Source organism: Platichthys flesus, chromosome 11 (genome assembly GCF_949316205.1).
Source record: "Platichthys flesus chromosome 11, fPlaFle2.1, whole genome shotgun sequence".
Taxonomy (NCBI): domain Eukaryota; kingdom Metazoa; phylum Chordata; class Actinopteri; order Pleuronectiformes; family Pleuronectidae; genus Platichthys; species Platichthys flesus.
The window spans coordinates 1,579,263-1,640,210 of record NC_084955.1 but is presented as its reverse complement, the minus strand read 5'-3'; the positions used below and the strand labels follow the sequence as shown (position 1 = coordinate 1,640,210).

Sequence of the window (60,948 nt, the reverse complement as noted above, 5' to 3'; positions counted from 1 at the left end):
GTTTATTTAGATTGCAACTCCAGCTCCTCATAGCCTATTTCTGGCGGACAAATCCGCCAGTCAGTGACGGGCTATACAAGTGGTCATACTTTCGGATCTCTTCTGCCAAGTGCTCATATTTTTGGTCCATATTCGTTCTTCTAAATCTTCCGTGATTTCCGCGTATTATGGGGCATGAAACCGGAAAATAGACTCCAGACGGGATGTAGTAAGCAGACCAATCACAAGCCTTGCGGGCTGCGTGAGGCTTTGTCGTATAGTTAGAAAAATTGGCGGACAAACGCAAGCCGCCAGAGGGCACGAATGGGGCGTGTTGCGTGTCTTGCGTGCATGCGTGCGTGCGTGTGTACAACATGACTATAATTCGGCCTTGAGTCAGTGTGTTTCTGGCCTGGTTGTACAGGATCCTGTCCCCACTCCTGAAGGCCTCCTCTTTGGCTTGACGAAGCCGCTTGAGCTTTGCTGAGAGGCGGTGGTCTAGTGGCAGAAACTTGGACTATAGGCAGAGAAGGTCTCTGGTTCGTCTCTGGTTCGACTCCACGGAGAGACAACAAAAGACGAACCTGGATTGATCTGTCCAAAAATCCAAGAGTCTCCCTACCGTGTCTAGTGCCCCTGAGCAAGGCACCTTACTCCCCCAACATCTGCTCCCCGAGCGCCGTACATGGTCGCTCACTGCTCTGTGTGTCCTGCACCAGATGGGTTAAAAGCAGAGGCTAAATTTCCCTACCTGCATGAGTGTGCCTTTGCATGTCTGTGCATGTGTTTGGGACTAATAAAATGCATCTTAATCTTAATCTCTGTAAACCACGCTTTGTTAAATATTAAATATGCAGTACATTTTGGTGGGTACACACATGCCTTCACAAAAACTAACATATGACGTCACAGTGTCAGCGAGTTCGTCCAGTGATGTAGATGCAGCCTCAAAAACACTCCAGTCAGTGCAGTCAAAGCAGGCCTGTAGCTCCAGCTTTGACTCGTTGGTCCATTTCCTCACAGTTTTCACCACAGGCTTTGCAGATTTTAGTTTCTGCCTGTAGCTTGGGGAAGATGAAGCAGGCAGTGATCAGAGAGTCCCAAAGCTGCACGGGGAACAGAGCGATATGCATTCTTTAGTGTTATGAAGCAATGGACGAGTGTGTTTTTGTCCCTGGTGGGACACTTAATGTGAAGCCTTTATTTTGGCAGTTCGCGGCTGAGATTTGCTTGGTTGAAATTGATATAAAAGCAGATTCTTCCTCCCCTCGTTTTCCCCGTTAGTTCTGTAACGCGGTCCGTGCGGTGGAGTTGGAAGCCCGGCAGATGCTGTCGGGCTTGAACTCACCAAGCCAGGTTTCAGTGAAGCAGAGCGCAGAAGATCCGGATAAATCCCTGTTTATTTTCTTGTTTAGTAGCAGCAGTTCATCCATTTTGTTGGGCAGAGAGCAGATGTTTGCCAGATGTAACGACGGGAGTGGAGTTCGGAACCCCCGCTCTCTAGAAATCTTAGAGCTCTAGCGCGCTTCCCTCGCCTGCGTCTCCTCCAAGCTCCACAGAGAGCTGCGGCTCCTCCAACCAAAATCTCCAAAAAAGTGTCTAGCAAAGTCCGGTGAAAGGGTCCGAGGAAGAGAACGTTGGACATTCATGAGTACTTCTCTAGAAAAAGTATGCGTAGTGGGAGTGATGAAGACAGTACAAATAATCAAAAACACGAAAAGCGCAACACCGTGGCAGCCATCTGCGGCGCCATCACTTTCTTTAAAATTATGAGAGTTGAGACATTTTGAGGATTTTAAGCGAACAGTTGATGGGTCTTGATTTAAAAAACCTGCCATATTTAGGAAATTGATGTCTGTAAGTGTGGATTTGGAGCAGCTTTATTGAATTTAAGTTCTGTTGGGCCTCGAGTTCTATTTTCAATTAACATAATGACGTCAAAACTTCAGATATTTGAAATGTCCAATTTTGTCTTTGTTTATTGAAAGCTGATCACTCAAAGACCAATAAAGTCAGTTGTTGAGCATAATTCATATGTTTTATTGGTAGGTATTTGTAATTTTATTTCTTTAAATAGAGATAATATTTAAGTAACAAGAGGTTTGTACACATAAATCTAAATGACAGTCCAAACAGATGGAGCTATGAATCGTCTGTTTCTACAGCTCTGTTGCACATGAGTTTGGCTGCCAGGGATCCGTATGTCGTAGTCTTTGCCTCAGCCTGTACTTTGTCTGTGTGCCTTCTCCCTGTGAATAAAGACAGCACAGCTCATTAGATTAGATAAGCAGCCAAATGAGACCAGGGTCAGTGCTGCCAGTCATATTGGCAATGCTGGGAAATCAATACACCTGTCAATGCTCAATATACAGAACCTGCTTTGCAGAGAACTGATTAAAAGTTGATCAAAAACTAACCAGGGATCCTGTCCATTGCGATAAAATTTCGATCTTGTTGCTTTATCTTTGGCCTGTTTCTGGCTATAAGGAAAACTCCAAGGAAAGACAGAAGACAACTGAAAGAAAGAATCAAAGGGGATTTACATAATTTTGTAATGAGAAAAGTAACTATGTTAATGGTGTGTGTTTGAATACGTACCCAAACAGAAACATAAAAATGTTGAGTAAAGCCAAATCTTCAAATTCCTGGTAAAATACTATCCCTGCAAAATGGAAAAACACATTAAAATGCACTTTCACAGAGCAACCAAACGTGTTGATTATCTCTTGTGCTATTTGTGAAATGGAGCCATGAAAATCTTCAATACATTATACGCTGGTATTAATGTATTAACTGCAGGGTATGGCTCTTACAGAGGAGGGTTACCTCTTACTGTATCCAATGCAACATCTATTTCTTGCAACAGCCTTATCACTCTGTAAAACCTGACAAGGAACAGTTTCTATTTTTGGTTTGTCTGTGCTCAGTTCTCTAAGAGACCGACCCCAAAAGCTGATGTTTACAGCTGAACTGCTGGAACATTTTCTCTGATTAAACTCAACAGCCTGGAAATGCCTTGAAATGAAGAGTCAGTGGCAGTTGGGCAATCTAGTCACAAAAACAATAACAAACAAGGAAATTATTTTAATGTAATTTAGTATTATAGGTTTATTTACCCATTTTTACAAAAATGCTTTATTTTAAACTTGTTTTGCGCCGATTAAATATGGAACACTATGACTGACAAGATAACAAAGATCTGACCTGCTAGAGCGTACTTTCTATTAATAGTGTGGGGCCTCTGCTGTACAAGTGGTTCACATAAGAGTGAATCACCATCTTGACTGTGTATTTTGGTCCACTGTATTTAGGTCATGAACTGATTTAAACTTTTGCAGTGATTTTTCTATAGTACTTTTAGTTCTATAAGGATAAGGACTGTAATGGTGGATTGTGGATCATGGTGGCAGCTGATGTTGGATGATTACTTGGATATACAATAGATATACAATATGTCTACTCACACATTCTACCATTACTGACAACACCTCTATCATTACTACTGTCATTACTGCTCCCGTCTTCTCTGTCTGACATTTTGTAAATATCGTCATTTTGTTGATGTGTTCTGCTGAACAAAGCATCTATTGCACTTCTGTCCATTTCTGGGAAAGGGATTCTTCACATGTGGTTTCCACGTTATTTTCCCCCTCTTCGTTTTTTTTTTAGACAAACTGTGATTTGTGAATATGGGCTATACAAATTACATTTTATTGATTATATGCTTGCCTGTGTTTGCATCCAAAGAATGGAGCCAAGGATAACCATATTCCCATTTGTGCAATAAATGGTTAAATCATGAAGTCTTCTGACTGAGCTGTAAATTATTGCTGATCTAATGCAGCTCCCACTTTTGCCTGTTTGGAATGGTCTGTTGGCTTAGCCTCTGGTAATGCTGGTAGCAGTTTTCTATCTGAAAATGTAAAAGTGACCTGCAGTGAAGACTGGCTGCAGTCACAGCTGCTGCAAAAGAAGCCGTTTCGACTGTTTATTCAAAGTTGGGTTAAGCTAACTCAATACGCAAAAAAAACAAATTGGAGAATCCATTTGTGTTTCCATTAGCCTGAACGCACCATCCGACAATGTCACTTTTCTTTAGGAGTCTTGTGCCAATGAATGGAAGACTGTTTGCCTGTTTATTCAATTTTTTTTTAATTAAAAGTACTGCGTGTCAAAATTGCATCAAATTCTAAACTCTACTTTGCGCCCAAGAAAAACTCAAACAATGCACATTTGTGAAGTCACAAGTGTGAAGCTGATAAGATGAATGGTTCCCAAGATATGAATTCCTCATACAGTCTGACGGGCAGGGATTTATTAAACTATCTGACTAATGCAGTATCCATTCTAAACCTGCCTGTATGCTTGACCTGAAATCAGACTGCCGAGCTACTTCAGAAGTATTCCAGATCATAAGTTAGCCCTCCTCAAACACTTTTTTATTGTTTATGCTCTAGACGTTATGTGCAGAGATCTTTATAAACAGTCCATAGTGAAGAGTAAAGTTAGGAAGCTTTGTGGTTGTGAACATCTTCAACTCAGCCCACAGCTGCCCTGCCCCCATTTAGTGATACAGAGCGCTGGTTGCCTGTTCAAACCTAATATAACGTAATGATAATATTTAGGGTATTGCATGTTCAAATTGCAACAAATTTGACACTGCACTTCCACGGACCACTACAAATACACGTGATGAACAGTTCACAAGATACTATTTTCAGTGGCAGATTATTACATATCGGTTATTTGTGACACAAAGACAATGATGAGCATTCAACTTAATGTACAGAGGCAGTGTTAATAAGATTAATGATTGACATACCTGCAACAATGGCACTTGCCGTGAAAAACACAAAGTTGATCGGAACCACCTCTGTGGCATCAAACATTTTCATTGCCTGATTGAGAAATCTATGGAGAGAAGAGAAGACTTGTGAGGTGCAGTGAATACAAGGACCATGTTTAAACCAGGAGTCACTCGATGGCCCCACGTAACAGCCTATTCATCCAATCGAAATAATGTAGGTGACCTGCAAGTACAATGTAACCATGCCAGATTTATTAATTTCTTCTTTTTTTCAGGAACTGCAAAGCCAAAGTTGCATCTAGCTTGATGCGAACATTGGATTTTATCAATAAAAAAGAGAGAAAAGAGGTACTCATGAAGAGCGAAATAGGAAACCTTGACTAACTTGATCTGGAAGGCGCAGGAGGCAATCATGACAACGAGCATTACGTAGAAGATGGGGTATATGAGCTGCAGTTGGCCTTTGATCGACTCTGTGATCATCCCTGACACAGCTTTGACCGATATGACTGTCAGAGAGGCTGCAGGAACACAGATGCCACACATCACTTCATCATTTAGTTGTTCAAAAACAAACTTCCTCACTGGTTCAAGCTGATTTGTGGAGGCGATAATTTATGTCTCAGTGAGTTGTAATGAAATATTTCTTCTGTCATGCTCAAGTCTTCATAGAAATGATAACAGAGCATGGGTCCATTTTTGGTAGCCAGGCAACAAAACAACCTCTGACCACCTAAAACGGTTCAATCCAATCCTCAAACACTCTTCCACTGGTTCTTACCGAGCAGGGCCACCAGCAACATCACCATAACGATGTGTTTCATATTCTTCCTCTTGTACAGATACAGCAGGATACAAAAGATGATGACCTCTATAAACTGTCGAGAGAGGGAGAGGGGGGTTACACCAATCATTATTGTAAATGCCATTCTCTCTGAAAATAAACACTTGAATTTTACTTTTACTGGCAAGGTTGCCAGTGTTTCAATATAAATATATATATATAACTATGTTAACTATTTATTTAATGCTTTATAGAAATGGGCCATTTACCATTTAACACTTTACACAATGTGAGTGAATCAGAAATAGTTTTTAAGTCCTTTAAAAATCATTTGATAATAGTTTGAACTCCGAAAATAATAGGGAACCCGTGATGAATATCTCCCATTTCCTGATGAATCACGACCTCCAGTTAATCCCAGTTTATGGAGGCTGTTCCTCTGCAGGCTGATGAGTATTCACAATGCATTGCCAGAAGTGCAGCAAACCGCTTTCCACACCATTAATCACTGCAGCCAGAGGCAACAAGGCTATCTCAATGTGAAAGCATCCGTCTGTCTCTCCACCCGTCTGCTTTTTCCTTTTTTGTTTTTCATGCAATTGATGTTTTATTTCTCTAAGTGTATTTTCATCAGCAAATAGAACTAGATTTAGGAGTGTACTGTTAAATATGCTTGAGGGAAACGCTGTGGCCTGAATATATATTGCACTGCCACCCAACACTGTTTACACAAGTTGCCCACACGTCCGGTGAGCTGCTGTTTTTTTAGTCTACTCTCTCCCTGGTTTGATGCAGATGATCGGTTGTGCAGTCAAGGGAATATTCGAAATTTGAGAAGAATTGCAACAGCACTCTAGTGTTTAGTTTGTGACACCACCATCAACATGCGTCTCATGGCAAGGAGGCACAAAGTAGGGGTATAACTGCAAGGAAAGACTTTTACGTGGAAATATTTATACCATTAAATTCTCAAGTTTGACCGTTTTAGAGTAGCATAGAAGCAGCTTTTATAATGTTTGATTATATTTTTGGAACATCGAGTGCATTTTCTGCATAACCTGTCTGAAAATGTAGAATGTGACGTAGTCAAAGTGCCACCTTTGATAAAGATTAAACCTACATCGCTTCAGATAATCCTGAATCCCCGGTCTCACTCTGCTGCCACAATGAGAGTTGTGGCATCAGAGGAAAAGCAGCAGGATATATAACCTTCCACTGCTGAAATATCCCCTTATAAACATCGAAGGTGTGTTTTTCAACAAACACTCGAGTTCACATTTGAGATATGTATATTGAAGCACTTTGGTTCTGCTCTGTACTCTGTTCCAGATCTTTTCACCATGGTAACGGCTATGTTTATGCTATCCCTGCCTGGGTAAATTTGGAGTAGGTGAGCACATGGGTGAGTGTTAATGCACTCGCAAACCATTAGGTGGGATCAATTATTTTAACACTGAATGTAAAAACATACAGTTTTGGTTTTGGTAGACAGAGCTCTTCCATATGAGGTCAAACTCCAAGCAACACCAAAAATATTTCATCCGAAAGGATGACCTACATAAATCCGGCTGTTATTCAGCTGCAATTAAATTCTTTACTGCAGACAAATACATTTTTATACTTTAATTAACCAGTGAGAGTAATGCTCCAGTTTGGGACAGGCTTATCTTCTTCTTCTGCATGTAAAAATGAACAACCTGTTGCGAGGGACAAGATGTTAGGGCAGGAAGAGATTGGACCAAATGTTGTTTAGAGTTAAAACACCTACTAAAAACCATTTCCATTTATGTTGTGGAAAAACGTTGGACTTGTGTGATGAATGAAGGTAGTCAGACTGTAAACACTGTACGGTGAACAGTAGACATATCTGCTGTCTACACTGGAAGCTCCAAAATATTGGCCGCTGCCACCAGAGGCTTATTCGTCATCAGGCGCTGGACTCCAGAATTGGGGAGAGGCTAACTAGAACTAAGCCAAGAGCTGTAATGACATTTCAGTTGTGTGCTGCTAAAATGACAACGTGACCAATGGGGCCTAAGCAGTATCTATAGGTATAAAAGAAAATGCCATACAAGCTATTACTGAACTCAGTCGAGATACATACAAGATAAAGCAGGAAGTGCCAGCTAAAGGCATTGTACTGGACCAGATGGGCTGTGATGGGCGTGAAAGTGTGGGGAGCAAAGGTCACTAGAAGATACGTTCCTGTTATTGCCAGGGTGCCACCTGCAGAAGAAAGAAAGCAAAGAGGTTGTAATGAAGCTTGGCGTGAGTTCAATCAGGAAGACTTTCCCCCAATTCTCTCACTCTCTCTAGCACTTATTAATCAACTGATTGTGGGTGTTTCTAAATGGCCAATCAGATTCTGCCGCGGTCTCTTCCAGCCAGTCATGAGGCTGCTGTCAAACTTGAAATCCCTTCCCCTAAGCCTTTTATCGAAATGTTGAAGAAAGTGAAATTAAATTCATGGTTAAGCCCCTTATGGGTCATGACTCACCCCTCAAACATTTCACTACTCAGGGTCTTTGCAACAAACCCTGAAAATTTTTTTTTTTTTATACTGCATAAGAGGTACATTTTTCAGATCACTCTTGTACTTGGTCAACTCACAGATTTACCAATGTCATTGATACACATTGTAAAATGCGTTATCATATTTTTCTGTCATTTCAGTTATAACCCTAATTCTTTTGTTGGTTCGTCTGACCATTGTGTGACAGGTGCTACTGCAAAACCTTGCTGTCAGTGATTCTTATAAATAAAACATTAAATTAAATGCTTTTAATATGCGGCTTCTAGGTCACTCAGCATTTACACGAGAGTAACAAAATATGCTAATGATTCCTCCCGGAAACCTACAATGTCCAGACTTGTGAGGTGCTGATATGAATTTCCAGTCTAGCAGTTGTAATTATCATCATCAGTGTAGCAACCCTGCCATTTAGCAGCAGGCGATAGCTTTTCACAGAACAATTTGAGAGAGGCCAGTTGAATAGATTGTGCGCTTTCTTTAACAGCTACAGTCTTTTCTCAGCCAAAATGAAACATGTTTCCTTTATCACAGGTGTTTTGTATTGCACCTGAGAACCATCTGAGAAGTGAAGTTTGATTAACACCTGAACTATAACAAGTCAAAGCAGCAATGTTAGAGAACATATCAGCTCGAAGTGCCAAACATTTGCTTACCAATCATGTCGGAGGGGCGCATCGTCTCCTTGAGGAAAATCACAGATATGACAGCACTGGCTGGAAAGTGAAAAAATATTCCTATTAAATTTGTCACCCATCAGCGAACACAGAATATAATATGTACTCTAACACAATTATATCTCCACACTGTACATCAACAATAGCATGATGGTACACTTAATAGAGTCTCAACACAAAATCAATTTGAATTGTAGAATAAAAGCAATCAGTGCTCATCTCCTGATGACTACAGATTTGTTTTCAGTTGTTTTTTATAACCTTATATTCAGGACAGAATTTAATGCAAAAGTCAGATTAATCATTAGAAATGTCTAAATTATGGACTAAATACAGATACAAATAATAGTAGCACCAATGGTGTTGCAATCAGACTGCAGCATTGTATATACTATTATTGGATAAGGAATTATCAGATTTTCAACGCAATGCGAGCACATCAGAGTGATACTTACTGATACAGAAATGAAATACAGCAAAACGTGTACACATGCATTCATTCACATGTGCACACATTGAAAGTAGAGATGCATATATGTCAACATAAATTGATGTGATACACGTGATACACCTCTCCTGGAACCGTCACCTTATCGTGGTGGAGAGGTTTGCGTGTCCCTGTGAACCTGAGGCTGTGTTGTCTGGAGCCTTGTGCTCCTGGTAGGGTCTCTCATGGCAGAGTGGTCTCAGGTGAGGGGACAGACTAAGAATGGTTCAAAAAGCCTCAATGAATAGCGAAAAAAGAGGAGATGGGACCCGGCCCGGAGAAAGCCCGGGGCCCCCGTCTGGAGCTAGGCCCAGACGGAGGGCTCGATGGCGAGCGCCTGGTGGCCGGGTTTGCCACGGAGCCCGGTCGGGCATAGCCCGAACATACTACGTGGCCCCCCCCCTCTTTATCTCATGGGCCCACCACCTGTGGGAAGACCCGTTGGGGTCGGGTGCGCAGCCACATGGGTGGCAGCGAAGGTCAGGGGTCTCGACGGACCAGACCCGGGCGGCAGAAGCTGGCTCTGGGGACGTGGAACGTCACCTCGCTGTGGGGAAAGGAACCGGAGCTTGTGAGGGAGGTGGAGCGCTATCAGTTAGATCTGGTGGGGCTTACCTCCACGCACAGTTTCAGCTCTGGTACCGTACTCCTGGATAAGGGTTGGACTCTATTCTTCTCCGGAGTTGCCAAGGGCGTGAGGCGCCGGGCGGGTGTGGGGATACTCATAAATCCCCGGCTGAGCGCCGCGGTGTTGGAGTTTACCCCGGTAGACGAGAGGGTCGCCTCCCTGCGCCTAAGGGTTGTAGGGGGGAAAACTCTGACTGTTGTTTGTGCGTATGCACCAAACAGCAGCTCAGAGTACTCGGCCTTCTTAGAGACCCTGAATGGAGTCCTGTATGGGGCTCCAGTAGGGGACTCCGTAGTTCTGCTGGGTAACGATGGAGACACCTGGAGAGGCGTGGTGGGGAGGAACGGCCTCCCTGATCTGTACCCGAGCGGTCGTTTGTTATTGGACTTCTGTGCTAGTCATGGATTATCCATAACAAACACCATGTTCGAACATAAGGGTGCTCATAAGTGTACCTAGTACCAGAGTACCCTAGGCCGAAGATCAATGATCGATTTTGTGATTGTGTCATCTGATCTGAGGCCGCATGTTTTGGACACTCGGGTAAAGAGAGGGGCGGACCACCATCTGGTTGTGGGTTGGATCAGGGAATGGGGGAAATTTCCGGATAGACCTGGTAAGCCCAAACGAGTAGTGCGGGTGAACTGGGAACGTCTGGAGGAGGCCCCCGTCCTAGGTATCTTCAACTCACACCTCCGGCGGAGTTTTTCTGGCATTCCTGTGGAGGTTGGGGGCATTGAGCCGGAGTGGGCGGTGTTCAAAGCCTCCATTGCTGAAGCTGCGGCGGCTAGCTGTGGCCTCAGTGTCTTAGGCTCCTCAAGGGGCGGTAACTAGGGATGAGCGAGTACAGCATTATCTGTATCTGTATCTGTATCTGTTAACCATATGAATTATCTGTATCCGTATCCGTACTCGGAGTGGGCGGGTCCTAACCCGGAAGTGGGTGTGATTTAACCCGGGAGTGTGTGTGTGAGTGTGTGTGTGAGTGTGTGTGTGAGTGTGCGTATGAGTGAGTAAGAGAGAGACAGAGAGAGAGAGGGGGAGTGTGTGTGTGTGTGTGTGTGTGTAGCTTAATTTGTAATATTTTTTATACCACTACTACCTAGAGAGAGAGAGAGAGAGAGAGAGAAGCCAGACGCTAGAGAGTAGTCAGACACTCAATGCGTGAAGTAAAAAAAAAAAAAAAAAATCTCCGACAGGCAGAGACGCAACGTGAGTCGCTTTCTACCAGCACCACGTCTGAACGAACCCACGTTTAACAGACCTCTACTGGTTAATAAGTAAGTACAAACTGAAATAAAAACAAACTTAAAGACCCGCAAACCTGAGTGACTGAGAGACAGAGAGCTGTTCTGTGAGTGAGTGAGCAGAGCGGTGTGTGAAGGGGAGGATCGCTGTAAGGCTGTGTGAGGATTTTCATTCAGTCCGAGCACAGATATTGACTCGTATTACTCGTATAATACTCGTGCTCGGCAAAAGTGCTTTATCCGTACCGGATACTCGTTTCAGCCAAGTATCCGGCTCATCTCTAGCGGTAACCCTCGGACACTGTGGTGGACACCGGTGGTCAGGGAAGCCGTCCGATTGAAGAAGGAGGCCTTCCGGGATATGATATCCTGGAGGACTCCTGATTCGGTTGCAGGGTACCGACAGGCCCGAAGGGCTGCAGCTGCTGCCGTGTCAGAGGCTAAGCAGCGGGTGTGGGAGAAGTTCGGAGAGGCCATGGAGAAGGATTTTCGGTCGGCACCAAAGTGTTTCTGGAAGACTATCCGGCACCTCAGGAGGGGGAAACGGGGAACCATCCAAGCTGTGTACAGTAAGGATGGGACTCTGTTGACCTCAACTGAGGAGGTCGTCGGACGTTGGAAGGAACACTTTGAGGAACTCCTGAATCTGAATAACACGCCCTCTATGTTGGAGGAAGAGCTCGAGGTTGATGGTGTTTCATCGTCAATTTCCCTGGTGGAGGTCACTGAGGTGGTCAAACATCTCCGCAGTGGCAAGGCCCCAGGGATTGATGAGATCCAGCCAGAAATGCTAAAGGCTCTGGGTGTTGAGGGGCTGTCATGGTTGACACGCCTATTCAACATCGCGTGGGAGTCGGGTACAGTGCCAAAGGAGTGGCAAACCGGGGTGGTGGTTCCCTTGTTCAAAAAGGGGGACCAGAGAGTGTGTGCCAATTACCGGGGCATCACACTTCTCAGCCTCCCTGGTAAAGTCTACTCCAAGGTGCTGGAAAGGAGGGTTCGGCTGATCGTCGAACCTCAGATTGAAGAGGAACAATGCGGTTTTCGCCCCGGACGTGGAACTACGGACCAGCTCTTCACTCTCGCAAGGATCCTGGAGGGGGCCTGGGAGTATGCCCATCCGGTCTACATGTGTTTTGTGGATCTGGAGAAGGCGTATGACCGGGTCCCCCGGGAGAAACTGTGGGAGGTGCTGCGTGAGTATGGGGTAAGGGGGTCTATCCTCAGGGCCATCCAATCCCTGTACTCCCAAAGCGAGAGCTGTGTTCGCGTCCTCGGCAGCCAGTCAGTTTCGTTCTCAGTGGATGCTGGTCTCCGCCAGGGCTGCGCCTTGTCACCAATCCTGTTTGTGATATACATGGACAGGATATCGAGGCGTAGTCGTGGTGGGGAGGGGTTGCAGTTCGGTGGTCTGAGGATCTCGTCACTGCTTTTTGCAGATGACGTTGTCCTCATTGGATCATCGGCCTGTGACCTTCAGCACTCACTGGAACGGCTGGCGGCCGAGTGTGAAGCGGCTGGGATGAGGATCAGCACCGCTAAATCTGAGGCCATGACTCTTAGCAGGAAACCGATGGATTGCTTACTCCGGGTAGGAAATGAGTCCTTAGCCCAAGTGAAGGAGTTCAAGTACCTTGGGGTCTTGTTCGCGAGTGAGGGTACAATGGAGCGTGAGATTGGCCGGAGAATCGGAGCAGCGGGGGCGGTATTGCGTTCGCTTTACCGCACCGTTGTAACGAAAAGAGAGCTGAGCCGCAAGGCAAAGCTCTCGATCTACCGGTCGATCTTCGTTCCTATCCTCACCTATGGTCATGAGGGCTGGGTGATGACCGAAAGGACGAGATCGCGGGTACAAGCGGCCGAGATGAGTTTTCTCAGAAGGGTGGCTGGCGTCTCCCTTAGGGATAGGTTGAGAAGCTCAGCCATCCGTGAGGAACTCGGATTAGAGCCGCTGCTCCTTTACTTAGAAAGGAGTCAGCTGAGGTGGTTCGGGCATTTGGTAAGGATGCCCACTGGGCGCCTTCCTTGGGAGGTGTTTCAGGCACATCCAGTGGGGAGGAGACCTCGGGAAAGACCCAGGACTAGGTGGAGAGATTATATCTCAACACTGGCCTGGGAACGCCTCGGGATCCCCCCGTCAGAGTTGGTCAATGTGGCCCGGGAAAGGAAAGTCTGGGGCCCCCTGCTTGAGCTGCTCCCCCCGCGACCCGACCCCGGATAAGCGGACGAAAATGAGATGAGATGAGACACTTGATACACTAACAATGCTTGACATCTTAATTTTGATCAGCTCAGGAAAATCTGTCAGCGAGCTTAGATACATAAAACTCATTAGGATTTCACAACACCGACATCAAAATACAACTAAATGCTGTTGCATGCCTAATTTTTCATGACCTCATTCATCAATATTCATGATGGAATCTGCGATGCGATGCTGGAAGGCTATCAGCTTCACATGAGCTAGATTTGTCTTCTTAATGTCTCCCCAGGACATGCGTCGAACCAGGGGAGGTGAATGATCAGACAGCATTCTGAGATGGATATGGCAGATATGCATGCAGATAGACAGACAGACAGTGCTGATAAACAAGCCAACACACAGATGGATGACCACACAAGTGGACTAACTGCCTGAGACAGAATAACAAACTACTAGACAAACAAGCAGCGAGCAGACTGCTGTCACAGAGAGGAGGTTAGTTTACATAGCACACTGAGGCTGCCATGTTGGAGGTCCTCAACTCTAAGCATTACTGAGTGGAATTTGACACTATTTTTTGGAGCCATGTTGTTGTACATTCACAACCAAATTTGAGCAGAGCCAGGTGTGCAGATGTGTTGGGATGCTTGGACTCAACTGTGGCGAGCTGCTGTGAGACATACCCATGAACAGGTGTGCAGCTGATGGCACTGAGACAAAGACAGGCAGGCTGAAAATAGAAGCAGCTGGAAAAAGCTGGAGGAAGACAGACAGACAGCAGGCAGTTTGAGTAGAGGTTCTGCCGCCATTGTAAGGAGATTAGATACAGAGCATGAACAGCTCATTCATGGGGATTCCTGTGGTGTGGAGGCATGGCAGACAGATCCTCAGGATGTTTACAGTGTTTACACTGACTTTGCAGCTAAATGATGAAAAGATTTACTATAGACAGTAAATCTATCTGCCTGTAACTATAGTATCTTCCAGGGGACACAAGAGACAGCAGGGACATCACTGTCAAAACAGATGTTTACAAAGAATCTCGTTGGTGCTCTGATGAATACCAGTGGTGGTAAAATATTCATTCTGCAACCATGTTCGCACACACATTTAGGACTCTATGTGCCTCTGGAACCGGCTGGATCTAACAAGTAACCATAGCAACTCCATACAAAGTGATCTTCATGCGGCTTGACAAAAATGAGAAATGTGTCGACAGAAACCTCTGGGGTACACAGTTCTGTCACTGGCTCTGGGTATTTATGATGTTGTGTGTGTGGATGTGCGTTTTTGCATGTGTGCATCAGTGCTGCCCCCTCTACATGTTCTTTCTCTGTTGTGCGGTAAAGGGAGCCTTGCTGTGGGAAAACACACCATGTCGCACACTCCTTCATTATATGAACACGCATGAACATATGAAAGCACAAAATGTCGGGCCGTCATCTCAAAGAAAAACTCAAAAGAAAAAAATATTATAGCCTTGTACATATTGCTCTTTCAAAGTGATTTGAGCGATGGAAGTATGCTGTCATGTGGTTGGCCAAGATTTGTGAATACAAATATAAGATGCGATTAAGATGCATTTATTAGTCCCAAACACATGCACAGACATGCAAAGGCTCACTCATGCAGGTAGGGAAATTTAATCTCTGCTTTTAACCCATCTGGTGCAGGACACACAGAGCAGTGAGCGACCATGTACGGCGCTCGGGGAGCAGATGTTGGGGGAGTAAGGTGCCTTGCTCAGGGTCACTAGACAGGGTAGGGAGATTCTTGGATTTTTGGACAGATCAATCCAGGTTTGTCCTTTGTTGTCTCTCCGTGGAGTCGAACCAGAGACGAACCAGAGACCTTCTCTGCCCATAGTCCAAGTTTCTGCCACTAGACCACTGCCTCTCCTAACAACAACATTGAATGTGTTTTTCATGATATTCTAATGTAACCATTGCAATTAAAACCAAAGATCTCCTGGAAATTGTAACACAACTTCACCCGGAAATCTTTTCCAAATGACATCTGTGAGTGATGCTGATGCAATGTATGAATCTGCTATCTGTATTTATCTATCTGTTTTTTCACCTTGCCAGCTTCCCTCCTGTTCTGCATGGGATGACAGAGAATCTGATGCTCTGCTCCAAACCACAGCACCTGGAATGATGCTGTTATTCATAATAGAGATCGATGGGCTCTGTGGATGTGGACAGCAGTAATTGCTCCCAGTGGAGGGTTGGAGTGCTAGTGTGACATGCAGGGACAGGCAAAAGACAGCAGCATTGTCTGGGCTCCTGATCCTGACCTTTGCCTCCTCTTCTTCCTCTTCTTTCTATTCTGTATATATATCTAGCTGTTTTCTTTTTTCATTCCTCTACTCTCGTCTGTCTCTCCTCTCACCTCACCGTCTTTTGCTCTCAGCATCCATCCTCTTTTTTTCTCTTCTTGTTTACCCACCCAAGGCCTCCTGCTGTCTGCCCACCCAGCCCGCCCCCACCAGAACCCACACACAGCTCACACAGAATACAGGCACAACAGCGCCAAAGTCTGTGTTTAGATCAGCATATTCCTACATACCAGGCTGTTGCAGAGGGAAGGTCGTCCCATAACCAGAAGGTTGGGGTTCGATCCCAGTCTTCCTCATCTTGGGCAAGATACTGAACTCCACATTAGATAAAAAATGCTTCCCATAGTTGCACTGTGTGAATGGGTGAATAGCAAAAGAAGTACTGCAAAGCGCTCTGAATGGTGTTCAAGAATAGAATAGCATTATTTACATACAGACCATTTTCCATTCTGTATGTGAATGTTCTTATTTGAATAAAGTGTGAGTCAACATGAGGTGAGAGGTGGAGTCACAATAACAGACAGCAACCTGCACATTCAGAGTCATGTCATAACCATGTCATAGCTGCAGATATCGTCCTTCACCTTCCTCTCACCAATTCATCCCTTGCTTCATTCATTCTTCAACACACACTTCAGCTGCTTATTATATATTCATGCATACTCAAATTCAACACAGGCCTCGCCACTAGCAGTCACTACTTTTAATAAGGATAGCAATGATAGAAGAATAGAAATGAGCACAGCAATTGTTACAACCTGTAGCTTTGGGTTCATTCGACAGTGCTTATAGCAAAAAGGAATAGTGTTTTTGTATACTCTGAAAGACGAGAGACAAAGAGAGTCATCGGTGATTCATGAGATGATACAATCCTCTTCCATCCAAACTTGCATTACATCTAAGTGTGAATTTGAATAGAAAACATCCTACATTGTAAAAACTGACAAAAGCTTGTAATATTTCTAAGTAATTGCTCACTCACTAAAGTACATGCAAAACTACTTGATTCAGTGCTTTATTCAAACCATTTATCCACTTTCAAAACATGACTATGGGAAAATGGTGTGAAGCGTTGAGGTAATAGCTTAGTATCCATGACTCACCACCATCTCTAGCGCAGGACTGATAGTGGCAGGAGGTAAGACATAAACCTCTTCAATATTTAACCTGTGTTTGCACTGAGCAGCTGCCAGCTGTACAACCAGGCAGGATATGTTTTGATTTGCTAATGAATCCGGCTTAGTTTAATTCAGACTGTTGGCTGTAAAAATGATCATCTCTGGAGTAGGCTTCGGTACGTCTTCATAATGTCAAGAGTATTTGTTGACTCAGTTTCATCACTAAATGATGATTTCACACAGAGAGGAGATCAACACGTGTCAATGTGTAATTCTCATGACCTTCCAGTTCCTGTTCAAGGAGCAGTATTTGCTCTTGGTAAATACATCTTTAAAAAGAAGAATAATACAATATTAATCCCAGTCAATTGTTTCTGTGTTCAGTAGATCAGTGATTCCTAATCTGGGAATGTATACCATTTTTCACTTGATTAAGACAAGTTATGGTATGTTCCTCTAATGTGGCTTTTATGTTGCTGGTATTACATTTTCAGGAATCTGAGAATTATTCCGATAAAAGGAAAATATGTCATATGTCAATCTGAGGATAACAGTGGCCAATCCATTAATCTAGAGGACACACATTTGAACAAGTGGACACTACAGTCCAGACTGTACATAGTAAGATAGTTGTGCCTTTGTTGCTCTTAGGGCTCTGTATTTTAGCACATTTATTTTGAAATACCATAATGGATATGACATTAAAGGGCCATGTCTCAGCTTTAATCATAGAAAGAGCTGCGTGGGAGATACTGAACACATAGTGGCCAAATGTTTGGAGATTAAAACAACAAGAGAGAGACCCATGAAGTCGCACAAATCATCATATTTATTATTCAATGCAGTCAGTGACTGCCTACATTCATCAGCAGACCCTTTACATCTCCCATTGGGTCTGTGGGGTCTCTTTGTCTTCAGTTTCATCTGAAGACAGAGCTTGTCATAACTAGATTTTTTCTTCACAATGAAAACTATCACCTGTAATAAACTAGATTTGTGCTCCAAAGTTTGCCAGTTTGACCCATTATTATTTTTATTAATTTGCATTGTCACTTCTTAACTGCACGCAAAGACAGACAGCTGGCCTAACATATGGATCAATGGAGCATTTTGTGAAAAGTATTGAGAAATCCTTACACCTCCATGTTTTCCTGATGACAGTTTGAAAGGTTCATGGTGTTCATTTTGTTTGTCCTATCTTGGCTACTGAAGAACACTTGTAGTCCTTGTATTAACATCTGTCCTGAAGGAACTGATAAACAAGTGGTCAGCACCAGAATGTGTCCTGGATGCTTCCTGAGATCCAAAGACTCAGACCCCATTTGGATGTGTTCCTGATGTAGAGCTCATTTATAATCTAATTACAAACACATCAATTCTTACTTTCAGCTGATTTGTGCTGAGTTTGGAAATCAGTATGTACACTTCGTAGATCTCATTATGCAAAGTTTTATTCTCAGATATCCCACACTAATGTAAAACCTTTTTTTTTTTAACACAAAATGCAAACAAATGGCAAAAATGGGACCATTTACGACAGGATGAGAATATAAAGAGCACACCTCACATGGCAACACTGCCTGCCATTCCCAAAGGAAACAACCTTTCATCTTGCCTTCATGCATGGATAATGTATGAGACAGAAAGGGTAGGACTTACTTACCTATGACAGACACACAGCCCAGTGGGGCTATGAGCGATGCTGGGGCAAAGCCGTAGGCAGCAAAGTTCCCCAGTTCCCCAACACCCATGAGAACCACACCGCACCACCACATCACAGAGGTGTAGTAGGGCTTGGAGCCACGCTGAGACTGACGGACGTGGGCATATTTCTGTCAGACAGAGAGGGAACGGGAGCCAGAGGCATCACTCAGATTATGTGGATCCAATACAAACTCAAACATTTGTTAATAATTTATATAGAAACATAAACAATGTTTGATCAAAAAGTTATCAGCTTTAGGGCAAATGTAAATGTAGGCCTATACTTAATACACATTTCCAGTTCTATCTCTGAGTGCTTACCGTTGCTAATGAACATCAACTTTTCCCAGCATTTTTTAATTGAGGTTGTCCCGCTGCCTCTGAATCTGTCTTACACAGCCTGCATGCTGCTGCCGTAAAAGCAGTTTACATTGCCTAATCTGAAAGTAAATTAGTTACATACTTTGGGTATTTTGTGGAATTACTGAAACTGTGCAGTAGAACAAAAATCTTAATTTTAGACAGGTCATGTTTTTATACCAGTCTCTAAAGCCTGTCAGCCTACTTAATGCTTGCTGGGGTTAACGAATTGCATACATTCTCTAAAAGGCTTGGATTGATGATTTAACAGCATATAGCTCAGGATATTTACACTTCGGTTGAAAATAGTCTTTATATACTGTTAGAATAATTCGTATTTTGAATAAGTCCAGAAAATGTGTTTGAATATTCTGTATAATTGGACAAGTATGTTGCCAATCACAGTGTTCAATTAAAAATGAAATAGGCTGAAACATCCATTTCTGTTCAGAGAAAAGCAGTGTAGCAGTGCAGAAGGAGTCTGTACAGGCGTTAATTGCCTGCTGTGTGCCGAGCGTCTGCTCTACAGCTGGATTCCAGCACTTCATACCTGTATGTTGAGTGAAATGCTGATGACGACATTCCCACATATAGAGATGATGATTCCCAGGAGATAGGTCTGTCGAAACACACAGTAAACAGAAGGAAGATAAGACAATGTAATACTTGTCACACAACAATTAGAAACACCCCATAATACTCCCTGCAGGTCTTCAATGATAACCACTGACCAAACTGCTGCACTGCTGCTCTGTTCAACGGCACCAAAGTGTGTATCTGTGGCCTAAGAGAGCAGAGGCCTCTATTGTTAATATTAATGTATATATGAGATAGAATCAAACTTCACAAACGCAGTCACAAGCAGTCAATAACAACATACCCAGGTATTTAACACACATATGCAGAAACACAATCACTCCCTCAGCATCTTAATTCTCCAAGGATATACAACACCTCACTGATGCAGGTCAGTTCACACCTTTAGAAACAAAAACAGCCTGACACCGACTGTAAGCAATGTTTTGGTAAAGGAACTGGAAAGATGCAGCCAGAATTGTCAAAGGAGTAGTTGGTAGTGAGGGAAAGACAAGTTTCTCACTAGGAAATTATAAAAATTATAGGATTTCTTTTGCTGTACAAAAGCCTACAGCTAAATGCTGACATCAGCAAGATGAAAGTAAGATAAATACAGCTGGCAACTTCGCAGGTAAAATATTTATTATGTTTGAATTATTTTTGTGTGTTAACATATCAAACATTTCAACATGTAAACCAAAAAAATCGTAATATTAAAAGAAAAACCTCGTTCTTTTACGAGAATAAAGAAAAGAAAAAAGCAGGTAGGAGAACCTATTCTTGCAGCAGTTTAACTCCTTCTGGATCCAAAAACTTGAACCAATCTCAGGATGAAACTATGAAACCCTTTGAATATACTTATGCAGATGTACCGAACAATTTACAGTCACAACCAAACTTTTCCTCGTCCTCAAATAATAGGAAGGTCTATTCTTCAGAAAAGACAGTTTCTTCACAATATTTGTCTTGATGATGGTACTGATATACCAAACCTAAAGCAAAGTATAGCTAAAATTATTACTTTATCCTCATAATACTACGTGTAGTATTATGAGGATAAGTGTTCAGTTACACATAAGTGTTCAGTTACACATAACATCTATTGCACTTCTGTCCGTCCTGGGACAGGGATTCCTCAAATGTTTCTTCTCTCTGAGGTTTCAAGGTTTTTACCCCCTGTTAGAAGGTTGTCAATTTTCCTTACTCTTGTTGAGAGTTAAGGGCAGAGGATGTTGCCCTTTGAGACAAATTATGATTTGTGAATATGGGCTATACAAACACAATTAGATCGATTGATTGATTTAACATGGCCACTAATATGTCATAGTAATACATCACAGTAGTTCATTTTTATTTGAAACATATTCCTTTACCTTGCTACTTGGAAAGGGATCACCAAAATCAGTGGCTTCATACTCTGGTGACCATGAATGTCTTTACCTTTTTTTAATGATAAATGTTGAGACACGTCAGTCTGGATTGAAGAAGTAGACTGACTGATCGATGCTCATTACAAATGTATGTGAAGGTCTTGACAAATGATGCATCCAAAAATGCCTTGAATAAGAATCTTATTATTTCACTTTTGAAAAGTTACACTTCATCATGGGCTACCTATAATATCAGGACAAGATAATATGGGCATTTTTTTCTAGCCAACTTTCAGCAGCGATTCATGGTTTTTAACTGATGGAAGGAGAAACAAGATCCATTTGCTTTAATTGTTTCTAGAATATAGAGCTTCTTCCCTCCATATGCTAGGAAAATCATTGCCAAGAGGAAATTTAATTTTAGGTCATGAACATACCAGTGGCTGTGGGCGGACAAAGTTATACAAAGAAATGAAAGTACACAGCAGGGGTGGAAATGATGAAAACCTAAAGAAAGAAACTCAATCACAGGAAAACTAGTAACAACAGCCATGCACATCCATCTTGTCTATGTCTTGAAGGAGAAATATGAGAGCGATTGAGGTTGGAGGGGAAAATAAAGGGGATTTACAAAGATGGGAGGTATAATAGAAGGATATGAGGCACAGCATGAAAGAGGAGAGAGTTGGAGCTCTAATGGAAAAATACTTTAAACATTGACACACTTACACTTACAAACAGTTTCTTCTAATCAATGTTGTTAATGTTGTTGTTTGGTTGATGTTCTCAGTTACATGTGGCATCTAATGCATGGATCCTCACATGTGGCTCTCTTTGAGGTTTCTAAATTTCCTAACACATTTTGTTTTGTAAATATGGGCTATACAACTAAAATTAGATTAATTGATTGAAAAAAATAACACTCAAGTTATACATGGATCTAATTTTTTATATGTGTTCTACCCAACTGGTGATCATTTAATAGTGTGTGAAAATAATATTTTTATACCATTTTAATCGCCCTCATTTATGACAAATTTAGATTTTTTAATATGGATTGATAGAGAGAGAGAGAGAGAGAGAGAGAGAGAGAGAGAGAGAGAGAGAGAGAGAGAGAGCGCAGTGGGTTATTGTCAATAATGTGCATATTATTGACAATATGATACAACAACACAGTGATCAAATGAAACTACAATGAATGGAGGGTAAATTAATTCCTCCAGATTCCAAACACAAAAGATGGTCACTATAACACAATCCCAATGTCGAATAACTCTGTTGGAGCACATCAGCACTGGAAAAGCTCTATCATTATTATTTTATAATAATAAAAACCAAAGCTCATTAAACAACATGTTTTCATCCAACTTTCAAATAAAAACACTACTTCTTGTTGAATAATAGCACTCATCTCCTTGTCAGCCTGATAAAGAATTTAAGTTTAGTGTACTTAAATCAATTTAAATTCAAAATCACCACCTACAATCATTCCTCCCCTCTACATCAGAGTCTTTACCTCTGTCTCCACTCACCCTCATACAGAGTCTGATGAGACCAGTGATCTGTAACATCACATCAGAGGTTAACAGGAATGTGTGTGTGTGTGTGTCTGTGAGAATGTAAGCGATGATTGCAGTCAGAGGTAAGCAGGATTGGGAGGAGGTGGGGAGCAGATGGGCGACTTGATGATGAGATTCCTTGGGGACAAATATTGGATGACGGTAAAAAGAAGTGTAGGTGTGTGGGTGTGCAATGACTACACACTGAAGCAGACAGACAGACAGAGAAAAAGAGAAAGAGTATGTGTGGTGGGCTGCCTGTAAGATATGACTCTGTTGTAATTCATGATCAGACAGACAGTGTCATCCTTCAGGCCAGCTATGGTCTGTTCTCTAAACCAAGATCAATAACCTTGTCAAGCTTCACAGGACTGAGTGCAACTGTTCCACTGCTTTGCTGTTACTGAGCTCACAAGAAGGCTGCTGGTTAATGCTGAGAGTTGTCAGTGGGCAGAATGAGGTGTATGAGAGACATAGGGAGGGAAGAAAACTGTATATCAACAGTACAAGGTGGTGAATGTACAGCCTGAGGATGGTTAATTCAACAGACATCATGCCGGAAATGAATCAATTTAAAGTGTGAGGAGGGATTCATCTCACCCTTTATTGGATTCATTCATCAATCATCACTTACCAGCAAGTAAATTCAGCCTACTTGCAGTTAACTATTGTCTTTTTAGGCTTGTTTGTAAGTTGTCTCAGTGTTGGTGCAAAGACAGAGTGAGTGAGTGAGTGAGTGAGTGAGTGAGTGAGTGAGTGAGAGAGAGAGAGAGAGATAGAGAGAAAGAGAGAGAGAAAGAGCAAACAAAGACATTGAGGTGGGTAAGGCCGGTACGCTGGGTGTGCCGTTGGCTTGTCAGCTTACTTAGCAAACATTGAACCTTTCACCAAAGAAAAGCAGGAGACTCCACAACACAAGGCCCCTTGTGTTGCACTGTACTGCTGTGTATAAGATGATTAGGAGTTCCACAGGCTCGACTGAACAGTCTGCAGAACTCGGACTGCAGAGCTTCCAGAGCACTAAATGTATTGCCTCTATTTATAAAGTGCTCTCCTAGGACTGATGACCAATCAAAGCGCCTCACAGTACAGTTTTTTTATTTTCACACACGTATGTACAGTGCATGTATGTGCAGTACTTTCTCTCAGTTAGATATATCCTACAGGGGCAATTTGGGGGTTCAGTATCTTGAGAAAAGACACTTTGGCATGCAGAAAGGGAAAATGAGGTTTAAACTGCCGACCTTCTGATTATTGTACGACCTCCTGAGCCACAGCCGTCGCATATATATTATTATAAGGAGTAATAATTTGAATGTAGCCACTTATTAATAACGCGTGATGCAATGAATGTGTATATAAAATTGCTTTGGTGTTGGGTTATGATTAGTTTTTTTTGTCGTTTATGTATAACATTGAATGACTTAGGAGAGCTAATGATAAAGTGTCATATCTTATTTTATTGGCATTTCTTTGCTATTAAACTTCACTGTAGTGTGACGGGTCATGCTGATAGGTTGAAAGACATATTCCACAGCTTCTCCTTGAACCGTCACCTTATCGTGGTGGAGAGGTTTGCGTGTCCCCGTGAACCTGAGGGCTGTGTTGTCTGGAGCCTTGTGCTCCTGGTAGGGTCTCCCATGGCAGAGTGGTCTCAGGTGAGGGGCCAGACTAAGAATGGTTCAAAACCCTCAATGAATATCGACAAAAGAGGAGATGGGACCCAGCCCGGAGGAAGCCCGGGGCCCCCGTCTGGAGCTAGGCCCAGACGGAGGGCTCGATGGCGAGCGTCTGGTGGCCGGGTTTGCCACGGAGCCCGGTCGGGCATAGCCCGAACAAACTACGTGGCACCCCCCCTCTCTTCATCTCATGGGCCCACCACCTGTGGGAAGACCCGTTGGGGTCGGGTGCGCAGCCACATGGGTGGCAGCGAAGGTAGGGGGTCTCGACGGACCAGACCCGGGCGGCAGAAGCTGGCTCTGGGGACGTGGAACGTCACCTCGCTGTGGGGAAAGGAACCGGAGCTTGTGAGGGAGGTGGAGCGCTATCAGTTAGATCTGGTGGGGCTTACCTCCACGCACAGTCTCAGCTCTGGTACCGTACTCCTGGATAAGGGTTGGACTTTATTCTTCTCCGGAGTTGCCAAGGGCGTGAGGCGTCGGGCGGGTGTGGGGATACTCATAAATCCCCGGCTGAGCGCCGCGGTGTTGGAGTTTACCCCGGTAGACGAGAGGGTCGCCTCCCTGCGCCTAAGGGTTGTAGGGGGGAAAACTCTGACTGTTGTTTGTGCGTATGCACCAAACAGCAGTTCAGAGTACTCGGCCTTCTTGGAGACCCTGAATGGAGTCCTGTATGGGGCTCCAGTAGGGGACTCCGTAGTTCTGCTGGGTGACTTCAACGCCCACGTGGGCAACGATGGAGACACCTGGAGAGGCGTGGTGGGGAGGAACGGCCTCCCTGATCTGAACCCGAGCGGTCGTTTGTTATTGGACTTCTGTGCTAGCCATGGATTGTCCATAACAAACACCATGTTCGAACATAAGGGTGCTCATAAGTGTACCTGGTACCAGAGTACCCTAGGCCGAAGATCAATGATCGATTTTGTGATCGTGTCATCTGATCTGAGGCCGCATGTTTTGGACACTCGGGTAAAGAGAGGGGCGGAACTGTCAACCGACCACCATCTGGTTGTGAGTTGGATCAGGGAGTGGGGGAAATTTCCGGATAGACCTGGTAAGCCCAAACGAGTAGTGCGGGTGAACTGGGAACGTCTGGAGGAGGCCCCCGTCCTAGGTATCTTCAACTCACACCTCCGGCGGAGTTTTTCTGGCATTCCTGTGGAGGTTGGGGGCATTGAGCCGGAGTGGGCGGTGTTCAAAGCCTCCATTGCTGAAGCTGCGGCGGCTAGCTGTGGCCTCAGGGTCTTAGGCTCCTCAAGGGGCGGTAACCCTCGGACACCGTGGTGGACACCGGTGGTCAGGGAAGCCGTCCGATTGAAGAAGGAGGCCTTCCGGGATATGATATCCTGGAGGACTCCTGACTCGGTTGCAGGGTACCGACAGGCCCGAAGGGCTGCAGCTGCTGCCGTGTCGGAGGCTAAGCAGCGGGTGTGGGAGAAGTTCGGAGAGGTCATGGAGAAGGACTTTCGGTCGGCACCAAAGTGTTTCTGGAAGACTATCCGGCACCTCAGGAGGGGGAAACGGGGAACCATCCAAGCTGTGTACAGTAAGGATGGGACTCTGTTGACCTCAACTGAGGAGGTTGTCGGACGTTGGAAGGAACACTTTGAGGAACTCCTGAATCCGAATAACACGCCCTCTATGTTGGAGGCAGAGCTCGAGGTTGATGGTGTTTCATCGTCAATTTCCCTGGTGGAGGTCACTGAGGTGGTCAAACATCTCCGCAGTGGCAAGGCCCCAGGGATTGATGAGATCCGGCCAGAAATGCTAAAGGCTCTGGGTGTTGAGGGGCTGTCATGGTTGACACGCCTATTCAACATCGCGTGGGAGTCGGGTACAGTGCCAAAGGAGTGGCAAACTGGGGTGGTGGTTCCCCTGTTCAAAAAGGGGGACCAGAGAGTGTGTGCCAATTACCGGGGCATCACACTTCTCAGCCTCCCTGGTAAAGTCTACTCCAAGGTGCTGGAAAGGAGGGTTCGGCCGATCGTCGAACCTCAGATTGAAGAGGAACAATGCGGTTTTCGCCCCGGACGTGGAACTACAGACCAGCTCTTCACTCTCGCAAGGATCCTGGAGGGGGCCTGGGAGTATGCCCATCCGGTCTACATGTGTTTTGTGGATCTGGAGAAGGCGTATGACCGGGTCCCCCGGGAGAAACTGTGGGAGGTGCTGCGGGAGTATGGGGTAAGGGGGTCTATCCTCAGGGCCATCCAATCCCTGTACTCCCAAAGCGAGAGCTGTGTTCGCGTCCTCGGCAGCCAGTCAGTTTCGTTCTCAGTGGATGCTGGTCTCCGCCAGGGCTGCGCCTTGTCACCAATCCTGTTTGTGATATACATGGACAGGATATCGAGGCGTAGTCGGGGTGGGGAGGGGTTGCAGTTCGGTGGTCTGAGGATCTCGTCACTGCTTTTTGCAGATGACGTGGTCCTCATTGGATCATCGGCCTGTGACCTTCAGCACTCACTGGATCGGCTGGTGGCCGAGTGTGAAGCGGCTGGGATGAGGATCAGCACCTCTAAATCTGAGGCCATGACTCTTAGCAGGAAACCGATGGATTGCTTACTCCGGGTAGGAAATGAGTCCTTAGCCCAAGTGAAGGAGTTCAAGTACCTTGGGGTCTTGTTCGCGAGTGAGGGTACTATGGAGCGTGAGATTGGCCGGAGAATCGGAGCAGCGGGGGCGGTATTGCGTTCGCTTTACCGCACCGTTGTAACGAAAAGAGAGCTGAGCCGCAAGGCAAAGCTCTCGATCTACCGGTCGATCTTCGTTCCTATCCTCACCTATGGTCATGAGGGCTGGGTGATGACCGAAAGGACGAGATCACGGGTACAAGCGGCCGAGATGAGTTTTCTCAGAAGGGTGGCTGGCGTCTCCCTTAGGGATAGGGTGAGAAGCTCAGCCATCCGTGAGGAACTCGGATTAGAGCCGCTGCTCCTTCACTTAGAAAGGAGTCAGCTGAGGTGGTTCGGGCATCTGGTAAGGATGCCCACTGGGCGCCTTCCTTGGGAGGTGTTTCAGGCACGTCCAGTGGGGAGGAGACCTCGGGGAAGACCCAGGACTAGGTGGAGAGATTATATCTCAACACTGGCCTGGGAACGCCTCGGGATCCCCCCGTCAGAGTTGGTCAATGTGGCCCGGGAAAGGGAAGTCTGGGGCCCCCTGCTTGAGCTGCTCCCCCCGCGACCCGACCCCGGATAAGCGGATGAAAATGAGATGAGATGAGATGAATCAACAGGGTCAAATTTAGTTTTTTGTTCATTGTCCTGTGGAAGAATAATGTAGTTTTAAATGAATTTGTATAGCCCATACTCCCAAATTACAATTTGACTCATAGGGCTTAACAAGGTCCTTACCCCTTAACAATAGTAATGGCATTTTTCACAATTAAAGTGTAAAACTGGAAGGCGCAAGTTTCCTGAACACACAAACACACACACACATCACAACTGTATGCTAGTACGAGCTTTACTTTGACCTTAATCCTCATCCCTACATCTGACTTTGCAAAAATATCATCCTCATAAAGGTGCATGTATAACTCTGCACACACAATTATTCTCTTGGACACTGTTATCAATCCATTAGAACAAAACTCCATAACTTAACCCAACTACAAACAAAGTGGACATTTCCAGCACCAATCATTTTAAACAACAAAAGTAAAAAACAACCGAGAATGGTCCTGATAGCTGACTGGGAGACTGACAGCACTAACCCTCCTCCTCATCACTTTGAGACAAACTGACCATCAGGCAGACGGACAGACAGCGTGGCCCTTTGTGTGCACTGACAATGCGGATTTGTCCCTCCCTGGGATGGGCTAATCTCTTGATGAAGCCTTTTAGTTTCTGCTCAGGTTTGGTGGGTTAAGAAGACACATGGACATGATGAGCGTCAGCACTGACACAATGATAGAGGAAACCAGGATAGACAGAATAAATAAATCACAATTTGCCCTTGATGACTGAGGAAAAATACCTGAGAGAGTTGCAAGTGAGAGATCCCTCGCCCAGGATGGACAGCATAGCATGTCAACAAAATATCAAAATTCATGGACAAGACATTGTTTAACATAAATGGAGAGGTATATCATGGAGAGCATACCGTACCATTCCCAGTCTCACAAGTATTAAGGTTAAGAGGAGAAAGAGGAATGCTATCATTAATCGGAAAATGGTTTATTGCCCTATAGGCAAGATTGTACTTAGCAAATGATATGTGGCCATATCCCAATTGAACTTGCATATACTGTCTCTTGAATAGGTATCGTATATTTGATGCAGCCGAGAGGTCGATGATGTTGTAGAAGTTGTTGATGATGAAGGAATCTCAGCAGACCTCATTCTTGTTGTATAATCATGAAAGAGAGTTTTTTTTACTGCACCTCTGCTCCAAAACAAACATCCACAGTATCTGTCTGTCTTATCAGCCTCATATTTCCAAGTTCCGCATGACACACCCCTCATATTGAAACTCCAGCATTCCACAGCTGTCACTGTTGTGGTGGCAGCCACACACAGGTCACCTGGAATTAGGTCAAAGATCCTAAAAGCTTGGTTGTAGACAGAGAAGAGAATAGATTGTTGAACATAAACCTTCTGGATTAGTGTAGCTGTCTGAATGTCAGTTTGATCTAAAAATAGCAGTAGCTCTGGGAAAGAGCAGAGAAACTCTGGGAAACTCGGAGCTGAGCAGAGAAGAAGAAGGTCTCACTGTCCATGTGAAGCTCTCCGAGATGTATGTGGCCAGCGACCATCTGCACCCTTTTGCTCGCGGGCGACGCGCAGGAAGCCTCGATGCGGAGGATGTCTCGCTGGGTGCCCACGAAGAAGGAGAAGTACGGTGTCGGCTTGAGACAATGCTAGCTGGGCCACCACCACTGCTAGTTTGGCCTCCACTACAGCTAGCTGGGCTACCATCACTGCTAGCTTGGCCTCCACCACTGCTAGCCGGGCTTCCACCACTGCTAGCTTGGCCTCCACCACTGCTAGCTGGTCTACCACCACTGCTAGCTGGGCTACCACCACATGAGGCCAGGCTCCCACCACCACCAGCTGGGCCTCCACCACTGCTAGCTGGGCCTCCTCCACCACTGCTAGCTGGGCCTCCTCCACCACTGCTAGCTGGGCTACCACCACTGCTAGCTGGGCTACCACCACTGCTAGCTGGGCTACCACCACTGCTAGCTGGGCCACCACCACTGCTAGCTGGGCTACCAGCACTGCTAGCTGGGCTACCACCACACCAGACCAGGCTCCCACCACCACCAGCTGGGCCTCCACCATTGCTAGCTGGGCTACCACCACTGCCAGCTGGGCTACCACCACACCAGGCCAGGCTCCCACCACCACCAGCTGGGCCTCCACCATTGCCAGCTGAGCTACACCAGGCCAGACTCTCACCACAACAGGTTGGGCTCCCACCACAGCAAGCTGGGCTTCTACTACACCAGGCCAGGTCCCTACCAGTGCCTGCTGGGTCTCCACCAGCTGGGCTTCCATCATACCAGGCCAGGCTTTCTCCACCTCTAACTGAGTTCTCACCACAATATGGGACATGTTCACAAAATGTGCTACAACCTCAAGTAACTCATCCAACAAAGAAAAAACTAAATTCGCTAAATCCGGCAATTAAGAAGCAACACAAAATGCCTTTCTTTAAAAGCCTTAATAATGCCAAAACCATTTGGGACTCACGATCTAAACCAAGCGGAATTCTACTGGGCCATATTAACATTCGCAGCATTGTCAACAAAACTGAGCAAATGGAACGTTTATTGAGTGACTCTAATATTGACATACTTGGTGTATCTGAAAGTTGGTTGACACATTTATCATCTACAGCAGCTATCAGTATTCCAGGATATAATGTATTTAGAAAAGATAGAGAAACAGGGCGAGGAGGGGGAATATTAATCTATGTCAGAGACAAGTTTAAATGTGAATAATATGGACTCTTGATATGGGGACCTATTTTGTGTGTAAAAGTGTTTTTTTAATCTATTTTGTATACTGGTATGTTGTTTTTATGTTCTTGACCTGCCTTAGGACAACGGATGAAAATTAGCAATTAAGCTAACTCCGGCATATTTATATTGATGCTCTGGCTGACATATTGATTAATGTGCACTGTCCTAATCAAATAAAATAAAAAAAATAAAAAATATGTTTATTACACAGAAGATTTGTAGGTCAGGACGGGCACCATGGTATACCCGGAGACAATCACAAGCCAGATAGTGAAAGTCTGACTTGCAGGGGATGAAAGCACACATATATAGGGAGTTTGGTTCCACCCATGACTTCAGGTAAAACACATCCCACATGGGATTCCTGACTAAATAAGGACACGTTTTTGTGTCCGAACATGAAGACACACTGGTCAAGAACATTCCTTCTGAACCCATCCATTAGCTGGTCAGAGACGATTCCCTAGGTCAACAGTATGAGACAATGGTTTAGTTTGTTGAAGAAGTACTTCTGCTCAACAATTATTTTTATTTCATTAATATTGAATGGATCATGTATCCAAATTGCACCCACCTAATCATTGCACTTGTGAAGCCAATAAGATGAACCGCTCTCGAGGTAAGCATTCCACATACAGACAGTGTTTTCTGGAATATGTTGATTCTTATCTCACAGAAAAGTATTTGCAGTAACAAGAGTTGTTTTGTATTTGCCAGTTGTTTTGTATTTATGAAATGTCTTGGTGGCTAGATCAAATTTTAGCCAGAAGACAGAGGATGTTTAGATTTTAAGATAATGTTTACAGGGTTGACTAAACAGATTTATAGTGTGAGCATGAACCCCCACAGCTTGAATCACACAAAAGAGCTCTACATGTAATTCTCTATCTGACTCTTCCTTTATTTCCTGTCATCATCAACTGTTTGCATGGTTAGGGCAACTGATGGGATACGCTCTCAAAACATGTCACACCCATGCAAACATTGAAAGGCAGCAAAGTGTAAGACAGACAGATATTGTCTTCCTGATGTCGGGATGTTTTCTGAGAAGGTAGCTTTGTACAGAGGAGGAGCTGGGACCATCGGCCAGCTGTTCAGTACTCTTACAGTAGATCTATTCTCTACCATCCCACCCATGGGCCATTACTCATTACTCACGCCTCTCATTCGTCCTCTGTGCTCTCTCACTCTCTCCCTGTCTCTGTGCCTCTGCTCGTAATGTCACTTAGACAAAACATGGGAGAATCACTGACAGGGGGAAGATGAGCATAAGGAGAATGTGACTATGCATAACAGTGGGAGGGCAGAGGAGTAACACACACGTTGCAGGAGAGTTCTAAAGGCACACAATCATTACATGAACACACACCAGCAGACATGCACACAGTCTGCTAACTCAGCCTTAGAAATTACAGTTTGCAAAGTTGTAAGCTTCTTTTCAACTTACAACACAGGGATTTAGCCATATTCACTTTTAGAAAATAGTCCTGACAGGTGCTAACAACGACAGATCTCTGTGCCTGTCTGCCTGCCTCATCCACACATAGTGTTCATTACCCAAAGAGCTTTGGAGGCTGCATGAGGTAATGTTTTGTCTTCCAAGATGATTTTAAGAGGCTACATTAATCTCATCATGGACAGTGTGTTTAACGTCCAGCTCTAAATAAGGTCGAGGGGGAGAAGTTCCAAGTTTAGAGATAAAAGAAAAGGAAATGTTCCTCATCTCCCTGTAGAATTTAACTGCTGCAGTTAAGCTCAACCGCTGGAACATGACGAATTGAGTGAGGAAGAGAAAAACCAAATAGCAGTGCCCTGGCACGTTTACATTAATTATTGGATTATTATTATTATTTAATTGATAACCCTCTTTTGAATGGATACGTGTGTATATCAGTCCATAACCGAATGTATGTATGTTTATTTAAATATCTCCTTATACATACTGTACAACTACATCATCGTGCAACTCTGCTTTACTTATATTACACTATTATAAGTATATATCTTATCTTAAAATAAATAAAAAAAGGTTGTTACTGTTTCACAACTTGTGAAATGACGCCTGCTCTGCTGGAGACCACACTTCTCTCAGTGAGCGAACCTACAGTTCAGATGTAAAACTCTTCTGAAACAAACTTACCCGCAGGGGGTTTTCCAGGATCGACGCCCGGAGAGCGGAGGTCATTTGAGGAGAGCTTGAATTCGCCATGTTTTCCTTGTCGAGCAATAAGTGAAGTAATATTATTCTATAGCGAAACTCCTACTATCGCTTCACATCTTTGTTCGCTGTCTTCCACCTCATCTCATCCCCCGCATCCCACGTCCTGGCGCCTGAGAGGAAACTCAGGAGCGAAAAGTTCCTCAGTTGTGTCGCATGTAGCAGGAGTTTGTGATGCCTTCAATGGACTCGGGAAAATTGAAGTTCAATTGAGGAAGTTGTGTAGTACGGGTCCCCAACATCCTGGGCTGAGCGATGAGGCCAACACGGAAGTGTTCCATGGGAAACCGCTACGCCTTGCTCCAAGAAAAAGAAAGTCCCATCGAATCCAATGTTAAAATGCCCAACTTTAGAGCAGAATTAAACAAGATATTGTGGGAACAAGATATTAACCTGTTTGCACAAGATAATTTACTTAAGTTCATATGCGTCTCCAACTACTTCAGATGCAGATAAAGCCATCATGATGGACAAAACTCAGCTGATCAATTGTTATTTTCCCCTCGCAATGTCATATAATGAAAATCTTCCTGGGGTTAGTAAGAATCATTTCTCACAAGGTCATTTTTATCTAATGCCCACATAACATACCTCTTAGGGCTTTGTTACGCACACCTGCAAGACTGTGTTTGACGCCAATTGATATATTCTTAAAATAGCAATGGCCTGCAATGATACTTTTTAATAAACTATACGAACACACTTGAGGCAGACTGGAGATTAACTCCTGATGTACGACGTCACAGAGTGTCCATGAACATTTCATATGAGAAGAGGTGCCCATGGTCCACGTGCAGGTGCAGCTGTGACAAGTGAGCACATACAGTTTAACTTTGAAGCATTGTTTTCTTTCATCACGAATTAGTGTCTTGCTATGATTTATTATATTGCATGTTTTTATTTATTTATTTTTAATAAGGGATTTATCTTATTCGTTTGTACGCTAATTGACTGTTGTTTGATTTAATTGGATAGACATTATTTAATTGATTTTGAGTTTTTAACTTGACTGTATTGTCTAATCACGGCTGACTGTCTTTGTGTCCTGTTTTCTGCTTTGGAAACTAAATGCCCATGAAGTGAAGGGGCTGTAAAGTAAATAAACTGCAGTCATATGATGAGGATCATTTTCGAACATGTGCTTCCTGCTCGTGCATTCTGTTTCAAGGTCTGTGAAGTAGCCACGTGGACGCAATATTTACAGTGTTTGTGTTGACATGAAAGGTTGACTCGTGGATGGCTGGACAACACATCTGATTTTACAAAGTCACATGTCCACTTGTTGGATTGTATTCACTATACAGACAACAGGGGTGTTTCATGATTATTAATCGTCTCATCATCACAGCTTTTGGAAAATTCATGAGCAGCTGAGGGGGAGATGAAAAATCGATCTCCAGTCAGAACGGATCCAGCTGTGGGTACATCCCGGTCAAAGGGATGAAGTGAGACCCATTGCTGCATTGTCTTTCATGGGATTTTACTGATCCGGCTTCCTGTCTGTGAATAGATGAATGATGAATGCCTGTTTGTTCTGTTGTGCTCAACACTAACACGCAGATGGGGCTGCTGATTTCTTTCACATTTGAATACAAAGCACAAATATGAATAGTCAATATTTCCTGACTGATGTACACTCAACAAAAACACATATATTGAGGGCCAGTATACATTTGGGCAATATTACCACATTACTACAATTCATATTCGAAAGTTAATGAACACATTAAAAAATGTTTCGTGAGGTCATCCTGTGTTTTGGGTCTCACAACATCCGACACCCGCGCTCAGGTGACCCAACCACACTGTTAACCCAAATTAATTGATTTTATTTGAAAATTGCGTTGAAACTTGTGGCCTTAAACCATTTAAGTTTTAACGCACGCTATAACTAAAAAGGTTGTATCAACATAAAACCTTAATTAATGCAGAACACATATTTAAGTTCATATTAGCCATCTTCCCTAAAAAATCAATCGTTAACATAAATTATTTCATAGTTTAATGAAATTATCATTTTAAGACAAACATCTTTTAAGAATAATGAATTGCAAACATCAGCACCATCAGCTTTCAGCTCTGACTAGTGGTTATAATGAAAAAACAGGAGTGATAATTGCTGATCTTAATAATAGCAGCACCAATTCATATTATAATAAATATTAATAATAATAACAGTTATAATAGAACCCTGCAGGTCTTGAGTCAGATATACATGCAGAGAGCGAGAGACTATGGGAGAGAGATAAAAACACAAAGTTAGTGACATAAAATAAATGTGAGGACAGAGCGACAGAGAGAAGAGGAGAATTGCTCAGTGGATGATGGGAGTTCCCCGAGCAGTCTAGACCTATAGCAGCATAACTAAGGGATGGTTCAGGACTCAACTAATCCAGCCGTAACTATAGGCTATATCAACATGGAGCGTTTTAAGTTTAACCTTAATATAGAGATGGTGTCTGGCTTCCGAACCCAGAGTGGGTGCTGCTTCCACAGAAAAGCAGCCCTGTAGCTGAAGGCTCTCCTCCCATTCTGCCCTTACAGATTCTAGTAACCACAAGGGAGTCTGTGTTTCGGGAGCGAAGTGATCTATAGGGACACTACGCTGTCATGAGCTCTTCAATGTACGAAGGTGCTTGATTGTAATGGCTCTATATGTGATTTTACAGGGAGCCAATGCAGTGAAGGTAAGATAGGAGCAAGGTGATCCATCCTTCTTGTTACTGTCAGCGCTCCTGCTGCAGCATTTTGTACCAACTGGAGGCTTTTCACAAACTTACTGGGACATCCTGATAATAAAGAGTTACAGTAAACAGTCTAGAGGTAGGAAAAGCTGCATGGACTAGTTTCTCAGCATCCTTCTGATATAGGATGTTCCTAATTTTCATAATAATCCTTAAGACTTGTTTTTATATGGGTCAAATAACATGTCCTGATCAAACATAACTCCAAGGTTCCTCACAGTAGACATCCTAATTACGGACCACTGGCTGTCCAGGAGGTCATCCAACCATCCGCCAACTCATCAGGAGCATGCCCAGACGTTCTCAGGAGTGCATACAGGCATCCGGAGGCAATACACACGACTGAGTCACATTATGAGTGGCTCTGATGAAATTGATCGTTGTTACATAAGTTTTTACTCAACAATTTAGATAATGATCATCAGTAAAGATTTTCCACTTGAATGATTAATACATCACCCTCTCACTCTGGCGAGGTCGGGCACCACAGGTGGTTGAAAACATCTCAGACTGCAGCCTGTCGCACCCACATGCTTATTTATACAATTCCAGTTTATTGTAGCTCTGGATAATTGAACAACATCGATTCGCGAAAAGCGCTATATAATAATCAGTGTTGCCACAGTTAATTTGAAAAAGTTACTTAGTTACTTTACAGTTTACTTGACTTTAAAAGTTACTTAGTTAGTTTACACCGGCCCCGCCTTCCGCACCGCCGACGCCGTGAGGCGCCGCGGACGAGGACCTCCCCCACCCCCAAAACACTTTGAGGCTTGCCGCACACCAAGCCTCCGGCGGTGTGGAGAGGAGGGCGACGGGGCGACTGCTCCCCCAGCCAGGGCACATGCCCAGCGGTTTAACCACAAATAACAAAATAGTAACGCACAGTGACTTGGACAAGTACCTTTAATCTGATTACTGGTTTGGAAATAGTAACGCGTTAGACTACTCGTTACTGAAAAAGGTGGTCAGATTAGAGTAAAGCTTCACTGATAATAATACAAAACCAAGATCAGATTTGAAAGTCGACGGTGAAAAGAGGGGTCAGTGGTGTCTCGCTGATAGACACCCACTTGTCTTTAAAGGAGAAGACAGTCAGTCATTGCAGCCTCTGCATTATGACACCAGTGAATGTTAAGGACTCAGCTGTCAATGCTGACTGTAAAAACTATACCTAGAGCTGTAGCACAGAAATAAATACATTGCAAGTATAGCCATACAATGCCCTGCTATTTCTTTGTGTGGGCAGATCTAGCATGAGATCGTATTGTTCCAGCTATTGTCAGGGAGCTGTCTCTGTATTTGGGTCATCGCTACTGTTACATATTAATGCTTGACATCAGAGCCAATTAGTGCTCATCATGTTGAGTACACAGACTTCATCCAGATGGACTCAGGTCTAATAATTTGTCAATGTGTTTTATGTGTAATTACAGCACTGAAACTGACACCTCGTAAAGCTGGAAACAGCCAGTTTGTATTCATGCTGCTCCTTCAAGTGCCTGTGCTTTGTCGTGAGTCAGCCTGCTCTCTCTGCCATAACGATCAAGGCCCATTTTAAGTGATTACTGTTGTGTAAAGGGGGAAAGTTTTACACGGGAGTAGCATGATGTATCATTTGTATTCTTTTTTCTACAAATTCCTCAGGAGACTGCTGGTTCATTCATCATGGCTGGCAGGCATTTGAAGCCATGGCTTTTGTCATGGATAGAGGACAGGGCCGTTTCCCCCAGCGGTTATGGAATTCCTCTGAGATGCTCCAGGTGACAATCTGTTGTTTTCAGTCAAGGATGAGAATGCTGAACCTTGACCTCGGAGGACGAAAGCAAGGAAATATGAGTGAAGGATAAAATTCACAGTCAAGAGGGAAATTAGTGGTTATAAAATGTTAAGAGAGACATTTAAAGATAGCAAGGGAGTGGGAAAGAAAGGGAAGGAAGGAGAGAGAGAGAGAGCTATAAAGGCAGCTGAGCAAGAGATAGGGAGCAGCAGATTTAGTCAACACAAAAAAACTCCTACACACTCACTTGAGCCTGCACCTAAAGGCTTTGAAGGAGAAAGGAGATAGAGAGATATCCACGCCATCTTCGAACTGTCTCTCTTCTCTTCTTTTCTATCTCTTTGTTGTTCTGTCTGCTCCTTCCTGTATCTCGGCCCAGGCTGGTCTCATTAAAGTTTCGTAGGAAATGCTACTAAAAGTAATGCACTAGAATTCGTATGAATTCCACTAAATCGTGAGTCAGGAGGCTGGGGACACATGACCTATGAGCTTCTCTGTCTTCGTGAAAACAATAAACATGGCGAACTTTCATGTAACCCTAACCCTAATATGAAAAATACATATGAAGTCTGCACCACGGTGATTCAGCAAAGTGACAGACGCAGGAATAAGCTGTTCCTGAACCAGCTGGTCCGGGAACAGCGGACCCTGTAGCGCCTCCCAGAGGGGAGGACGGCAAACAGTCTTAGGCTGGGCTGTGAGAAATGGGTTGTTAATGAACAAAGATATCTCTAACTTGGTCCAAAGCAAACATACATATTTTGACCATATCTGGCCATTAAATACAACTTAAAACAGATTTGACATATTTGAACCAGCTTGGACCTTAAAGGGGACATATTATGCCCATTTTACCACAAGTTGATATGGTTTCTTGGGGTCTTAATGGAATGTCTCTAAAATATTTTGGTCAAAATACCACAAGGATCATTTAAAACAGCACCCTTTTACCCTGGACAAAACACCCCTCCTCATAATGACCTGTTTTGAGGGCCTGTTCCTTTAAAAGCTCATGAGCCAGCTCCCCCCCTCTCCCCCTCTCCCCCTCACCCCTCCTCCACGAGATCAAGCGCCCGGATTGTTGGCTATCCATTAGCTTACCTCTGTAGAAATATAGCTACTGGAGACGAAGATACAATCTTGCAACCATATTGTTTTGAAGCAGAGTCAGGTGGGCCGAAGCCTGCCTGCGACAGCCCCAGCACCTTAGTGCAGCCCCGCAGTGGGAGCAGTGGGAGCTGGAGCATGGCATCTACTGCATCTACTGGGAGAGGGATCCCTCGCATGTGGCTCTCTCTGAGGTTTCTACATATTTTTACCCTGTAAAAGGTTTTTTAAGTAGTTTTTCCTTACTCTTGTTGAGGGTTAAGGACAGAGGATGTCACACCATGTTAAAGTGATTTGTGAATATGGGCTATACAAATTTATTTGTATAGCCCATATTCACAATCACAATTCGTCTCATAGGGCTTTAAATTGATGTGATTAAACTGACATGTGAATGACAGAAGAAAAAGAGAGAACATTTTAAACTTTGATAGGTTACAGGTAATTCGCTCAATGTGAGCCTGTTGGGCTATTATTGGATGAAACGAGTGAGCCTTTAGATAGTGGAAGCTGTGCATGTGACTGAGGAAGGAAGGAAGAAAAGACATTCGTCGATTAGCTTCATTTCAGTGCTCTGTTCCAGCAGAGAGACATTTCCCTTTGATCGTGGTTACAAAAGTTCAACAAAAGAGGTAAAAGGATCAAATGAGAAATGAGACAAAAACAAATACAAAATTTCGGTACAACCTTTCACATTTATCTTGCGTCTCCCCTAGAAACTACCTAGAAAAAGTTAGACTAGTAGAATGTCTTATAACAATCTAATGTATATATTATAATATATTAATTGGATTTTTGCTTTAATGTATTGAAAAGCAAGGCATGCTATCAATAAGAAAGCAGATCTGAGGAGACTTGAGGAAGAATAAAGCTATGAGGAATCTTCCCTCCTCCACAAAAGGAACACATTTAACTCAACCATGTGGGAGAAGAATGAATCCAAAGCTGCTCGGTTTCACTGGAAAGCAGAAAGTGAATAATCTTTAGATGACAGTGTGGTTAGCCCAAATACTTCATTACAAACTACCGTAATAATCCTGTTGGTGGTCACCATTACAATCATCAAACCTCCTCACTGTCAATAAGGTGCGAAGGTGTGTGTGTGTGTGTGTTTGTGTGTGTGTGTGTGTGTGTGTGTGATGTTTGTGTGTGCTGTCAGAGATACCATTAAAGACAGGATTCACGGACCTTGCAGAAGACACCCATTATTTTCACCCAAATCAGATATCCAGGACAAAAACAAATGCATTTCTCTGCAGGTAAAGGACAAAGCCTCATTGTCATGAATTTAAAAGCTGTCACAGCTGAATACAACTTCATTGTCATCATGACCATAATCGTGATAGTAATGTCGGATCCTGTATCGAGGTGTCAAGCTGATCGTGGATCCTGATGGTGGCAGTGGATCATGACAATGGATTGTGGACTATGGTGGCATCTAAGGTTTGCAGTTCGATCCCCAGTTGGACCCATCTGCATGCCAAAGTGTCCTTGGGCAAGATACTGAACCCTGAATGGCCCCCCATAGAATAACAAAGTGCTGCGAATAGATGCTGTATGAATTTGTGTGTGAATGGGTGTATGTAAAGCTGTACTGTAAAGCGCTTTGAGCGCTATATAAATACAAAACCATTTACCATTTACCATAGGAAAGGCATATTGTTGCCTTCATGGGATTATATTGCATTGCTACACAATGAAAGGAAATATTATGAGAAATAATCTGAATGATACTGATCACAAACGTTGAGGAATCACAGCGAGCAGAGGTTTAACAATAAGTCCCTGCTGGATCAGGATATGAAAGACTAAATGGGATTATAATTGTACCACAACATTCCCACACAGCCATAGATCAATCAAGTGAGGCGCATTAATAGGAAACTTTGAAATTTCACAATACTGCATTCAGCAGTGTGCCGGTGTGTTTTCAAGGCCGTCACTAAACTTTCCAAATCCTCCAAATCTGCCATCTGAGAGTGAAGAGGATCTGTAGAGGTGTAGGCAGTGATATATAATGCCATCACACATGGAGTACCGGAAAGGTATTAAAGCCCTAAAAGAGTTCAGTAAAAGGATGTGCTGTGTGTGAATACAGTATTAAAGTACCAATCTGTACAGGTGCAATCCATGTTTAGGCTCTTGTTTGCACCAATTGCTGGGAGAAATATATAGTAATGATGTATCAGTGTGCTGGCTTCCTAGGAGTACAAATCAAGAAGAGTTCCTATTTGCACTTACTCTACGGTTATATGTTTCCAAACAGGAAGTATGGAATTGCTTCCAATGATCTTAAATCTATTTTCAAACAAGCCAAAGCCGTTCTCTTGAACAGGGCGGCCAGTAAATGAAACCAGTGAGTGGATAGACTGTAGTGATCACAGCAGTAAAGCCGGGGGGAGCAATAACTGCTATTACTTTACCATGGCTACTAAGAAATGTTACTGTGCTGGAAATTGATCTAAATTACACAATAAATGCAGACACGATTATGCACAAAACACTGACAGGGTTGAAGTATATATATTGTATACAATATATAGAGACAGTAAAGTTAGTTCAGAAGTCTCTAAAGGCATTTTCATAAAAACAAAGAACTTCAAGAGTATATGTCCTCCAACCTGAAGGTTGGCAGTTCGATCCCCAGTCTGACCCATCTGCATGCAGAAGTTTCCTTGGACAAGATGCTGAACCCTGAATGGCCCCTCATAGAACAACAAAGTGCTGCTAATAGATGCACTGTATGAATGCGTGTGAGAATTGGTGAATATAAAACTGTACTGTAAAGCACTTGAGGTGTCATCAAGACTACAACCCTAACCATTTTGTGTTGCAGCCAGTGTCCTCTTCGGTAGATGTTGGGCACTTAAACAGTGAAAGCAAAGTCTGCTCTGCTTGGCTGCAGCTTTTACAATGTAAATGTTCTGCCCAAAAGGGCTGTTAATGATGTTGCCACTTGACTGATCAAACAGGAAGTAAGGTGGTGGAGGTGGTGGTGAGTCAGAGTTAAAAGATCAAACATGATATTTTCCTAAATGCTCTGTAGTGAGGATTGGTGAGGAGAAATCGGCATGGACTGAATGTCTTAGGCTAATTCTATTGATCCATGGATGCATGTGGATTGTATGTGTTTGATGAATGACACTAGACTCAACAATCAGTTGTGACCTTTACATGAGAGCATCAGTCCACAAATGTAACTGAACACATCGATATAAAAAAAACAACAGCAGCCTTTTGACAACAATATTTTTAATTTCATTATTTGTCAAATATCTTCTGTAGCTACTGAGTTTTGTTAAGTGTCTGTGCTCGGTTCAGAGCATTGTTAATTTCGTTGACGAAAACTATGACGAAATATATTCGTTAACGACCCTTTTTCCATGACGAAGACGAGACAAAGACGTAATGAAAACGGATCTTTGAAAATAAAAACTATGACTAAATCTATTTTTAACTTTCATTGACGAGACGAGACAAGACGAAAATTTTGGTGGTTGACTAAGTCACAATAATTTGTTTAACAAAGTCTGTGTGTCTGTGTGTGTGTGCGCTCCCAGATAGCGCACTGGTCCTGAGGCTCCCCCCCCCGCCCTGCGCACTCGCTCAAGGCCTAAAGGCCAAATTAAAGTCGGGTTGCACGCACGCATGCATGCAAGACACGCCACACGCCCCTTTCGAGCCCTCTGGCAGCTTTCGTGCGTCCGACAATTTTTCTAACTACACGACAAAGCGACGCGAGCCTCACGCAGCCCGCAAGGCTTGTGATTGGTCTGCTTGCTACATCCCGTCCGGAGTCTAGTTTCCGGTTTCATGCCCCACAACACGCGGAAATCACGGAAGATTTAGAAGAACGATACTATAATTCTGCCTTAATTATAGTCCTGCGACTGCAACCGCGGAAGGCCACGCAGCTGCATCGACGGACTCGTTTTGGTTTATACTTCTCTAACGTGCTGCGCGTGTTGCAACGCAATTCACCGCCAGAACCATAGGCGGAGTAACGTTTTTTTTCAAAGACAAAACACACAAAGAAGAGACGTCTACTTCTTCGTCCACTGTTTATTTACATCGCCACTCCGGCTCCTCATAGCCTATTTCTGGCGGACAAATCGGCCAGTCAGTGACGGGTTAAACAAGTGGTCATACTTTCGGATCTCTTCTGCCAAGTGCTCTTCTATTTGGTCCATATTCGTTCTTCTAAATCTTCTGTGATTTCCGCGTATTGTGGGGCATGAAACCGGAAACTAGACTCCGGACGGGATTCAGTCAGCCGACCAATCACAAGCCTTGCGGGCTGCGTGAGGCTCGCGTCGTTTTGTCGTATAGTTAGAAAAATCGACGGACGCACGCAAGACGCCAGAGGGCACGAAAGGGGCGTGTTGTATGAGGGGCCGTGAGGGACATTAATCAGAATATCCTCTCACAAACACATCTGAAATGCTCTCACACACACTACTGAAAAGCTCTCATACACACTAGTGAAAAGCTCTCACACGCATATATGAAATGCTCTCACACACACACATGAAAAGCTCCCACACGCACATATGAAATGCTCTCACACACACATATGAAAAGCTCTCATACACACATATGAAAATTTCATCTGAAACGGAAGGTGTTTCAAGGAATAACATGGCGGATATTCCTTGTTTTCTCAGATAAAAATATAGTTTTGTAACTTAGTTTGGGCATAAAAATACATTCTGACACCATTTCTAGCTAGAAATGTGCTCTTTGCTTCCACAGTCTTCAGCCAGTTTGTGCTTATGATAAATATTTTAATAGTTATCACGAATGTTTTTATCATTGCTATAAGGGTTGCTATGACGCTGCCATGCCAGCACGGCGCAGCGTGCTGTTTAAATCACCGTCCCTGCGTGGTGTCCTTCAGTGATCGTGAATGTTATTCACGTTATATAATATTAATATTTGAGGCTAGATTACACCTCTAATGCGAAGGATCCTGCGAGACCGTGCATCCCGAAGGTGGACCGACTGCGCCACGGACGGACTGGGCGAGCGGAACTGACGTGTGGCTTTTAGTAAACATCCGGACCTTTAAAGGCCAAATTATACTTGTGTTGCACGGACGCACGCATGCACGCCAGACACGCAACACGCCCCTTTCGAGCCCTCTGGCGGCTTGCGTGCGTCCGCCAATTTTTCTAACTATACCACAAAACGACGCGGGCCTCACGCAGCCCGCAAGGCTTGTGATTGGTCGGCCCCACAATACGCGGAAATCACGGAAGATTTAGAAGAACGAATATGGACCAAATAGAAGAGCACTTGGCAGAAGAGATCCGAAAGTATGACCACTTGTATAACCCGTCACTGACTGGCCGATTTGTCCGCCAGATATAGGCTATGAGGAGCCGGAGTGGCGATGTAAATAAACATTCGACGAAGAAGAAGCCGTCTCTTCTTTGTGTGTTTTGTTTTTGAAAAAAAAAAGTTACTCTGCCTAGTGTTCTGGCGGTGAATTGCGTTGCAACACGCGCAACACGTTTAGGAAGCATAAACCAAAACGGATCCGTCGATGCAGCTGCGTGGCCTCCCGCGGTTGCAGTCGCAGGACTATAATTAGGCCTTAACTCTGGGCTGCGTAGTAACCACCGAGCGCTTGGAAGACAAACGATGTCATCTTCCTTCTGTCAGGTGAGTAGTTTATTGTTTTTAAAGATCGTTACGATCTAGGTTTACAGTCCGAGTGCTGAGACAGCGGATGCGGAGTCCGTTGATACACACAATGCTAATCTTCAGCTAATACGCCATTGTTAGCCACATGCTACAGCCCACCGTAGCCTGTGCTACCTGGGAGGTGAATACATGGTTGTTGAAACCAGTTCAAGACGCTTAGCTCATCATTGAGGGACGCTACAATATAAATATAAACATGAATTTGATTTATGAATGCTTTAGATGAATAAGGAGTGTATTTCTCTACCATTACTCCAAAATATCAGATCAATTTGGTTTAATGTATAGTATGCAATATGACAATAATGTTTCCATGTTATGGAGTTGCAATTCATTTTATAAAACAATTCCTATGTTCTGTTTTTTAATCAAGGAGGATCCAAGTGAAGCTACAGGAGTTTCATTAACGTCAATAACTTGGACCGAACACTTTGTTTTGCTTGATGAAGAGCAGGAAGGGCAGCCTGGAGAGAAAGAGAAGCCGGGTTGAGCCCACTACCATCATCCACGTACCACGAGGAAGATGAGGGAGAGAAATGATCCTACCATTGAAGAGGTACTTTTAAGTTACATACCAGAAACACCATTTTATATAATATGCCAAATATACATTTTAATAAAATCCCCAAAGTACGCTTGCTGACATACAAGTTAATATCACACTGAAAGAATTTTGATCAATCATGCTTCCCTGCTGTGATTGTTTAACTGGGAAAACAACTTTTTCCACAGGAAGGCAAGTCAATTTAAGGAATACATGTTCAAAGTTTTCCTCTGTTATGTATAATGATGACCCCCATCAAACATAATGTTAGAAATCTTTACACCTTTTAATTTATTCTGATTATTTCTGTCTACATGTGTGAATTTGTCTTCATTAGTTTCAGAAAAGAGCGATGATGTATCGGTCACGGGGCGGCAGCACGAGACTCCGCAAACTAGTCTGCAAGCAAAGTAGACGAAGGCATCAAGGTTGCGGCCTGCCATCATTGTTATTTTGCTTAAGGGACTGAATATGTATCATGTAGAAATATTAGCATTTCCCTTATATCTACCAAAACTGCTTGTTTCACAGACTGCAGTTTTGTTTTGGTCCGATGTGGTGTGCAAATACAACCGTATCGGCAATGGGTTGTGGGGCATTAACATTTGTTACTCTAATTTTGTTTTGACAGACTGTGAAAAGAACGTTGAGAACATCACCATTCTACAGGAAGACACAGTCCAGTAATGGGTGTCAAAAGTTCAGTAGTGAACGACAGGTACTGTGGAAAAATGTGTGTCATTGTTGTACAATGTTGTTAAACAATATGATATGGGTGTCCCTAGACAACCAGACCTGTGTGCTTTCCTTTGACTATAAATGACTGGAACCTCAGATAATGAAATTTATTTTCTGACTTCAATTACTGAGGCATTCTCTACAGAATGTAATGTGCCCATTCTACTTCAGATCCATTGAATCATTGTGTGTTTATGTTGCTTAAAGCAGAGCATTCACTGCTTTAATGTAATCAGCATCTTATCTGACAATATCATGGTGTAGAAGTGCAAGGAAATACCAATATGTTATGATCAATGTCATTTATTGTTCACAAACATTACATTAAGGCATCTGCTGGAAATGTTATGATCAACAATTCTCATGCAAATAAGACTTTAAAAATGCCACAAATAGTTTTTTGGAGAGGGGGGTTTCAGAGGGAGGGGGCAGCTCTGGAGAAAGGTCTGTCACTCCAGGTCTGCTGCTTGGTGTGATGGAGACATGAGGTTAGCATCAGGAGCGGAGGCTGCAGGAGGGACCGTGGAGCTGAGGCACACCTGTACTGCTTCTCTTGAGAAGAACTGAAGGACACACAAACAAACCATAGTGTTAAATTATGAAGATGGTTCCCTCAGATTTTTTTTTTAAAACATAAACGTCAGACAGGCCGCTAAAAACTAAAAATGCTGAAGCTAACAGCTACCCAACAGCGAGCTAATGCCTTCCTAAGGCTGCCAGGGAGTAGCAAGAGTAGCCTTGTAGCAAGAGAGTGTAGCTTATCACAGCCCTCACAGTTCTTCATCAGTGGAGAAGTACCTCGCCATGTTTTCATCTTCAGAGGAGTCATCCAAAGACTGTGCTGCTGTTCCGGAATATGTCAGGCCCGCTGCAGCCTCCTGGGCTTGAACTCTGAGCACACAGAGTAGGCCCTCACGTCCCGTCTCAGTAAATGCATCAGTCCTTCCTGAGAATATATGATAAAAAACAAAACGTCTCAATAGTGCGTTTGTACCTGTGTATGTATACATACGTGTGTATGTATACATACACACGTATGCTTCCAGGGAAGCATGATTGATGTATACATACACACGTACAGGGCTTTCTTTTCTACAGAAATATTTTTCCTGAGTTGATGTCTCTGCTTATGCCATCTAGTATGTGAAACAAAAGATATTTTGGCATAACTGTATGTTTTCGGATTGTCTAACTGTGTATTTGTGTTAAAGTCAAAAGGTCAAGGCCACACTGACCTCATCTTATGGTTTCCGTTGTCAAGAGACACAGTGTCATTTATATGAGAGAAAATATGTAGAAATATGTAGACGGACACTGCGCTGGTTAGCGGAGTCATACAACGCAGTGCGGTAATTCTAGTGTAGTTTTTTTTTAATAAATGGGTTATCTTTTTTTACAATCTACAAAAAGTTATCTATACATTTGGTCACAGAATGTTACACAAATAAATTGCCATTAAAGTTGGCATCTTGCTGTCTCGCCAGTCTGACGATGCATCTGAAGCGTCCATCAAGGGCGTTCTGCAGGTAATTTGGATTGTTTGTTTCTTGTGAAGAGGAGAATAACATGAATTCATACCAATATCAGTTTACAATCAAACCTTTTTGTGTTAACCTTGTGTAAACAGAGTCAAAGGACATTGTACAACAATGACACACATTTTTCCACAGTACCTGTCGTTCACTACTGAACTTCTGACACCCATTACTGGACTGTGTCTTCCTGTAGAATGGTGATGTTCTCAACCTTCTTTTCAGTCTGTCAAAACAAAATTAGAGTTACAAATGTTAATGCCCCACAACCCATTGCCGATACGGTTGTATTTGCACACCACATCGGACCAAAACAAAACTGCAGTCTGTGAAACAAGCAGTTTTGGTAGATATAAGGGAAATGCTAATATTTCTACATGATACATATTCAGTCCCTTAAGCAAAATAACAATGATGGCAGGCCGCAACCTTGATGCCTTCGTCTACTTTGCTTGCAGACTAGTTTGCGGAATCTCGCGCTGCCGCCCCGTGACCGATACATCATCGCTCTTTTCTGAAACTAATGAAGGCAAATTCACACATGTAGACAGAAATAATCAGAATAAATTAAAAGGTGTAAAGATTGCTAGCATTATGTTTGATGGGGGTCATCATTATACATAACAGAGGAAAACTTTGAACATGTATTCCTTAAATTGACTTGCCTTCCTGTGGAAAAAGTTGTTTTCCCAGTTAAACAATCACAGCAGGGAAGCATGATTGATCAAAATTCTTTCAGTGTGATATTAACTTGTATGTCAGCAAGCGTACTTTGGGGATTTTATTAAAATGTATATTTGGCATATTATATAAAATGGTGTTTCTGGTATGTAACTTAAAAGTACCTCTTTAATGGTAGGATCATTTCTCTCCCTCATCTTCCTCGTGGTACGTGGATGATGGTAGTGGGCTCAACCCGGCTTCTCTTTCTCTCCAGGCTGCCCTTCCTGCTCTTCATCAAGCAAAACAAACGAGGAACCCCTGACTGCAGCTCGCAGATCGAGGAGGAGCTTAATTTTCCCTAAATGTGGGCTGGTCTAAACGTTTAAGCAAAAAAGCGGGAGATCGTATTTCCGTCTGAGTCCATAATACTGCGCGCTTTTCTGCCTAGAGGTAAGTTGCCGCTCTCTGTTCGTGTACATTGTAAACTAATGTATGGATAGACCAACAAGTTGATAATTAAAATATTCATGCAAGTAACATGCATAGGCCTAATGTTTATGTCATGAGGTCATTTGAATAATAGCATTTAGGCAGTGTTTTTCCAGCTTTTTTAACCCTTTTGTGCATGGCGTCCATATATGACGACAATTAAATAAACTCCAATATTTTGGGCTTATCATGGTAATATTCTCTAAAACCACATTGGTGAAATATATTTCGTGAAACATTGAAACCTGATTTAAATTTTGCTTTTCCCCTCCAGATTTGCCTACATTGTATCGCCATCCTACCACAGCTCGCACACGCACACTGCACAACCACATTGCACCACATTGCACCACATAACACACACATTACAAAACCAACAGTTCTTTTAAGAACTACTGTCTGTCTGTCTGTCTGTCTGTCTGTCTGTCTGTCTGTCTGTCTGTCTGTCTGTCTGTCTGCCTGCCTGCCTGCCTGTCTGTCTGTCTGTCTGTCTGTCTGTCTGTCTGTCTGTCTGTCTGTCTGTCTGTCTGTCTGTCACTGTCAGTGTCCTGATTTTCTCTGGTCAGGTAGGTTCACTGCAATGCTTAAAAAAAATCATATTTCATATCCAGGTTTATAAAAACAGTACCTAATGCGCTATATTTGTGTGTGTTTCTACCCTATAGTATGTCTGAGAGAAATAAAGAAGGTAATCAATAAATCATTCACTGGAATTAGAGTATGATAAGGCATAATAACAGGATTCCAATATCGACATCTAATGCATGGCCTTATTCTTTGCATAGTGCATTACATTTTGAAATTGGAATTCTGCATTGACAGTGGTCAAAATAAATGTAATGAAATACATTCCTTTATTCATTATGTGTGTCCATTTGTTACCCACAGCTACTTTGATTGACCTTGTGTTGCCTTCATACATGTGCGTGCGTGTGTGTGTGTGTGTATGTGCGTGACAGGTGTCCCACTGCGGTCCCCCCCACTACATGGAGCCCCACATCCTGGGCTGGAGGCCTCTCATGCTCAAGCTCAGGCTCATTTGAAGTATCCTCTTCCTGAGGCCACCCCCGATGACGTCAATGTGGTAAAAAAGATAACAATTTCAGATGGTAAAAGTTATGTTTTAGCAGGGGTTTAAGTGATGCTGTGCCTTTTAATGTTTATTCTTTTCCCCTCTGATATATAGAGACACATTACTATACTTATGGATGGTGATACACCAAACATTAATAAGATCACCAACAGTGAACTGTTCCACTGTCCCTTCTGTAAATACGTGGGTGCAAAATTTAAGGTCAACTACCATGTAAAAGGCCATTCGTCAGTGAAACAGAAAGGTGCTTATCTAAAATATTACACAAATGAACTACTTTGTATTTTTTCACAAGTATGAATCTTGGCCCTCCCTCAGCTCCCCGTGGCCCTCCCTCAGCTCCCCGTGGCCCTCGCTAAGGTCGCTAAGGTCCCTCAGCTCCCCGTGGCCCTCCCTCAGCTCCCCGTGGCCCTCGCTAAGGTCCCTCAGCTCCCTGTGGCCCTCGCTCAGCTCCCATTGGCTCCTGCAGAATGTTCCACTGCCACTAAAGTATCAAGTGAGCAAAATAAATTCTGTTGTCCTCATTGCAAGTTGATTTTAAACAAAAAAAACTTCAAAACACACAGCAGGAGAAAACACACCAACCTCCTTGAGACAATAACGAAGGACAGATTTTTGGCCTGTCAGTGTATCGATGGCACACATGGTGTGTTTGCAGTTGAAAAATCTTTTTGTGGTCCTGCAACACCCATACATGTAATCAAGAATATGTGGGGGCCAGCACAGAAGATCATCTGTGAGGTCGACCAGTGTCGTTTGAATGCTGACTTTGCTCAAAGGAGCGGGATGTTGCCTTTCGAGTGCCACCACATCCAATCATTATTGTATTGCCCACGCACTGACGGTCAAACCGTGACACTTCAAGGTGAGGCCTTGGAAAGAATGATGGAAAACAAGTGGTTTGGTGAGGAGCGTAAGGCCGGCCTCTTGCGTTTCCAAAAAAATGCTGATGCTGAGGGTGTGCCTCTGTCTGTGCACTTGACTGTAGGTGGTCCACCATCTAAATTTCATATATCTGTTTATGAAAAAAAGGTAACATACCACAGCAGGTTGGGAAGAGTTATTGTGGCATATGATGCAAAGCAAAACACCTGCGTGGGCCCTGCTCTAAAGAGAGACAATCCTGTATCCATAAAGCTGTTGCTAAATGGCATCTGTTTGTAACAAAGAGGGAGCTTTTTAGGAAGGTGAAGAGCACAGAGGAAGAGACACTTAATCTTACCGAGATCAGCACAGTCCAATACGACAGCGACTCTGAGGACAGTTATCCACCAGTTGACAGAAAAATCGCAAGGATGCTTAAATACCTCCTCAACAACAAAAAGCTCCCGGCAAATATACCCCAGGCTCTCATAGAGCAGTCGAGAGAGGGGAGAAGAGACGACAGCTTTCCTAAGCACCTTATCCCCAGAGAAACAAAGTGTGTAGAATGTGAATACACACTCTGTGAACATCTGATAACAGCGAAAGGCAAGATCCTGACAAGCACAGGTGTAGTTGAAGGTTGGTACCATCACAGGACTTTCTATTGTGTTCTTATCAGTTAATGGGTGACATAATTTATATGTAGCCTACATGAGAAAAAGAAAAAATATTTCTACTAATCTCAAATGACATAAAAGCAATAATCATGATCTTTGGTTGGACTGTGTTTTTAGGAATATCAACATACAGGAAACCATGCCTGAACTGTGGCATGATTTACAGATACCAGGAGTGGGAGGAGGGTATCCACAACTTTGATGACCACATCATCCTGTCTCTGCACTTGTGCCTGATGGTCAGGAATGCACTACAGGTACTCTCTCTCTCTCTCTCTCTCTCTCTCTCTCTCACAGACACACACACACGAAAAAATGTGGGGAGAATAATAATGTCAACGGGACTTAGATGTGCTTTGCTACCGCAAACACACTAATGATAAGATATCATTGCTTGTTCCTCTTTTATTAAAATGTATTCATTACAGATAATTTCTGTAAAATAAATGACGATTGAAGATGCAACTCTTACAAAATTTATTACTTTTATTTTGAAATGTTATAACATTGGAATACTCCTGTTTCTCATAATTTTCCAGACCCATACAGCTATCAGCAAAGTGATAGAAATTATAGAGACAACGGAAAAGGTGTCCTTTCCAAACAAAGAAAGAGTATTGCAGGCATACCTCCACTTTGAGGCCCTGACCGACCATGAATACACGTACAGTTGTGTGTCATGTGGAAACAACCCAGCAGTTGTTGTTATGGACCTCCACAGAAAAGGGGTTTTCAATATGCCAGGTGAGTTATGCTATTATTTCACATATGTTAGCTTCATTGTTTGTATAGCACCTTATCTGTCTCTGTATTGTGTAACATCATATTACCCATGCCCTTGTATAACCATGCATCAAAATGTCGTGTTCGGAGTGTTTTTTTAGTGATTGTGCTATGAATAACAAACTATTGTTTTAACAGTGAGTGACATCCCAAGTCCACCTGAAGGCTATGATGGAAATGTTGACATGGACCATTTCTGGAACACTGTGGCCACAGAAATGCTCAGTCGGGGATTAATTCCATGTAAGTCTCGTCAAAAGACAGAACAGCTAAAGAACAGTTGGAGAGAGAGTAAAGTATATTAAAATGTGTTTAATGTTGTAATTATGATAATACTAATACTCTAATACTCATCACATTTGTTCACAAAGATGGACGGAAGAACCCTTTTGTTGTGCCACCAAGTTATAATCACTGGGCCCCCTGGATTGGCCCACATACCCGGAGGTCAAATTCTGTGTTGAACACAGAATACGAAAAATTGCAAAGCCCCAAAACGGATGGAGATGATAACTTTAATGATGATGAAAAAATGAATGAGGAACGGCTGACAGATGAGCTTGTGAACCTGAAGGTGAATGAGTTGATGAAATATGCCAAATCCACTTCTTTATGCTAATAAAAAATGTGTTTATGCTATATTAACAATATCAACTTAATTGCATGTTCACAACAGGTACAGGAGGTCAGGGCACTGTGCAAACAGTGTGGTGTGGATGATAAGGGGTCCAAGATAGATATGGTTATGAGACTGTCTGACAAAATGTCTAGTAGTGTCACCTACAACAAGGTGTTTGAGAAAGTGTGGGGTGCTTCTGGTAAGTGAAATGATATGGAATGTTGAAGATATTTTCACTTTGTTATACATTGTTGTGTTAAAGAAATTACTTATCATTATGTAGTTGGTTAGCTATACATGCTCCTAATGTCAGTTATTACTGTTTTTTTCTGTTTCACAGGTGGTTGGGCAGTTATCACTTGCCCATGTGGGGTTGTCTTTTCAGTAAAATTGAACCTTAGAGCAGAGAGTCCACGTGACTTTGTCGACCTCTTGCTGTCCTGGAAACACCTCCCCAATGTGGCTGTGTATGATTATGCCAGGGGACTGGCACTGCATGCCAACCACAGGCAGCCAGGAATATTTGCCCCTTTTCAGGGAAGGTTACTGGATCCCACCCCAGAAAACGTGAAGCAGGCCTCGGAGGGAAAGGTCCATGTCAGCTTGCCCTGGCTGAAATTTCAAAAAAAGCCAGCTGACAAAGATGGTCACCCTCTTACTGGATCTTCACAGCATTTTGCTTTAAACGATGTGTTCCACCAAGGGAACAGCAAAGACCAGTGTGAAGTTCTAAGAAAACTGGAGCTTGTTCCTGAACTTGCTGGTCTAATTAACAGCCAGTGTGCCAAGCAGCTGTTTTCAGGGATGAGAAAAAACAACTACTTTTTAAATCAGACAACCCCATCAACACACATTTTTCTACAAAGAAACATTCTCCACCATTACAACATGGCAAGAAACCAAACAATCAAAAATCAGTACAGCAAGATTGTTCCTCCAGATGTTTCATTGCAGTTTGACACCTATGGAAGGGTAGTCTTAGGTATGGAATTGAATAATTATGCACATTTGTCGTCTTCATCTACTTTAGACAATAAAGTTTGTTGCATGTTTTTCCTATAGCTCACTCCCCATCAGCCATGATGTCAACTGGGTCATATGGGAAAGAACAAGAAGACTCTCAAGAGTGTGAGTCATGGCTCTATTTTGCACATCAATCAAATGAGAAATGTGACATTTCACACTTAATTTAATTTTTCGGTTGTTGCTTTCTACACTAGTAAATGATGACAGTGAGCAGAGACCTCATGGACACTTCCCTAGTCTCCAAAAGTTTTCAGCACACAGAGCATACTGGGGACAGAAACTCCAAGACAGCCAGGAACAACTGGTAAAGTTAACCATTGTGCCACTGTGGTTATCTATGAATGTCACTCATATAATCATACATGTATAAAGACTTTGTTTTCTTGCACTAGCTGTCTCATGTCTTGGATGAGACCAAAAGTCACACTCAGCACCTTGCAATGGTGAATAATATCATCCTGACCCGCTTTGACTTTTGGACTCTGGGTTTGCAGCAGGACATGGAGGGAATGGTAGGCATAGAGAATGTGCTGTGCTGATATGGTTTATGTAGTATTTTTCAAAATCTTTCAATAATTTGTGTTTATGTGTTCTACTAGATCCTGAACTCTTGTCTCAAAATGATTGAGAAGGTAGTGTAACTCCTGTGAAATATTTAATTCAAAATGATTGGATAGTCTAGTTCAACAGTCAATATATTTTGAGAGTAAGAGATTTCCTCTTGGTTCCCACCATCATCGAGGAACCCCCTGGATCACCTTCCGGTAATTTGTTTAAAAGTTTTGCTTTATTGAGTGAAGTTTGAGCATTTAATATTCAGCTATCGTTGTCTTTTTACAGGATAATGCAGCCAGTCTGCAGTGGATTATTTTCCCACCTTTTTATATTTTCTTCCTTTTTTTCTTTACACAACAAGTTGCTCATTGCTGATTTGAATGTTTTTCTATAATTATATCCATGTGAGTTCTGCTGGGATTCCAGGAACATTACACAACTCACTGCAACTGGTTATATTTGAATTGAAATATTTAACAGATACTGAGGCCACTGGCTAGGGAGATTTTCTTCCTAGATTCCCTCTTGGGCAGCGGTTGGAGAGATGAGAGTAGAACCAGTCTATTCAGGTTTTTAGGGCAACTCACATAATCCCATCTGGACAGTGGTAGTTCTGTTTTAAACCACTTGTCCTTTTGTTGGTTTTAATCAATGGTTCTGTTTTTATTTGATCTAAAATATTCCATTCCATATTCCAACAATTTTCATTCCTTAAACAGATGGAAACAGAACTATTTATCTTTTTGAGTTGGGCAGTTCTGTTTAAGCCCGTTATGAAAACTTTTTTATTTGAAGTTCCAACCTCTTCCTTCTTCAGTTCAAGCTTTGTTCCAAGTGTTTATGCATGCTTTTCAATCAAAAGTTGATTGAATTGAGTTACTTTTATTTACTTCGCTTATTATTTGTACAGACACGTAGCTCACAGCCTCTCTTCTGGCCCCTGGAGAGAGCTTGGTGTGGATGATGTCCAGGTGAGACATTACATAATAGCATTTGCTAACTTTTTACTATTTTCTTGCCATACTTTTATTAAAATACATTGTTCACACCCCAGGGCCTAACAAAGCAAGAGTTCTCCAACAACTGCGACGTGTTTGTTTTGATGGTAAGACCTAATCAGCATGTTATAGCATTGCTGTAAAAATGTTTGCTTGCTACATTAAAACCACATTAATTTGTATTGAAAAAAATTTATCATTGGGAATACGCCTGACATTATATTAACCAGTACCTCTTGACTTACAGTACACTCTGTACATTGTAATGGGGGCCAAGTGCGATTTCAGCGAGGTATGTGTAAATCGTGACACATTATGCTTAGTGTACAAGGTGTTATTTTTTTTTTTACAACATATTAACATCTTCCTGCATTTCCTTCTTCAAAGGAAAACATGCTGCAAATTAGGAGATGGTGGTGTCTCACTCTCCTGCAGAACTTCCCCATGCCGTAAGTGCCCTGAATATCACACTTTTGAATCAAATCACAAAAAAAAACAGTTTTACTCACTGTCAACAGACCAACATGAATGTTTTCATAGTGAATGTATGTTGTCATTAAATCACTAAGGTCTGAAGAAGACCGATTGCAGGACAGGAAACGGCGACGAGTGGAAGGAGGGCTACAGGTGAGAGGTCATGTGATTAATTAGTCTTGTAGTCAACTATTGCTAGACCAAATCGTAATCCCTCCACTTATTTCAATTATCTGTTTTACATCTTGCATTGTTATTGTGCCTATAAGAACTGCAATCTGTTTCCTTTATAGACGCTGGGAAATTGACAAATTGCAAACCGGGAACAGGGTTGGAAGGATGGTGAAAATAAAAAAAATCAATGATGCAAAGTCCTCTGTCTGGTTTATTTGACTTAGCTAATATAATTGAGTGTTCAAAATAATATGTGTCTGGTTTTTATATATATTTATTTATTAATTTTTCATAGTAAAAAAAGACATTTGACAAGTTAAAAGTATGTCTCTAAGTCATTGTGCTGTGCTGTATTGACGTTTGAGAATGTGCTGCCGGATCTGCGCCACAAGATGGTGCCCCCGAGCTCGAGCGAAACGTTTAGACCAGCCCACATTTAGGGAAATTTAAGCTCCTCCTCGATCTGCGAGCTGCAGCCAGGGGCACTTGGAACAAAGTGTTCGGTCCAAGTTATTGACGTTAATGAAACTCCTGTAGCTTCACTTGGATCCTCCTTGATTAAAAAACAGAACATAGGAATTGTTTTATAAAATGAATTGCAACTCCATAACATGGAAACATTATTGTCATATTGCATACTATACATTAAACCAAATTGATCTGATATTTTGGAGTAATGGTAGAGAAATACACTCCTTATTAATCTAAAGCATTCATAAATCAAATTCATGTTTATATTTATATTGTAGCGTCCCTCAGTGATGAGCTAAGCGTCTTGAACTGGTTTCAACAACCATGTATTCACCTCCCAGGTAGCACAGGCTACGGTGGGCTGTAGCATGTGGCTAACAATGGCGTATTAGCTGAAGATTAGCATTGTGTGTATCAATGGACTCCGCATCCGCTGTCTCAGCACTCGGACTGTAAACCTAGATCGTAACGATCTTTAAAAACAATAAACTACTCACCTGACAGAAGGAAGAGGACATCGTTTGTCTTCCAAGCGCTCGGTGGTTACTACGCAGCCCAGAGTTAAGGCCTAATTATAGTCCTGCGACTGCAACCGCGGAAGGCCACCCAGCTGCATCGACGGATCCGTTTTGGTTTATGCTTCCTAAACGTGTTGCGCATGTTGCAACGCAATTCACCGCCAGAACACCAGGCGGAGTAACTTTTTTTTTCGAAAACAAAACACACAAAGAAGAGACGTCTTCTTCTTCGTTGAATGTTTATTTACATCGCCACTCCGGCTCCTCATAGCCTATATCTGGCGGACAAATCGGCCAGTCAGTGACGGGTTATACAAGTGGTCATACTTTCGGATCTCTTCTGCCAAGTGCTCTTCTATTTGGTCCATATTCGTTCTTCTAAATCTTCCGTGATTTCCGCGTATTGTGGGGCATGAAACCGGAAACTAGACTCCGGACGGGATGTAGTCAGCCGACCATTCACAAGCCTTGCGGGCTGCGTGAGGCCCGCGTCGTTTTGTGGTATAGTTAGAAAAATTGGCGGACGCACGCAAGCCGCCAGAGGGCTCGAAAGGGGCGTGTTGCGTCCGTGCAACACAAGTATAATTTGGCCTTTAAAGGTCCGGATGTTTACTAAAAGCCACACGTCAGTTCCGCTCGCCCAGTCCGTCCGTGGCGCAGTCGGTCCCCCTTCGGGATGAACGGTCTCGCAGGATCCTTCGCATTAGAGGTGTAATCTAGCCTCAAATATTAATATTATATGACGTGAATAACATTCACGATCACTGAAGGACACCACGCAGGGACGGTGATTTAAACAGCACGCTGAGCCGTGCTGGCATGGCAGCGTCATAGCAACCCTCATAGCAATGATAAAAACATTCGTGATAACTATTAAAATATTTATCATAAGCACGAACTGGCTGAAGACTGTGGAAGCAAAGAGCACATTTCTCGCTAGAAATGGTGTCAGAATGTATTTTTATGCCCAAACTAAGTTACAAAACTATATTTTTATCTGAGAAAACAAGGAATATCCGCCATGTTTTCCTCTCCGCAGACGGGAGCTTGTGAGTCACGTGACGTGAGAACACGCCAATGCAAAACAATGGGCTGACAAAATGTTACCATCTCACACTCTGAGAGACCAGATTGTGAGATGGTAACGTCGTTCCAAGTGGACCAACGTTGCCACTGAACGTTTTCTGATGAGATCGGGTTGGGAGTCATTGTTAACAATAATATAATTGTAATCCATTTGATAAGTATGACTTAAACCAGTCTTTTCCTTTATGTCCCTAATGTTCCAGTCTCTGTAAAAGAATCTTGTGATCAATGGTGTGAAGCAGGTCTAGATATTTATCTCTGTATATGTATTTATTTTGGCCAGTCTTGTGAGCCCTTGCACTTTATTGTGCAACATAAATTACTGCAGGTATACTGTCTTATAATACATGTCTTTCATGGGCTTGTGATCTTTTTGTTTCAACTTGATTTTACTGCCACTATTCCTCCCCTACTCATGTCTGGATGTGTTTTTCGTGTGATGGTTACTTAGAGACTCCCTCTCCTCCAGGAGCTGCGCCTCGCCCCTCGGTACCATTCGATGCTGAAGGGCGGTGCAGAGGGAGAGCTACGTGTTGCTGATAGATAGAATGGAGAGAGAGAGAGAGAGAGAGAGAGAGAGAGAGAGAGAGAGATGGGAATTCCCTCGCACAAACAAAAGCGTCGGCAAGGGCGTGTATCAGCTTCGGCGGCTCATACCTGTGGCTTAAGATGTGAAAACCTGTCATACGCAGTACCATGCCTCAACAAGCCACATTTATTAGAGGTAGGGACATCATTTCTGTTTTCTTTGAGGAGGCAACATCATATTTGACATCGTGCTGAATAGGAACAGGCTTCCCTTTCCTCTGCTGAAGCTGAGACAATCAACCTGACGCACAGACGCGTCTGTCTGGGGAATTTATGTCTCTGCCTTTTTTTCACAAATTGCCTCATTTCCTCCACCCAAACGGCAACATGCAATCTACGGAGTAGAAACGCAGGGGAGTCTTGTAGGAGGATTCAGGGAACCAGCTTCGCTGTAAAGTAAGTTGCATGTGTCTTTGTTTCAACGAAGACAAATATCTGCCCTTCTAGTTACTGTTTGGAATTTGTTACTGTTTTGGTCCAACAAAAATTGGCATAATTTCTGTGTTTCACTTTTAAGACCATCTGTGTTATGTCTCTCTTCAGACATGACAGGTCACGTCTTGGGGGAACCGCGCGGCGGGGCTAACTTGGATGACAACGCCGCCATCCACATCAACGTGGGCGGCTTCAAGAAGCGTCTCCTGTCCGACACTCTCTCTCGGTTCCCCGAAACGAGGCTTGCGCGTCTGCTCCACTGTCAGTCCAAAGAATCCATACTGGAGCTGTGCGACGACTACGACGACACAGCTAAGGAGTTTTATTTCGACAGGAACCCGGCTCTCTTCCCTTACGTGCTCAATTTCTACAACACGGGGCGGCTGCATGTCATGGCCGAGCTGTGCATCTTCTCCTTCAGCCAGGAGATAGAGTACTGGGGCATCAACGAGTTCTTCATCGACTCCTGCTGCAGCAGCGCCTACCACTGTAAGAAAATTGTCCAAGAGCGAGAGGACTGGGAGGACCGGAGCGATGAAGGCAGCACCACCTCATCTTTTGACGAGCTGTTGGAGTTTTACAACGACGCCACCAAGTTCGACAAGCAGCTGCTCGGGAGCGCACGGAGGCGCATCTGGTTAATGCTAGATAACCCGGGCTACTCTGTGCCCAGCCGCCTCATCAGCATCCTCTCTATCATTGTGGTGCTTGGCTCCATAGCCACTATGTGCATGAACAGTATGAGCGAGTTCAGCCTGTTGGACAGCGAGGGGCAGCCCACGGAGGACCCGCGTTTCGAGATTGTGGAGCACTTTGGCATCGGCTGGTTCACTTTGGAGCTGGTCGCCAGGTTCGTGGTGGCGCCAGATCTTCTACATTTTTTCGAGCACCCATTAAACGCTATAGATTTGGTGTCCATACTTCCGTTTTACCTGACACTCATAATTAACCTGGTGGTGGAGAGCAGCCCGGCGCTCGCCAACCTTGGACGCGTTGCGCAAGTGCTGAGGCTGATGAGGATTTTCCGCATCTTGAAACTGGCCCGTCACTCTACAGGGCTGCGCTCCCTGGGGGCCACCCTCAGGAACAGCTACAAAGAGGTGGGCCTGTTGCTTCTCTACCTGGCAGTCGGAGTTTCGTTTTTCTCTGTCATGGCTTACACGGTGGAGAAAGAGGACAGCGAGGATCTCTCTACCATCCCGGCGTGCTGGTGGTGGGCCACCGTCAGCATGACCACCGTTGGGTACGGAGACGTGGTACCAGTGTCCATTGCGGGCAAGCTTACCGCCTCGGCGTGCATCCTGGCTGGGATATTGGTAGTAGTGCTTCCGATTACGCTTATTTTCAATAAATTCTCCCTGTTCTATAAGAAACAAAAGCAGCTGGAGATCGCAATGAGGAGCTGTGATTTCGACAAGGGGATAAAAGAGGTGCCCTCGGTCAACCTACGGAACTATTATGCTCACAAAGTGAAATCCTTGATGGCGAGCTTGTCAAACATGAGTCGGAGTTCACCCAGTGAACACAGTCTGAATGAATCAATCCACTGAAACACTTTGCTCAGGGGCGCCCGGTCACGTTGGGTGACACAGCTGCATGGGGAGCTGTCCGGGGTGCTGAAGCACACCTCCCTTCTGACCGTTTGCCTCTATGTAGCTCAGTGCAATAATGTGTTGATCTATATGTCAGTGACAATGAGAATATAAGCAACTGTACAGGACAGCCTGAATATAATATCTCACTGTGCATCGACATGGTCCCTCACCCAACAAGCCCAAAATTAAAACTGTTTAATAAGACAGAGGATTCTACAGTTGTTTACAGTCCTACAAGGTGCCACACTATTGTCCACCCTCCAGCTATACTTGTCGTGATCAAATCTGTCTGAAAGTAACTCTAGCTGCATATTTTTTATTTTGAAGAGTGTTGACATGTAATTGTGGTGTTGCAACAAGACAACTTAAAATGTGTTGTTCCAAAGAAGAGTGTATTAAACAAGAAAAACATAACACACTTTCTTGATTTTTGTATGTGCAGAACAAGGGTCTCCCAGTCTTCCTAAGTGTGTCTTATTTATTGAGATAATACATGTAAGCCTGACGGGGTAAAGAGGGTTTTATATGAGTGACTGACACAATATCTGAAACGGTTTGACAGGCATAGCAACAACATTCAGAGATGGCATGTTGAATGCATTTTGTTCTTCTAAGGATTTTATTTTTCTGGCTGCATCACAATTTCAGTTATTTACTGAATAGATTTTCCTAATAAAATGTCCTGTATTTAACAATTAATTGAAAGCAACATATGTATTATCAAAACTGTATGAATGTATAAAACCTACAGTTACACATTATGGGCACTAAAACTTTTTGCTTTATTTGACAGAACAAATGCAGACATACTAGGTGCGTACCAGTGCCTTTAGAGAATACTGTTCACATAGACCTACTCTTTCCTTTCACAGTATCTGATGTAAAACCTTTGTCTCCTTTCCTCAAACTTAGGATGCAAATGGCAGAGAGAACCTGCATAAGCCTCCTTTTATCAAGCCTGATCTATTCCACTAGGGCAGAGGGAAGTCATGCAGACCATCTCCCTGCCTGTGGTCACTGAGGCAAAAACAGCCCTCTCAGGGACGCAGTAGCAGGAATTCAACAGAGAGCACTCACTTAGTGGCATTGATTTCAGTTTAAAGAATGAAGAGTTATTTGATACAAGTTTGCTTCAACTCTAAAAAGTCAATACTTTTGTCATTTCACAATTTTGTACAGTCAAGTGCACTTAATTTCAGAGCTTTAATATAAAGATAATTTTAATTTGCAGCCAGTTGTTAAAATGAGAAAAACAATTTTTTTATTCTGTGGTGAATCTTCATGATAGTGTTTGGAAAAAAACATTGGCAGAATCTTCTTCAATAGTTTTTCTGTGATTACAGGTTATTTATACATTTATATTTATTTCACTAACTTAAGTAATCAATCAAACGTATGTGATTCATTCACCGAGGGACAATTTGAAATGCATTGTCCCAAGTTAAATATGTGTAGAC

The 60,948-nt window shown here is 43.2% G+C and overlaps 2 protein-coding genes and 2 long non-coding RNA genes across 4 annotated transcripts; 2 read left to right on the top strand and 2 right to left on the bottom strand.

Annotated features, from left to right (window-relative positions):
* Positions 1 to 1,995: 1,995 nt before the first annotated feature.
* Positions 1,996 to 32,435, bottom strand: LOC133964867 (NIPA-like protein 2). The gene is made up of 11 exons (XM_062399167.1): positions 32,155 to 32,435; positions 19,413 to 19,481; positions 18,462 to 18,630; positions 8,757 to 8,816; positions 7,675 to 7,796; positions 5,568 to 5,664; positions 5,172 to 5,307; positions 4,802 to 4,890; positions 2,578 to 2,641; positions 2,397 to 2,494; positions 1,996 to 2,228 (listed from the first exon to the last, which is right to left on the bottom strand). Exons 1-11 carry the CDS (start codon positions 32,221 to 32,223, stop codon positions 2,122 to 2,124), a joined length of 1,080 nt encoding a protein of 359 aa, XP_062255151.1. The 5' UTR covers positions 32,224 to 32,435; the 3' UTR covers positions 1,996 to 2,121.
* Positions 32,436 to 45,138: 12,703 nt separating this feature from the next.
* Positions 45,139 to 46,589, bottom strand: LOC133965139 (uncharacterized). The gene is made up of 3 exons (XR_009923852.1): positions 46,525 to 46,589; positions 45,650 to 45,797; positions 45,139 to 45,414 (listed from the first exon to the last, which is right to left on the bottom strand). It is a non-coding gene; the product is annotated as an uncharacterized LOC133965139 (long non-coding RNA).
* Positions 46,590 to 53,688: 7,099 nt separating this feature from the next.
* On the top strand, positions 53,689 to 54,996 carry LOC133965314 (uncharacterized). Its single transcript, XR_009923863.1, has 6 exons — positions 53,689 to 54,123; positions 54,207 to 54,257; positions 54,398 to 54,442; positions 54,538 to 54,599; positions 54,720 to 54,777; positions 54,918 to 54,996. It is a non-coding gene; the product is annotated as an uncharacterized LOC133965314 (long non-coding RNA).
* Positions 54,997 to 57,524: 2,528 nt separating this feature from the next.
* Positions 57,525 to 59,890, top strand: LOC133965128 (potassium voltage-gated channel subfamily S member 2-like). The gene is made up of 2 exons (XM_062399535.1): positions 57,525 to 57,857; positions 58,005 to 59,890. The coding sequence occupies exon 2, from the start codon at positions 58,007 to 58,009 to the stop codon at positions 59,444 to 59,446; it is 1,440 nt and encodes a 479-aa protein (XP_062255519.1). The 5' UTR covers positions 57,525 to 57,857; positions 58,005 to 58,006; the 3' UTR covers positions 59,447 to 59,890.
* The last annotated feature ends 1,058 nt before the right edge of the window (positions 59,891 to 60,948 follow it).

Excerpts from the sequence above, each read along its gene's own strand:
- LOC133965128 (XM_062399535.1), top strand. The coding sequence starts at position 58,007 with ATGACAGGTCACGTCTTGGGGGAACCGCGCGGCGGGGCTAACTTGGAT.
- LOC133964867 (XM_062399167.1), bottom strand. The coding sequence starts at position 32,223 with ATGGCGAATTCAAGCTCTCCTCAAATGACCTCCGCTCTCCGGGCGTCG. Across the intron at positions 7,797-8,756 it reads GCGCCCCTCCGACATGATTG|GTGGCACCCTGGCAATAACA; the intron begins GTAAGCAAATGT and ends TTTCTTCTGCAG. Across the intron at positions 4,891-5,171 it reads TCCTGCGCCTTCCAGATCAA|ATTTCTCAATCAGGCAATGA; the intron begins GTTAGTCAAGGT and ends TTCTCTCCATAG.